Source organism: Theropithecus gelada, chromosome 8 (genome assembly GCF_003255815.1).
Source record: "Theropithecus gelada isolate Dixy chromosome 8, Tgel_1.0, whole genome shotgun sequence".
NCBI classification, from domain to species: Eukaryota; Metazoa; Chordata; class Mammalia; order Primates; family Cercopithecidae; genus Theropithecus; species Theropithecus gelada.
Window position 1 is genome coordinate 12,200,009 of NC_037676.1, and position 72,089 is coordinate 12,272,097.

The following is a 72,089-nucleotide window of genomic DNA, read 5'->3' on the forward strand; positions in this document are numbered from 1 at the left end:
TTAAGTGCAGAGGTGATGCCTTTATTTAGGTCATTTATCCTAAAATTTGCACCTTTAAAGACAAAAAGCAGAAAAAAGTATTAACTATATTCATCCGACTATGCTATCGAACACTGTAATTTATTGCTCCTAACTGTATTTTTGTGCTTATTGACCAACCTCTCTCCATCCAGCCATCCTATCCTTGCCAGCCTTGCTAATCACTATTCTACTGTCTTCCTCCATTATATAACTTAAAAGTATGAAATAATTACAGCAATGCATGAGATTTAGTAACCTTTTGAACATGTGCATATGGATGTCCATTGTATAGCATTTTTGTTATTTGTAATATTTCATAATACAAATATATTTAACTTAAGAAAAAGGCCTTCCTAAGAGATATCAACACTGGCATTCTTATATCTACCTGTAGTATTTTACTGTCTGTAGCTGATGTAGGCTGTCATAGTTATAGCTAAATACAAACTTGAGTTCTCATTGGGACAATTTCTGTCACTGGAAAAGAAAAATATATAGGCAACACAAACACTTAGAAATAAAATTTATCATTGCTAAGGGAATATGAGAGATAGTCACTGGAATAAAGCTGAATAATTTACAGTGATGTAAATTTATTCACTTTTCTTAACAAGGACAATAACTCAGTCACCCCACTCAGATTACCTCCAGACTGTATTTGTTTGAAGCACCATGTCTGCCTTGAGGCAATTTGGAAAAAAAAAAAAAAGCATGCATCAAGTGTGTAAATATTTCATAGCTACTGTTCTTCATGTCAGTATCAAGCAACTTTTTCCAAACTATTTTTTCCAAGCTGTTTTAAAAGTCTGTTTTTTGAGACTGAAGAGTGTTGAAATAAACTTTAAAAACATTTTAGTGACATTCAAGAGTAACTGTTGAAGTACTTCCTTCTAGGAGAAGAAAACATAAAAGCATTTTTAGAATTCCATACACATTGAAGTCACTAGAGCATTTTAATATGCATTTCTATTAATATAAAATATAGCTGCCTATAACTGCTTCTTAATCAAATTTAGGAGTTCCTAATAAATATAGAAGACAGCACCAACATAAGAATGTTACGCATGAACATTTGGATTTTTATTTTGAAAAATCACTAAAATGCAGTCTTAATTTTTTAATGTTGTCTAGAAAGAAAGTGCCATTTAAATACTTGAATTATAAGGTCAGTAGCTTCATTCTTGAGTCACAGTAAGCAGATTAAAATGTGTTAATTTTAAAAGATGATCAGAGGAAATATCTTCACGTCTCTGGCCAATCCAGGCAAGCACAGATGGGCCAGCCCTGATCTGACTCCACCCTGTGGACATCATTCTGGCTTACTATGGCTGTGGCTGCTCTACCTGTACTGAATAACCTGATCTAAAGAGATCTGTCCAAGCCAGGTTCTGTTTTTAATACCCTGTGTTAAAAAAGTAAGGCAAATACAGTGGTCTCTGGCATGGCCAGCTATAGGTAAAACTGCAAAGTAGGCAAGCTCTCTTGACTTTCCTTTCTGAAATTTCTGTGCCCTTGAAGTATCCACAATCTCATTTGGTAGCCTCATTGCCCAGCTCTCCCTTTACTCCACTGCCCTTCCCAACTTTTCATTCTTAAAAAATCTCTTTGTCCCTCGCACGCCTTCCTAGAGAGCTGAGTATTAACAGGAAAAAAAAAATAAAAGCAAGACTGATTCTTGTGTTACTCCATTTTGATAGTGAAGGCATTTAGAAATTCTATATTTCAAAAAATAAATGACTAGTTAAAGTGGAAGGCATTGGTCAGCTGACCAAAGGACAACATATTTTGAGGGCAGAAGAACTTTTTCCAGCAGCCATCCTGCTCAGGCCCTCTATGGATTATACAAGACCTCACACATTGCAGTTGTTTGCAAAATCCTTTTAAGAAGATCATGGGTTATGAAACCATGAAGAGGGGAACTGTTTTCTTTGCATATTCCCTTATCAATGATAAATTTTGTCTCTAAATGTTTATGTATTTTATTTTTCTAGTGATAGAAATTGTCCCAATGATGACTCAAGTTTGAATCTAGTTATAACTGTGACAGCCTGTATCGTTTTCAGATAGTGAAATACAATGGGTAGATACAAGAATGCCAGTGTTGTTTTCTCTTGGGTTTCAAGAGATATCAAGAATCTCTTGATATCTCTTGATAACTTCATTTCTAAGTTAAATATATTTGTATCATGAAATATTAGCAGCAGCAAAAATGCTATTTATTTGCATCACATTTTCCTATAAATTCAGAACTTTATGTACTTAGCATGTTTTCAGATTGAGCTAACTTTTATTGAGGACCTTGATGTATTTTTGTATTACATCCTAAAGAAAAGATATTTTTGGTCTTTACATTATAATATACTGGTAACTAATGGAGTGTAATATAAAAGTGCTTTGTTTTCATAATGATACTCAATTTCTGCATGTCATTTAAGGTTTGCCAGGGAAGGTGGGTCTACTAGGCCCTTGAAAAAAAAAATTCCAACATCCTAATTAACATATTTAAATTTGGGAGTTAAAATTTTTTGGCCTAAATTTTCATTGATCATAATTTCAAGTAGTAAGTACAGTTAGTATCACGTCATAGAATATTTGAAATACAGAATGTAAGGTTACTCAAGAATACTTGGGCCCATATATCTTAGTATAAAAGATAAAGCCATAAACGGAAGTTTACTTAATAAATATTTCTCTTTAAAATGATGAATTGTGATACTTTGAGTCTCTGCTAACATCCCTAGGTACTTAAAAAACATGTAGAGCTGTTTACAGGGTTTTATCTTGAGTGATGTGGGAAAACACATCATTGAATATTCATGAATGTACACTGAACACCCAGAACTTTGGTAAGAGAAGAGATGAGGATCTATAGTAGGCATGGTAATGGCTCTGAAAGTGTTCACAGTGTAATCCTGAGAACATGTAAATATGTTATCTTATAGATAATTTAAGGAAAGGGGTTAAAATGAGAGATTATCCTGGATTATTCAGGTGATTCAGTGTAATCTCAAACTCCTTGAAAGTGAAAGAAAGATGCATAAAAGTCAGAGTCTTGAGAAGGAGATGTGATGGCTGAAGCAAGGTCACGTGATATAACGTGAGAAGGATGCTATCAGTTTGTGCTAGCTTTGAAGATGGAGGAAGGGAAACACATTAGAATCATAGAATAAATTCATATAAGTTCTTGCAACAAATATACAAACCCATCAGCATCTGCATTTATCCCTGCCTGTCTCCCCACTGTTAGAAGAGCTTACCCTTTTCATTTCCAAGCCTTTCATTTTGTGCTTGTGAATGTGGGTGGTTTCTAGCATCTATAAAAGGCCAAGAAATGGGTTCTGTCTTAGAAAGTATAGAAACAAACACAGCACTGTAGACACTTTGACTTTAGGCCAGTGAGACCTGGTCAGGCTACTTACCTACAAAACTCTAAGGTAACGAATTTGTGTTGTTTTAAGGAACTACGTTTGTGGAAATTTGTCATAGGAACAATACAAATCTGATAAAAAATCTGAAAGAAATCCACAGTCATAATTTTGAAAGGAATTCAAAATTTTACCTTTTTGAAGGGATTTCCTTTTTGGAAAGCAAAAATAGGCTGGTGTGGTGGCTGATGCCTGTAATCCTAGTGCTTTGGGAGGCTGAGGCGGGAGGAACAGTTGAGTCCAGGAGTTTGAGTCCAGCCTGGGCAACATAGCAAGACCCAATTTTAATAATATAATAATGAGTGAATTAAAAATCAGGGGCAATGACTAATGACACAAGAGGAACTAGAGGGCTTTGAGAGGTGGACAGTAGTGATACAAGTAAAGACCCCACAGAAAGCAGAAGCATCTCAAAATTGAGAACAGAAAGCATTGAAATAGCTGTAGCATAAAGTAGAGCTAGAAAAGAGTGAGGACCCTGGGAACATAATCAGGAGCTAGACTAAAAGATGCTTTATGAAATACAAAAGGGTTTTGAATTAGCAACATTTTAAATATGAGAGTTACATAATTTGATTTTAAAATACTAGCCTTGCTGTAGTGTGGATAATGAATTGACCTGGAATAGTACTGGAGGCAAAGACACAAGTTAGAAGGCTGCTGACATAATTTATATTTTACCTTAAGGTTGTAGGACAGCAATGGTAAGGATAAAAAGTTTGTGGATTTGAGAAATGTGGACTAGGCTGGCAAGTGAAGGAAGATAAGAGAGTCAAGTATAATACAAAGGTTTCTTGCTTGAGCAACTCAGTGTGTCACTTATTAAAACATGGCGCAAAGAATTTTGTGAAAGAAAAAGTTCAGTTTTGGAAATGTAAAATTTGACATGTGCTGGAGATATTTAAATGGAGGGAAACATTGGAAACGTGAGTTTAGACCTGTAGGGAGTGAGTTTTAGGCTTGTGGTATAGATGTGAGAATTCTTAGTACATAGATGATGTTAGAATTTCAGAAAATGAAGTTAGCCTGTGTGTATCAACATCTAGAAGGCTGTGAAATGACATTTACAGGATGGGTGGAAGAAGATAAAGAGCAGCGTGCTGGTTAACGAAGCTGGTTCGTAGATGTGTAACATTTGCTAGTTTGCATGAGATAAACATTCCTATCATGACTTATTTTTTGAGCTGCCACTGTTACATGATAGTGCAGCTGGGAAGAGATTCACACACTTGGCTCTCTTGAATCGGTGCAAGCTGTTTCCATTATAGATCTAGGGAATTTTGGAGAAAGGCATCACCAGTGAGGAATTAAAAACAAAGCCTAAGAAAACCCATTAGGGACTTTGATTATGAAAGGAGGAAAGAGGTGGGGAGTGTGTGGTTGCTTTTGTTTTGTTTTGAGTTGGAGGAAGAACTGAGTATATATATATTTTTTTTTTTTTTTTTTTTTTTTTTTTTTGAGACGGAGTCTTGCTCTGTCGCCCAGGCTGGAGTGCAGTGGCGCGATCTCGGCTCACTGCAAGCTCCGCCTCCCGGGTTCACGCCATTCTCCTGCCTCAGCCTCCTGAGTAGCTGGGACTACAGGCGCCCGCCACCGCGCCCGGCTAATTTTTTTTTTGTATTTTTAGTAGAGACGGGGTTTCACCGTGGTCTCGATCTCCTGACCTTGTGATCCGCCCGCCTCGGCCTCCCAAAGTGCTGGGATTACAGGCGTGAGCCACCGCGCCCGGCCAAGAACTGAGTATATTTAAATGCTAATGATAAATAGCCAGTAGAGAGGAGAAGGAGTAGTTGAAAAATAACCCTTTAAAGAGTGATTGATTCTGTGTAGGGGAAATTGGTGGAAATAAGATCACAAGCACAAAACGAAAGGCTTGGAAATGAAAGGGTAAGCTCTTCTAACAGTGGGGAGACAGGAAGGGATAAATGCAGATACCGATGGGTTTGTATATTTGTTCCAAGAACTTATAGAATTTATTCTATGATATTTTGCCTATTTTACAGCATAATAAGTAAGGTAAAATTTGAGACTGAAGAGAGGGTGATGAAGATTGGAACTTTAAAAAAGATTCTAAATAGGAAATAAGAGTTGCTAGGAAGCGTTCCTTTGGTGAGGTCAGTGGCTGTAAACTTAGAGGCACAAGTCTATCTGGTAGTAAATTTTCTCCAGTTGCTCTTAGATTGCTGAAGTAGACAGAGAGAAAGCAGGCAGCTGGATTTCAGCAGCATTGGCCTCTGTGAAATGGAATGCGAAAGGCCCGGTGGGGCACAGAAGTGGAGGAAGTTGATCAGAGAGGGCTTAAAGAGATGGATGTGAAATCTGTTGTATAGGGAAAGAGGTAAAGATACACAAAGGCTGCTAAAGGTAGAGGAAGTAGGTAGATTAAGAGAGGTTGCTGGGTAAATAAAATACCACAAAATGGGAGTAACTGATTAAGAATCCTGGCAGCTCACGCCTGTAATCCTAGCACTTTGGGAGGCTGAGGCAGGCGGATCACTTGAGGTCAGGAGTTTAAAACCAGCCTGGCCAACATGGTGAAAACCTGTCTCTATTTAAAAAAAAAAAAAGCGAGACGTGTTGGTGGGCACCTGTAATCTCAGATACTTGGGAGGCGGAGGTTTGCAGTGAGCCAAGACCCCAGCACTGCACTCCAGCCTGGATGACAGAGCGAGACTCTGTCTCAAAACAATAAATAAATAAATAAATAAATAAATAAAAATGGGGAAAAACATAAATTGTAGTCTCAAAGGCCCAGGTCTAGAATTCAGAGGTAGCGTTCACTTGAAAGCTATATAACTAGTGGCTGTGACTATGTGAGTAAGTGACTGAGTGGAGTACAGTTGAAAATAATAGGCAGTGAAGTAACAGGACTATGAAGTCAGAAATATATATTGGTCATTAATTTGTATATGGAAGTCACTGATGCTGCTGCTGGAAATTAGGTAAAGAGAAAGACATTAGTTTTCAATGAATGGATGATAGTGCGAGGGAGGATAAAAGATGTTATATGAGTAATATGAGTCTAAAAGTAACAAGCATTGAATTTGGTGTGGGGGAGGAAGAACTCTTTGGAAGTAGCTATCTTCCTGTTGTGTGTGGGGAATGAAAACTCCAAGGCAATTAATATTTCGAGGGTGGGAGTCAGATTCTGGTTAAATCTACAAAGTGAAGGTGATATGTGCAGAAGTAGAAACCTAACTGCTGTTTCCTGAAATGTTAATCTTAGAATTTTTAGAATTTTCTTAGAATTTTTGTCCTTGTCTGAAGAGTTATAATTTTAGGTTTGGAACAATCTCAGTGGATTTGTTTTTATAACTTAAAAATGCACTCTAGGCTGGGTACCTGTAATCCCAGCACTTTGTGGGGCTGAGGTGGGCGGATCACAAGGTCAAGAGATCGAGACCACCCTGGCCAACATGGTGGAACCTCATCTCTAGTAAAAATACAAAAATTAGCTGCATGTGGTGGTTGCACGCCTTTAGTCCCAGCTGCTCGGGTGGCTGAGATAGGAGAATTGCTTGAACCTGGGAGGCAGAGACTGGACCGCTGCACTTCAGCCTGGGTGACAGCAAGACTCTGTCTCAAACAAAATAAATAAATAAAATAAAAATAACCACTCTATTTGGAAGAGGAATACATATTCACTATGCTGTTTTTGTGATGCAAGGCTTTGGGAGAAAGAGCAGAGCTGAAAGGTAATTGGCACCTGTGTGGGAAATGAAGGAGGAATGCTACAGAAGGAGGCATAGGAATTGCTAAAGAACATGTTGAGCTATAACACAACTTCACTTTTAAGCTGAGACTTCTGGGAATGAACAGAGATGCTCAAGGACTGCATGCTCTCTCTTTGATTATTTCTAAATGACTAAATGGCTTTCTGTGCCTTGTAGCATTTATTATCTCCACTTTTAGTTGGCTATTACGTGGATACATTGTTTTTATTGAAGCTATAATTTGCTTGTGTCTTCAAAAGTATATTTTGCCATTTCGTTATTGCTTGTTATCACTGCCCTCCAGAAAAACTGACACCTACATTAACACCAAATAAATTCATAATGAACAAATCTATTATAAAAGTTAGTAAGTTAAAAATACTGAGTACAAAAGGCATTGTCTTAAAGCATTCCTTTGAGAAGATTTTCAATGCACTTATTCATCTATTTTAAGTTTACGGGTTGCTTAATTGAATACTTGATATTGGAGAAAATATGAACTATTGTCAAATTAATTTTGTAAACAAGCTCTTACCTTCCACCTGATGAAAATGATTTTTAGAACTTCTTGGATTTTGTGAATGCACGTGGCACTTCAGGTCATTCCTACATAAAGTAGCTTATAAGGTGTGCATATCTTGTGTATTTTATGATAGTTCATAAAATTTCATTAGTAACGGGAATGACCCAGATATATAGGGAAGCATGCCGTGTGCACAAGTATGTAGGATTATGTGTGTGGTGCCCGTTCATAATACCAGGTCTGTCGCAGAAACCTTTGATGACACCACAAAAGAGAAAAATGTGGAATGTGCTCAGGAAACATGAACATAAAGAGATACACATTTAAAGAACATCTTGTTTAAAAATAGAATTATGTTTTATCAATATTAAAAAGCACTAGAAAAAAATATTTACGCCTGAAAAATGATGCTGTCATGGTTTGGGGGTAGTATTTAGTCATTATATTTTAGGCTTTGAAGCCAGTCCTAAGTTTGTAAGAATTTCTTAAGTTAAAGCACATACAAGGCTCAGAAGGGTGTCTCATACATAGAAGCAGTCAGTTCATGTTAAATATTGTTGTTATTGTGATTATTCATACATGAAACAATTCATAGAACTTTTTGCCTGATGGTATCACTGAATGTTGAACAATGGGAAAGTTAATAATGTAAAAAAGCTTCAGTATTTTCTTATAATTAGAGCAACAATATCATCCTTGCACATTGACCTTTGACCTTTGACCTTTTTTTCATTTCACTTCCTTCCTAATGCATATGTCTTTCTACCCAAATAATGTAGTAAACCCCTTAAAGAAAAAGCATTCTTTATTCCTATTTCTAAACTCAACAGCTACTTTAAAATACTATGTGTAAGTGAAACTCAAAACACTTAACACTATTATCAATATTTGGTTGGCTAGGGATCCCACATAGAGAGAAATTTACAAGAGGTAAGCCTGAAGTATTTGCTATCATTTAAATACATATTAAGGAGATATCTTTATGTCCATCTATACTCATTGTTTAGCTTCCACTTATAAGTGGGAATATGTGGTATTTGATTTTATGTTTTCGTGTTATTTCACTTAGGATAATGGCTTCCAGCTGCATCCATGTTGCTGCAAAGGACATGATTTCATTCTTTTTTTATGGCTACATAGTATTCTATGGTGTATATATGCCAAATTTTCTTTTTCCAGCCCACCACTGATGGACATATAGGTTGATTCCATGACTTTGCTAGTGTGAATAGTGCAACAGTAAACAAGCCATTGTAGGTTAGTTTATGATAAAATGATTATTTTTTTCCTTTGGATAGATACCTAGTAGTGGGATTGCTGGGTTGAATAGTAGTTCTATTTTTAGATCTTTGATAAATTTCCATACTGTTGCCCATGGGGGTTTTACTAATTATATTCCCACTAGCAGTATGTAAGTGTTCCTTTTTCTCTGCATCCTTGCCACTATCTGTTCTGACTTACTAGCCATCCTAATTAATGTGAGATGGTATCTCATGTTTTTAATTTGCATTTATTGGGTTTGTGATCTTGAACATTTTTTTTCATGTTTGTTGGTTGCTTGTAGGATTTCTTTTGAGGACTGTGAGTTCATATTCTTTGCCCATTTTTTAAGGATGATAATTGTTTTGTTCTTGGTATTTAAGTTTCTTTGCATAATTTCTATAGTTTCTATGCATTCAACAAAGGACTAATAATAGTACTAATAGTTCTTTATTAGTCCTCTGTTGGATGCATAGTTTGAAAACATTTTCTCCCATTCTGTAGATTATCTATTTTCTCTGTTGATTAAGTCCCATTTGTTTCTTTGTTTCTGTTTCATTTGCTTTTGAGGTCTTAGTCATAAATTACTTGCCTAGGCCAGTATGCAGAATAGTTGTTCCTAGGTTTTCTTCTAGGATTTTTCCAGAGTTAGGTTTTACGTTTAAGTCTTTAATTCAACTTAAATTAGTTTTTGTATATGGTGAGAGGCAGGGCTCCAGTTTCATTCTTCAGCATATGGGTAGCCAGTTTTCCCAGCATCGTTTATTGAAGAGGATGTCTGGTCCCCATTGCTTATTTATGTTGACTTTGTTGAAGATTGGTTGGTTGTAGGTATGTGGCTTTATTTCCAGTTTCTCTAGTGTGTTCCATTTAACTCTCTGTCTTTGTACCATGCTGTTTTGATTATTACAGCTTTGCAGCGTAGTTTGAAGTCAAGCGATGTGATGCCTCTAGCTTTGTTCTTTTTGCATAGAATTGGTGTGACCATTTGGGCTCTTTTGATTCCATATGGATTTTGTAATAGTTTAAGTCTGTGAAAAATGGTAATTTGATAGGAATTGGGTCAAGTTTGTACATTGCTTTGGGGAGTGTAGTCATTTTAATGATCTTTGTTCTTCTCATCCATGAGCATTGGATGCTTTCCCATTGTGTGTCATCCATTATTTCTTTCATCAGTCTTCTGTAGTTATCCTTGTAGAAGTCTTTCACCTCCTTGGCTTATTTCTTTCATCAGTCTTCTGTAGTTATCCTTGTAGAAGTCTTTCACCTCCTTGGCTAAATGTATTCCTAAGTCTTTTGTTGTTGTGTGATAATTGTAAATGAGATTGAGTTCTTGATTTGGTTCTCAGCTTCAGTGTTGTTGGTGTATAGAAATGCAACTGAATTTTGTGTATTAATTTTGCATCCTAAGACTTTATTGTAGTAATTTACCAGGAATAGGAGTCTTTAGGGTTTCCTAGCTACAAGATCATGTGATCAGTGAACAGATATAATTTGACATCCTCTTTTCGTATTTGAATGCTTTTCTTTCTCTTGCCTGATTGCTTTAGTTAGGACTTGTAGTACTATGCCCCCCTAATAGGAATGGTGAGAGTGGACATCCTTATGTAGTTCCAGGTCTTGGAAGAAACACTTTCAACTTTTGCTTATTCAGTATGATGTTGGCTATGGGTTGCCATATATGGTTCTTATCATTTTGAGGTAAGTTCATCAATGCCTTGTTTGTTAAGGGTTTTTATTATGAAGGGATACTGGATTTTTATAATGCCTTTTCTGCTTCAATTGAGATGATCATATGGTTTTTGTTTATAATTCTTTGTATCTGGTGAATTACATTTATTGACTTGCAAATTTTGAACCATCATTGCAATCCAGGAATAAAGTCCATTTGATTGTGATGAATTATTTTTTGATGTGCTGCTGGATTCTGTTTGCTACTATTTTCTGAGGATTTTTGTTTATATGTTCACGAGGGATACTGGCTTATTGTTTTGATTTTTGTTCTTCGCGGATTTTGGTTATCAGGATGATATTAGTTTTATAGAATGAGTTAGAAATCCCTCGTTGATTTTTCTGGAATAATTTCAGTGTGATTGATACCAACTCTTCTTTGTATGTCTGGTGGAATTAGGCTGTGATTTCATCTTGGCCTGGGTTTGGTTAATTGGTAGATTTTATTGCTGATTCCATTGGTGAGCTCAGAATTTAAATTCCTTCCTCATTCGAACTTAGAGGTTATGTGTTTCCAGGATTCTATCCATTTCTTCTAGGTTTTCTAGTTTGTGCGCACAGAGAAGTTCATAGTAGTCTCTGAGGGTCTTTTGTATTTTTGTGGTATCAGCTGTGACTTTGCCTTTGTGATTTCTGATTGTACTTATTTGAATCTTCCCTGGTTTTTCTTGGTTAATCTAGCTGGTAGTCTATCAATTTTGTCTGTTCTTTAAAATAACAAAATATACATTTTGTTGACCCTTTGCATGATATTTTTAATCTCAATTTCATTTAGTTCTGTTCTGATACTTGTTCTTGCTTTTCTTCTGCTAACTTTGGGTTTGGTTTGGTTCTTGTTCTGGTTTTGTTATGTGCAAAGTTAGGTTGTTAATTTGAGATATTTCTATCTTTTTAGTGTAGACAGTGCTCACTGTAAACTTTTCTTTTAAAACTGTTTTTTCTATACCCCAGAGGTTTTGGTATACTGCATCTCTATTTTCTTTGTTTCATTTTAAAAAACTTTTTGCTTTAATTTCACCATTTACCCAAAAGTCATTCAGGAGAAAGTTGTTCAGTTTCCATGTATTTGTGTCATTTTGAGAGTACTTCTTGGTATTGATTTCTAATTTTATTCCACTGTGTTCCAAGAAAATGTTTGATGTGATTTTTATTATTTTTGAATTTATTGAGACTTGCTTTATGAGAAAGCATGTGGCAATTTTAGAGACTGTTCCAGGCATAGATGAGAAAAACATATATTCCATGGTTGTCGGGTAGACTGTTCTGTAGATGTCTCTTAGGGTCCATTTGGTCAAGAGTCAAATTTAAGTCTAGAGTTTCTTTGTTAGTTTTCTGCCTCGGTGACCTGTCTAGTGGTGTCAGCGGGGTGTTGAAGTCCTCCACTATTACTGTACAGCTGTCTATCTCTTTTCTTAGTATTTGTTTTAAAAATCTGGGTGCTCTGATGTTGGGTGCACATTTATTCACAATAGTTAAATCTTGTTGAATTAAACCCTTTATCATTATGTAATGCCCTTCTTAGTCATTTTTTTAACCGTTGTTGGTTTAATGTCTGTTTTATGTGGTACAGAAATAGCAACCTTTTTTTGTTCTCCATTTGCATGATAGATTTTTCTTTGTTTATTTGAGTCTGTGGGTGTTATGTATGAGATGGGTCTCTAGAAGGCAGCAGATGCTTGGGTTTTGTTTTTTCAAATCTAAGCTGGATCTTTTGAGTGGACCATTTAGGCCATTTATATTTAAGGTTAATATTGATATGTTAGGTTTTGTTTCTGTCATGGTGTTTTTAACTAGTTGCTTTGTAGTCTCGGTTGTGTAATTGCTTTAGAATATCTGTAAATTTTGTGCTTGTATGTGATTTTGTGGTAGCAAATATCATTCTTTTGTTTCCATGTTTAGAATTCCTTTGAGCATTTCTTGTAGGGCCAGTCTGGTGGTGACAAATTCCCTTAGCCTTTGTTTGTCTTGGAAAGACATTATTTCTCTTTCATTTATGAAGCTTAGTTTGATGATATAAAATTCTTGATGGACATTTTTTTTTTCCTTTAAGAAGGCTGAAAATAGGCCCTACATCTCTTCTGGCTTGTGACGATTCTGATGATAAATCTGCTGATAATGTCATGAGGTTTCCTTTATAGGTAATTTAGCTCTTTTCTTTCTAGTTGCCTTTAGGATTTTTTCTTTTGCATTCACCTTGGATAGTGTGATGACTATGCGTTTGTGATGCTCATCTGGTATCTCACAAGAGTTTTCTGAATTTCTTATATCTGGATGTCTACATCTCTAGCAAGATTAGATAAATTTTCCTGAATTATTTCCTCAAATATGTTTTCCAAGTTACCTATTTTTCTTCTGTCTTAGGAATGCCAACAAGTTAAACTTTTGGTCACTTTACATAATCTCATATTTCTTAAAGTCTTTGTTCATTTTGAAAAAGTCATTTTGTCTTTATTTCTGACTGACTGGGTTAATTCAAGAGACCAGTTTTCAAGCTCTGAGATTCTTCTCCTTTCTTCTGCCTACTCTATGGTTAAGCTTTCAACTGTATTTCGAAATTGCTTCAGTGAATTTTTAAATTCCAGAAGTTATATGTTTGTTTTTTTTTAAAGCTCTCATTTTTCGTATCCTGAATCATTTTTAGGTTTCTTTATGTTGGATTTCAACTTTCTCTTGGATCTCTTGAGTTTTCTTGCAAGATGTAATTTGAATTCTTTATTTTTTCAGATTTTTCAATTTGGTTAGGATTCTTTGCTAGAGATCTAGAGTGATCTTTCAGCATTGCCAAGACCTTTTGTTTTTGTATTTCTGTAGTTCTTGTGCTGATTCCATCTCAGCTGAGTGATGTGTTGCTCCTTATTTTTGAATTTGCTATCATTTGAATGGGACTTGTTGATTTTTAATTATTTTTTTCCTTTGGACTGTGTTTTACGTTTTGTATGATTGTTTGGCTTCATTTCTGGGTGCTTTCAGGGAGTCAAGGCTCTGTATTGGTTTCTTGGTTGTAGGTAGTTTCTGTACGGTGGCTTTCTCAGGTGCTGCTTGTTATAGAAATTGGATTTATAAACCAACACACTATCTCCTTAGGGCTGAGGGTACAGAGGTCTTAGAAAGCTTATCTCATACACTAGCACTAAGCCCTTCTGGCAGCAGGTTTTTTATTTGATAGTGCAGTTCAGGCTTCAGTCCAGCAAGTGACACTTAAGAGTAAGAGCTGGCTTATGCTCAGGTAGGCTGATGACAAGTAGAAGCACTTGCTTTGATCAGGGAGTGATGGGAGGATATTCCGTTGGGATGTATTGAGGTCTCCGGGTAAGAGGAGGGGAAGGAGCTCCTCTCCTGTGCAGGCTAGAACATGATCCACTTCCTTATTAGGTCCTTGTTGCAGAGTTCACCACTTTCAGTTCATATAAACTTGGTCCTGTGGTTTCCAGCCACAGTATTACTGTGGACCACAGATTTGGCCCTCTGGTGGCTTCCATCAAACGAGCTGAATGCAGTCTCCTTCAGTTCAGAGCAGACAATCTGTGTCTTGTCTGTCTTCCGATGCCAGGACAATGCTGCTCTGTGTAGGAAGGAGGAGCTGAGCTCTGTCCCTCATGCAAGCCCAAGCAGCGTGGGCTCACTTGAGTAGGGGTAGAGCCACTGTGGAAAGCAGGAAAAAGACTTTTTCAAGTGCATATGCGCAAGCCCCCAGTGGTAAGAACTGCTGCATCTGTAGCAGTGGGACAGGGGAAGATGGGATGAGATGATACCTCTCTGTGATTGTACATGGCCATCAGTGCAGCCCCCTTCAGTGATTGGTGCCACGCCCACCTTTCCTTTGTCCCAAGGAAGGGTTTGGCACAGTGTGTTCCATCTCCCTTAGGGCAAAAAACCTTTTTATTTTAATTTCCAGAGTTTCTTTCACATGGGGTGACAGATATACAAATAATATGTACATTACACACACACACACACACACACACACACACACACACATGTTTAAGTATGCAATTTTAGAGCTTTGGGACCTGACATGGTGTATGCTACTTAAGATCACTGACCTCTTGTAGTATGCAGCCTACAATTCAGTTGCTGAATTTTTGTAGAGAAAAATAAAGCTGGGGTTCATGGACCCAGGGGAGTTTCATGTTTAAATAAAACATGTTATTGATAAAACATTCTTCGTAAATTTTATGTTACATTTTTGGTGCTTGGAACAGATTAAACTGTGTCTATTACTGAATGCTAAAATTATTTTATGGTTTAATCTGACATGGAAGTCAGAAGAGGTAGGTTCAAATCCTTCTTTTTGTTGCTTCACATAATTGTTACATAATCAAGACCAAATCACTTGATCCCTGTGAACCTCTTCTGCAAAACAGGGGTTTTCATGATCGATTGAGCTTTACTGAAAGTACTTAACCCAGTATTGGTATAGGATATAGGTAACATAAAGCAAAAGTTGATTTGCTGGCTTGTTTTACTTGTTTGTACACTTAAGAGCAAAGTACTAGAAATTTTGATACTGATATCATGATCACAGTAAGCAGAAACATTGAAAAGAGAATTCAGCATATTATACTAATGCTTAAACATACAAACACACCCAGAGAAGCTGGAAAGTTCTAGCCTGCACACCTGCATGCTAAGGGGTTGCCTGTGGGTTAATATACTGATATACTATGTGATAGGACTCTTAAACTGGCAACCTCTGGTCTCTCAGCAGTGTGCTTGAAGTCTCTGGTGCCACTGGAGAACAGTATCCACCCCACAAAAAGAGCCATTCTTTTAGGAGACACATTTGTTACAAACACCTTTAGATTAGAACCAAACAAAAATTTATAAATGCAACAATCACATATCTTAAAGATTTGCTTGGATGTTTGGATGATATAAAAATAAAACAAGTGATTAAATAAAGGCAAAATATTTTTAATTATAACTGACCAGCATCTACCTAACTTCAAAAGTATTTGTATGTTATTCTTGCTTTTTGGAATTTTGGAATCTCAAAGAAGGGCAGTGTGCCTATAATGCTAATTTTTGAAGTTTAAAAAGCTTGGACCAACTGTCAAATGTGGTTCAGAATATTTTATCTCACAATTGTAGGGTAGCAATAATTTGCACATTCCAAACTTCTGTTTTTATTAAGTATGAAATAAAACTTATATGATGGCATAATGCTTTTTTAACTATCCAGTTTTAGACTGTTATGTGAAGGTGGGATGGCTATCTTTCCATTTATTTCCGTTTTTTAAAAAAACAGCCCATTTATACCTGTTCAAGTATAACACTTCTCACAAGAAGCTTCCCTTGGTGAGTGGCTAAATACATAGAAGTAGGAATGACTAATAATGCATGTCAAAAAAATATCAAACAAAAAATGTTCCTTCAGTCTTTAATTCTTTCTAGATAAAGATAAATATTTAGCATTAAACTAAGTGTACAATACAGTGTCAGCTTTTTAAAAGCTTTTTTGTTTGAATTTCTCTCCAAGTTTCCCTCTGGGAATGTTAAAGACCCTTGGCCAGTGTTTTATACCAGATTTCCTTTCTTTACGTTTCTTGTTTTTCTTTCCTGTTTTCTTTTTCTTTCCTTTTCTTTTCTTTTTGCACTTCTGACCTTATTCTTCCAATAATTATTAGAACTGTGCTGTCAACTGCATTTCCTGATAAATCTCAGAAAGTACACTGATTAACAGATTAAAGACATAAAAACCCAAGGCTCAGCAATGCGACTCCAAAATAAGCTGTAAGGCAGCTTTGAGGGACAAAAGGTGTAATGTGAGTTAATTTAGCAACTGGTCCTTTCAACTAGAGCCCCTACCTGTGGTTTCTTCAGTGGATTGAGTTTCTTCACAGCATATCAATATCAGGGTGGTTCTATGGTGGCTCAAGGGTCCAAGCCGGAGTGCTCCAGTGGGCAAAGCAAAAGCAGTGCCATTTTTAACGATCCTGCTTTTGAAGGCACAGAGTGTCACTTCTGTTGCTTTACATCTGTTGATTACTACTGAGCCACCAAGGCCAGTTCAGATTCAAAGATCAGAAGGATATGGCAACACCACCTCTTAGTGCGATGAGATGACAAAAAAATAATGGATACATTTTAAAACTGCCACCAGCAAAATGTGTATCAGGAAATGGTCATAACACATGGTTAACCTGCATTATCAATGTTGGGATTTGAGTAAGAAGATAAACATGGCATTGCAGCATAGATATCCAGGGTGGAATACATGGAGATAACCTCCCAATTCATTCATCATTGATCAGATTCTTATAGATGGGAATGCTGCAAGTCAGAAAACAGTTCAAAGAAGAAGATAAGAAACCCTGAATATGGATAAATGATAGGATCTATCTGTGAACACAGTTCTGAGAGTTGAGATTGTAAACATGAAACAGTTTCACAGGTGTTTGAATAACGTAAGAAAGGTGGGAAAATTGACTCCTTATTTAACAAATGTGGGGTGGACCAGCTGCCTTCCAAAGAAACCTGCCCTAGAACAGTCATGTTTGAGTTACAATGAGCCATGTAGTGACCATCGTGAAATGTTGTTAATGTGAGTCAGGTAGGTTGGTTGAGCTAGTTTTTGTTTATCATTTTAAGTTGTATAAATGTGTAGGAGCTTAAACTTAACAGGTTTATGTCTATACCCTTTAAATTTGTCATTACAGAGTTGAGGGACCCAGTTGGGGCAATGTAGTGAGACCTTGTCTCTACCAATAAACAAACAAACCAGGCATGGTGATCCATGCCTGTAGTCCCAGCTGCTCAGCAGGCTGAGGTGGGAGGATGCAGTGAGCTGTGATCATGCCATTGCACTCCAGCATGGGTGACAGAACGAGACCTAGTCTCAGAAGAAGAAGAAAAAAAAAGAAGAGAGGATTACCTATACTTAACCTGAATACAAAAGAGATGAGTCATTAAAGCAAACACTAGTACCTGTGTAAAAATATCATTAAGAAAGGAATGACAACCGCCTTCTTTATGCACAAGGAAAAAAGTAAGAAGTTATTAGGTATTAAAATTTTAGCTAGGCTATTTAGTAAATGTTTTCTAACTGTAAGGAGGTGTTTAGTTAAAACATGCCAACAGAAAGCATTTTAAAAACATCTCCACTGCAATAAAATCTCCATTTATAGAAATAGAAAACATTATGCATTAATATTTAAAATCCGTAATAGAAATGATGTGATCAGAAATTTCATGATAGAGACTTATTTAGATTAATGAGAAAAAGTTCTCTATAATAAATTGGGTTGTTCTTGCTATTCAACTTCAATAGTTCTTAAGGATGCTTTCTATTTTTAAAAATAAGTTGATAGTTCTTAAATATACTGTACTGCATATTTCCCTGTAATTTTTCTTACTAAAAATTACCAGATCTGATGCATTTGCCTTAAAACACCTGAACTTTGCCGGGATATTGAAATCAATCTTAAAACCTTATTGAAACACTGTGGATTACTACAGTGCTGAACTTCCTAGGTTTCATATGCACCAGAGAAAAGATAGTAATGTTGATGAAAAGTGAAATTGTCGTGGATTCTGCAAAGTAGCCCTATAACCTGGCCAGATGTGTAAAGAAAACAACCTTGCTTTCTTAAATCACAGATCTAATGCTAGTTACTTAAAAAAATCATTTGGGAAAGTGTTTACAGGATAGCAAAAACTATACGGTTTTGAAAAAAATCTCCTGACTCTTTACTTTTAAAATACCCCCAATGAATGTTTTTATAAGCATAAGAATTTTTAATGACTGTGATTTTATAATGTAGAGATACTTAGTTTTTCAGAATTAAGTGAAAGAATATAATTAAGTTTAGTTACTATGGCACCTCTGATTGTTAATACAGGTTGTTTGATAATGTTTTTTAGAAGTCTAAAAAAATTGTGCACGTTTCCTTTAGCACATGTTCTGTTATTAGGTCAATAGCCACGAGAGGGCAGTAAATACACTTTCAATGGGAACTAATAGTGTAAGGTTCCCTGTCTCCAATATTTTTCTACTGTATAGCTTCTGCACGGCTTGCATTTCAACCTGACTTTAAATATTTTATATTATTCAGTAATTTTAAATGCAAATATTAAGGCAAAATTATGCTCAAACATGTGATATTGATAATAAACATAAGAACTAATATTTACTGAGCACTCTTGTGTGCTGGGTACTGGGGCTAACACTTTGCATATATAATAGCTTCTTTTGAGCCTCACAGTTCATCTTTAAGATGGAACCATTATTATACCCATATCGCAGTGAAAGAAACTGAGGCTTAGTGAAGTTAATAAAAGCCAAATATCTTTAAAACAAAATTTTAGTTGTTTCTTTTGCAGGAAGGAGAGAAGTGTCAGCATAGAATTTGGTTTATTAGATGTTTTGAAGCTGTCTGCTTGAAAAGGTTATGAGAAAAGTAAGCCAGCTAATTCCTTCTGAGTTAGTACAGGAAGTTAAACTTGGAAAAATAAACCTGCCTTATTTTGTAAAGATGATGAGGAATGTAAAATAATGGCTGTGCAAAGGAAAATAAATATAGCACATCCAGTTCAAGGTGGTTTTTTGGGTGATAATTTTTTAAAGTAATAGTGTTCTAAATACACTAGTCAAGATCAGTTACTAATCAAGATTATGATAGTTATTTAGATACAGTCTCCATAAAAAGCAAAAATGATGTCAAGCCTCCTTCCACTGATATATGTCCTACTTCTCAATACTGTCCTGCCGTCTAACTACCCAGCAAGGTGTACATCTCTCAGTCTTCAAAGTCTAAGCAAGAAAACAAATTGGATTGTGGAACCATAAAAAAAGCAAAAAGAGAAACTATTTACATAAAAATATCTTTAACCACAGTTGTTTTACTCTCGATTTCAGCTGAGGTCTCTTGGCGGTTACTGCTGCATTTTAAAACAAAGTACAGAAGCCCTCTGCAGAATTTGCAGAGGAGTTTTCCAAACTGGTTTTATTATAGCCAATCATTGGTTTATAGCCTGTAATACGGTTTTGAGAAAAGAACAGGGATTTGCAGAAGGTTTTGGGGACCTCTGTCAATATGCTGGTTCAGATTCCTTCACCTAAAGCCTAGGGAAGGAATAAAGGCCACTCAGAGGTCGACGTGTGTCCCCTGGAGCTAGGTGCGGTAAACTGATGTCTGACTGATGCTTCTGAAATCTAAGCACCTGGATTTGTCTGTCTGATGACAGAGGGGAAATAATTTCCTGTTAATGTAGAGCTTGTCAGAACAGAGGACAGGTTGGTCTTTCCTATGTATTTGATAATATGTATGATATATGTGAAATGCATGGAGTGGGCTTGTCTTAATTTCTCTTTAAGAGGGCAGCCTTGAGAAGCAAAAGAACCTCTGGCCGGGTGTGGTGGCTCACGCTTCTAATCACAGCACTTTGGGAGGCCAAGGCGAGTGGATCACCTGAGGTCGGGAGTGTTAGAGACCAGCCTGACCAACATGGAGAAACCCCATCTCTACTAAAAATAACAAAATTAGCCTGGCTTGGTGGCATATGCCTGCAATCCCAGCTACTTGGGAGGCAGAGGCAGGAGAATCGCTTGAACCCAGGAGAAGGCAGAGGTTGTGGTGAGCTGAGATTGCACCACTGCACTCCAGTCTGGTCAACAAGAGTGAAACTCCGTTTTAAAAAAAAATACCTCAGCAGAAAAAGAATTAGAGGTACCACCCAGTGTCCAGGTATGTGCAGTGTGGGAGCTGGAATAGCAGTGAATGTGCCTGGATCAAGGAAACTTAAAATGAGGGACCTCCCACGAGGGCAGTGTCCGCTTGGAAGACCGCGAGACCTGGAGAGCATCAGTGTAGATTAGCGCTAAGTAAGATACGGCTACCATTTTTGTTGCTTCTCTCTGTTCCTTCTTACCTCTCCCTCCCTGAAGGGTGAGGACCCAAAATTATTAAAAGCTGAGAAAGAAGTGGGGAGGAGAAGTAAGCTGAACATGCCCTCTCTTTTGGCTTCATAAAAAAGTACACGTTTAAATGAACCTAGAATTTTTTAGTGATTACATTGGGTTGAATATTCTAATTACTGAACTGATTGTTTTGCGACAAAAGTGACAGGAAGAACTTCTGTTACCTAAGAGTGACCTGAAGAGTCATGGACCTACCCTTGTTTTCATTCACAAAGTGAGAAAATGGAGAAACCTCCTGCATTTGTTTTCTGCCCTTACTCCGTGTAGCAGTTATTGTAATCCATAATATTTATGCAAAAATAATCTATAGATATTCCAGTTTTGAATTCAGAATTTGCAGACACATACATTGGTTTAACAAAATTGTAATAAAATAGTATTCAATCTGAAAAATGTGTGTCTCATATAATGCCAACCTTATACTGTATTGCAATATTTGAGATAATGTTTATTATCTGAGGGTATTCAATACTAAGGAAATTCTGATTACAGAATATTTTCTTAGGATTTATTTTGTAACGTGCCTATAGCATATTGAGCTTGAGAGATGAATTGTTCATTTAAAGTTCATTTAAAAGTGTCAGGCAGTAATTTAACATTTTTTTTCCCACTGTCAACTGCAACTTGACATCATGCATCAGGCTGAGTGACACAGGTTTCTGGAGACTGCAATTTAGTTTCTGCATGTCCTATGGGCATGAATAACAACTTCTCAAGAACACTGTTATCCCCGAGGGTGTCTGCAAAAGATTATCTAATTTCACTTGCTTTAAAAAATAGCTTATCACAAATATTTCTGATTTGTTCCACCTGATCCTTGAGTTACCGATACTATTAGCCATAGCAAATCACAGCTGTTGACTTCTCTTATTCATTGCATAATCAGTAATATTGAACATTAAACAGAAGTGATGTTTCATTGTATGGTTGACAACTGCAAAGCTCTAGGGCATTTAAAAGGCAGAGACAAAGAGATAAAAGTAACAATTGACCTGGAGAAAACCTGGCATATAACAAGTAAAATCTCAAGCAATATTCCAAGTGTGAGTACCCTTTCCAAAAATCTACAATTTATTGAGTCCTTGCTATATCTTAGGCTTAAGACTCCTATTATTTTTATTTTACAAGTGGAAAAAATGTGACTAGAGTGGATGTGTTAAATAAATTAGTCAAAGTAATATACGGGGAGTTAACAAAACTCAGTTGTAGATTGAATACATTCAATTCTAGGGTTGTCTAACAATAAACCTCATTCACTCAGACACAACACCACATCACCTCTCTTGACGTACTTTCTAGTTGCAATGTCAACCTCTATATGGATGGCTGGACAGAAATTAAAAGACGATAAAAATCATTTACCAGCAATTTTGAAAGTTCTTGAATTCTTGTATTACCTGAATTACAACAAAGATCTGGCTGTTTTAACAGAGACTCAAGGTAACAAAGGCTTAAACTAAATTGAACTTAATCATTTTAATTATCTTTCACCTGATTGTGTAGGAGACTGGTCCAGGACTACTTGGTTAACTCTGTAGTACCAGGACACAAGACTTTTTCAATCTTACTCCTCCGTAGCGAGTTGCTTTTATCTACATATCCAAGACAATTAACTACAATCACGTCCATATGCTTGCCAGGGAGCTGAAAGAAAGCGAATGAGAGAACACACTTCTTCTTTATCAGATGTGGACGTTGCTGGTTGCTATGGTCTGAATGTTTGTGTCTCCCCACCACTTCTGGTTCTTACGGTGAAATCTTAAACCCCTCAAGGTAAGGTAGTATAAAGTGAGGCCATTAGGAGGTGATTAGGTTATGAGAGCGGAAGCCTCCTGATTGGAATTAGTGCCCTTATAAAAGAGGCAGCAGAGAGCTACTTGACCCTACCAGCATGTGAGGACACAGTGAGAAGGCACCATCTGTAACTAGGAAATGTGCCCTCTGCAGATACCAAATCTGCTGGTGTGTTGGTCTTGGACTTAGCCTCCACAACTGGGAGGAATGAATTTCTGTTGCTTATAAGCTACCTAACATATGCTATTTTGTTATAGCATCCTAAATGGACTGATACTGATACTATTTTGAAAAAAAGAGGTACAATTTACAAAATGTAAAATTCACACTAAGAAATTTCAGGGCTGGGCGCAGTGGCTCATGCCTGTAATCATAGCACTTTGGGTGGTCGAGACGGACAGATCACCTGAGGTCAGGAGTTTGAGACCAGCCTGACTAACATGGAGAAATCCTGTCTCTATTAACAATACACAATTAGCCGGGTGTGGTGGCTCATGTCTGTAATCTCAGCTACTTGGGAGGCAGAGGCAGGAGAATCGGTTGAATCTGGGAGGTGGAGGTTGCAGTGAGCCGAGATTATGCCATTGCACTCCAGCCTGGGCAACAAGAGTGAAACTCAGTCTCAAAAAAATTTCAGAGTGTGCAATTCATTGGTTTTTAGTATAATCAGAGTTGTGCAGCCATCACTCCTAATTCCAGAAAACTTTCACCACCACAAAAGGAAACCTCCTACCTTTTCTACCTGTTGGCACTCACTCCCAATTTCCCCTCTCCTCCATCCTGGGCAATCACTAATCTACATTTACTTTCTATGGATTGGACTATTTTGAGTATTTCATATAAATGGAGTCATACAATGTATTACCTTTTGTGACTATCTCCTTTCACTTAGCGTGTTTCCAAGGCTCATCTATGTTGTAACATGTATCAGTACTTTATTCCTTTTAATTGCAAAATAATACTCTATTGTATGGCTGTGTTCACATTTTGTTTATCCATTCGTTTGATGGGCATTTAGACTGCTTCCATTTTTTTGCTATTATGAATAATGTTACTATGAGCTATTATATACAAGCTTTGGGATGGGCTTATTTTTTAATTCCCTTGGATAGGGCTAGAATTTCTGGGTCATATGATAACTTTATGTTTAACTTTCTGAGAAGTTTATATTACCTATTTCTTCTAGATCACTGGCCAAGGTGTTGTCATATCATTAGCCTGGGAAGAGTGAGAAACTTGAGAGTAAAGTCTATATTCTGACAAGTATGTTCTCAGCTAAATATCGATTAAAATATCTAAATATCTATTACTCTCAGACAAGGGAAGAATGGGTATTTGGGAACAAAGAGTTTTCATCGTCATATATCTTTTTGGTCACACAAATGTCAAAGTACTCTCTTCTTCTCAAGTATAGAAGATAGTTGCTCTTCGCCAAGAAGGATAATCTAAATTTCTGAACCGGGCTCAACTTCAATTACAAGTCCTAGAAATTTGAGAGATGTGCTCCTCCTGTTGAATCACCTTTAAATTAAATGACATGTCACCTTCCCGGGAGACACCCAATGCACACTGGTTACGGAATTGTAAAACCATATTAACAAGTATTTGGAAAAGCCAAAAATGAGAAACCCCAGAGGGTAACGATACATATAAAATATCCTACAGTACTGGGCTGGACTAGAGAGGCGTTCTGAACTGTAGCTGAGTAGGATTCTTGCTAAGGCCATCTCCTGGTTACTCTGGAAGTATCTTAGCCACTGTCTTCTGTGACCTCTAATGGAGATGTCTGAAAGATCCTTCCTTGCCTATTAATCTGAGCAAGTTGTAATTGAAGTGAGCATTTGGTATTTTCTTGGAGAGGACCAACTTTTCTCAATTTTCTTCTTGCGTGTGTTTGGAGCTCCAATTTTAGTTTTACTGGCTGCCTAGGAATTTTTAGGACTGGCTTCTAGTTTCCTTAATCATATAATTTAGTCAAAAATGTTGCTGATGGTTAGTTTGTGATTAATTTCATGTGTTAACAGTCATAGCAAAGCTATCACATGGATAAGTTTTTAAGCCTAAAATCATTTATTTACTTTTCTGCTTTTTCTCTTCCTCTTTCTCCTAATATAATGGTGATTTCCTTGGAGCCATCTGAAAATAGGCTGAGGGAATAAGGCAGTAATTTTAATCTGATTTTTCAGTTGTTCAATGGACTCCTATTATCTGGCCTCTATAGGTGAAGGATTTTGGGGCACAGATTTATCTCTTCCCCAAACTACCTTTTCAGAATCACTGTAAAAAGTTATTTCAGTTGTCTTGATCAATACTCCAAGGCCCCAAGTTTCCAGATCCTAGTCACCTTGGGTTTCTGACCACAGGCTAAGAAAAATCTATCTAAAAACTGAGTTCTTTTCAATTTCAGCATACACACATACAAGCATTGATCTTAGTCACTCAAATTGAACTTCGCTGAAAGTGCCAAGAAACAACCAATACATACCAATTTTATCAGTTTCCCCCCATAGTTTCTCTTAGAGTTACAAGCTCTGAGGTGCATGGTTTTCCCTATGAGGATTTTGTATAACGCCCCAAAATGCTTTCTCATGGCATAATAAGGGGCACTAGTTTGCCTGTGGACACTTTCTGTGTTTGTGCAACTGACTTCTAAGTGATGGCTAGCTATTCTTGATCTTGTTCTGACCAATTTTTTTTTATTTGTTTTAATATATAGGTACTATAAAGAGACCTTAACTTATATTGACCTAGTAAAATAAATATGCATTGTTTCTCTCCTATATGGTCTGGCCAGAAGTGGTATGAAGATGACCTTGTGCCAGGGGCCCAGGTTCATTCTACAACATTCCCGCAGCCCCTGTAAGATGTTGACTTTTACCATATCGTGCAGGTTGGCCAGTAACTTTTGCCTTCCAGCTAGTGACCTGGTCTGAACCAAAAAAAAGGGGAACTCTTCGTTTAAATGACATGGCTCAAAGGTTGCACAAATCACTCGGTCACACCTCATTGACCAGAAATCGGCCATATGTTCACACCTAACTGCAAGGTAGTTTGGGAAATGTAGCTTTTATTCTGAGTGAAAATACACTCAGATAAAAAACAATTTTTGTAATGAAAAGGAAGAAATAGATATTGGATGAAACACAGCTGTTTCCTACTTCTTCACTTATTGCCATGACAAATAACAGTAGGAACAAGCAGAAGCTAGAAAAACTGAGTTTGTACTGCAAGTTGATTTGTATATTTTCTTTACACTATTTACCTTTGAAAGCTGATTTCTTTTTCTTTTTTTCTTTTTTCTTTATTTTTTCTTCCCTGAGATAGAGTCTTGCTCTATACCCCAGGCTAGAGTGCAGTGGCATGATCCTGGCTCACTTAAAATCTGATTTTTCTTAAACCAAACTAGTTTTATTTGGTCTCTAAGCTTGCTGTATCATGCAAATGCAATACCTGGAATAAGGATACTAATTTCAGTGGTAGTATTTAAAATTAGACATTTTAAATACTTTGACAATTTATTCTCTATTTTTCTTATTCTTTAAACCTTACTTTCATACTCTAGTTTCTAAAGAGATGCACAAATGTTATACACTTAAATATTTCTGTCTGACTTAGCATGTTAGACATAGATGAAGATGTTTAAAAAGTAAAACAAAAATAGCTCTTACAGAATTGATTCTAATTTGTGTGTTAATTAATAAAGCAATATTTTAGAGCCAGAAATAAGTAATTCCAACTAAAATCTAAATTGCTATCTATATGTAACCATTTTCATTTTAGCCAAGGAAATTTTGTTCCCCTCAGTGTCCACCCTTTTTGGCTGGTAATATCATTAACTTAAATGCTTTCCCTCTCTTTGACCATTAGGTTATGAAGTCTAATACTGGAAATAGAGTGAGTATATCATTGTGAACTTAGGTCACATACATTGTGATTTTATTCTATATGACTTTCATAATTTATAATTGTCAATGTTTTGTTTTGAGATTGAAAGCACTTAAGATACCTTATGGTTACTTTTAATAGGGTGTTCATTTTACTTAAAGATCTAAATACAATTTTTCAAAATTTTAGTGGAAACAAAGACTGAAATTAGGTGTCGAGTGGTGTACTTATAAACTTCATGTCACTCTTAAATTCCAATGAATTATAAAAATCCAACTTGCTTTTATTATCATTATGTTTTACATAATAGTTTATCTTACCCAAACCCCACAGAGTATGAGGCTCCTCAAGGATCCTCATATGATCAATTTAAAAAGGAAGCAAATTAACACATTTTGGCTCGGAATAGATGTAATTTTGTGTTACAAATTAGAATTTAAACCAAGACACAAATTGTCCATTGGCTTCCGTGAGCCACAAATGTCTTGAAGATACATTTTATGTAGCCAGGACAATATTTTAAAAATAAAATGCAATCAATTGTCAAGGTTTTAAAAATTAAATATACATGAAATTTATATTGCAGCTTTTCTTTAAATAACAAATGTTGATGTTTGGCCTTGTAGGGTCCCCATTTCACATGTGCTGAAGACTGACTGTTCTCTTAGAAGGCGCACAGTTTTTTCTGGCTCAGTTCACTGATATTGGTCTCTTTTTGTTGCTCTACATCAAGCCAGGTGTAGCACCACTTGATGGAATCTCAATAGAGTTGTGCTGCGGTTTGAATGTGTCCCTCAATGATCATGTGTTGACAACTGAATCCACAATGCAACAGTATTGGGAGGCGGGGCCCTAATAAGAGGTGATTAGGTCGTGGGCGGTGTGCCCTCATGGATGGATTCATGTCGTCATCTCTCAGGTGTAGTTCAGTTTTCTCGAGAGTGGGGTTCTTATAAAAGTGAGTGTGGCCCCCTCTTACTCTCTTGCCTTCTTGCCTTTGCTATGGGATGATGCAGCAAGTAGACCTTCACCAGATGCAGGCCACATGACCTTGGACTTCACAGCCTCCAGAGCTGTAAGAGATAAATCATTGTTCTTTAAAAATCACCTGGTCTATGGTATTCTGTTATAGTAACATAAGATGGACTAAGACGAGTTGGAAGAGGGAGGAGATAGTTGAGGGCAAGCAATCTTAGTAGCTAAGCCAGCTCTTCACTGAGATTTCCAGCAATGCCCCAATGCATCTTCCAGTCCATTCTTCTCTGAACTTCTCTGCAGGGCTTCTACTCCCATCAGTCTTTCATCCAACATGCCTCCTTTGGAGCGTGCTGCCACCACAGGGGAAAGCCAGGGCCTGTATCTTTTCAGTGCTTTTGGATTCCTGCTACTGCTAGAGTAACCTCCAATGCTTGTTGTCCTCTACTGCATTGAAAGTGATAAAATGTGATTTTATTATTTTTCTTAGCAGAAGCATCTTGGCACAGAGATGGGATTAGACATAGAACGGTGATGAGTCCGACAATAAATTGTAAGGGAATTTTGAAGTTATAGAAAGTAGTCAAATCCTGGGGAATAAAAACTTACCTGTCTAATTAGGTTGAAATGTTAATTGTACTTACCAAATACAAGTACAACACTAGGGTTTATTATAGTTAGTAGCCGTCTTGGTTAACTGATCGATTGTCATGGTATCACAGTGCTTGTTTCAAGTAGCCCTTATTTTTACAAGGTGAGATTTCATCACACTAATTACAGTGGCATGCAATTTAAAACATTTCAATCATCTATTTCTGGAATTTTTTGCGTAATATTTTTGGACCGTGATTGACCTTGGGTAACTGAAACTGTAGAAAGCAAAACCACCAAGAAGGTGGTACTACTGTATCTGTGATTTTTATAAATTAACAAAGAAAACATGTGAAAGATGATGGAGAAAGACATAAAAATGAGATACAATTAAGAAAAAGGAAAACAAGAATGCTTAAATTTGGGAGAGCAGGCAGAAAATCAAAAATTGAAGAAGGAATTTGTGGAATATGCAACAAGTTACAAAATCATCACCTTTTTTTTTTTTTATTGTACATCCCAAAGATTAAAGATTGATGCATCAGTGCTACGACTGTCAGGGAGTGATCCGGTGCCAGAATTGTTTCGCATAATGTTGTATCCCTGGGTACTTGAAAGTCCCCAGAGTATGCAGATTCTGCTCATCATGGCTGTGTCTTGCTTGTTATGCTATTTGTAACTCTAGTCTTATTATTTCGTATTTATTTATTTACACACGCTGAGGTACATTAGTCAGTAAATTATTTCCCTGTACTCCAATTTTGTCAAAGTTATTTTAAATTAAGTTCTGCTCCCTAAATTTGTCCCCATCCTCCTACGTGTGTTTTGTTTTTTTTCACATTTGCACCCTTCATCATTTTTACTGGTTGCTTCCATTCCAGCATTGGAAATACAGAAAAATAGTGAACCAAAATGGTCTTCATATTTTAATCCCCATGGAGCCTCACCTGTCACTGCTCTTCACCTTCAAATGCTTCCTTTTTCCAAGCCATTTGTCACTGGACTCACTCTCCTATGTTGCGAATAGTGCTTGTTGATCTTGGAGATTAATCTTTGGTGGGTGATGTATTTTTGAAAACTCACTGAAGTTCAGGTACTGTAATTTATGACTGTGGTTTACTTCAGTTAGATAAGAGATATTAGTCCTTCATAAAAATGTCAGCATATTTGTGCTGCAAATTTGTCTGAACAAAATTATTTTTCTATTAAGCATCTGTTGCTTTTCCATATTGACTCCATTTTGGTCTACAGCATCTCAGGGCATTTATTCTATCTACTGTTCATTATCTATCCTGAGGCAATAAATAGTAATGGATATAATGCAAGAAAGAACCTCATTTATGATACTATTTATTGCATATATATGTATAGATATTACTGTATATGTATGCATATATAGTATTGGATCTATATTTTCCATAATTATATATACATAATTATGTTATTTCACATAATTATATATCAATACTATATATTACATATAGTACATACATGTAAAATATACTATTCATTGGTAGTATATGGTAGTACAGTAATATAGTGTTGATATATAAAAGTATAGTAAATACAAAGTGTAGTGAATAAAATATAAAGTACAGTATTAGATTTTATATATAGAGAGAGACTGTATCTTTTATTTTTTTATATATATATATATATATATATTTCTTTTTTTTTTTTTTTTTTTGAGACGAAGTCTCTGTCACCCAGGCTGCAGGCTGCAGTGCAGTGGCGCGATCGCCGCTCACTGCAAGCTCCGCCTCCCAGGTTCACGCCATTCTCCTGCCTCAGCCTCCCTAGTAGCTGGGATTACAGGTGCCCGCCACCACATCCGGCTAATTTTTTGCATTTTTAGTAGAGACAGGGTTTCACCATGTTAGCAAGGATGGTCTCGATCTCCTGACCTCGTGATCCACCTGCCTCAGCTTCCCAAAGTGCTAGGATTACAGGCGTGAGGCACCATGCCCGGCCTTATATTCTTTTTTGGTTCAAAATCCCTAAGTTAGAAGGTAAAAATCTGGATTCTAGTTTTTGTTCAATAATTTATTTGTTGTTCAACATTGGGCAAATTCCTTGCCCTCACTCTACCTCACTTTCCTAATCAGTGAAATGGGCATAATATCAACTGCCAATCCTCTTGCATAGTACTTTTACAATGAAAATACCAGGTATATGGAAAAAGAATTTGAAAGTTTAAATGGCGTATACAAATAGTGTAATAGTATTGTCACAGGCTAGCAGAGTAACTAGTACAGATATTAGGCATAAGTATTACATGAATTGCTTATATATTCTAGTTACTATTGCTTTTTATAGATTTATAGAGACAAAGGGAATTTGATACTAATGTTAGTCCACAGTATACTTGCTGGGACTTACATTAGTACAAGTCCCAGTAAGGTTCCCATTCCTGATTAGTGACAAATTTGGAGTAGGATTTAAGACTTCACTCCTGACCTGGCTATTAAAAGCATACTTTGTAGACCAGTTCTTTTCATTGGTGTGCATACACTGTGGAATATGTTTAGCTTTACTAACAATCACTACCAATTTTAATGCCCCTCAGTGGGAGAAGCAAAAACTTTTTTGCCCTTACATTGATTCTGGGTGAACAGACTGTGGAGAAAGAAAAATCACTCTGTTTATCTGACTTGAACTTTTAAAGTTGTCAAAATGTTTTCTTGAGGTTTAAGCTTCATTTCTTGGAATATCCAACCTTCTCCCTTTCCACATTTCCTCATACCTTCAACTCCAAAATCCTCCCCCGAATTTTTGCTGATGTTTATTTAGGGTTGAAGTACAAATTATGTTCTCCTGACCTTCTCTGCCTCCTGAGTTCTGGCTTCTCCAGGTGGAGCTTTGCTTCTACAAAACCCCAACTTGACACTCATTTACCAAAATAAATCTGTTGCCAAACACTCATTAGGGTGACAGACTTTACTGGAGATATTTTTATTTTTATTTTTTTTCGTTGAGGGGACTACTTAAAGGGTTAATTGTACAGCTTGCAGGATTTTGCAATTTTTGCCACCCACTTTTTTTTTTTCTTTGTTAACCATGTTCCACTTCTTTTATTGTGTATATCTCAGATGATCTCAAGAATTCTGAAAGCTTTTCTCCGCAATTTTCAGGGTCATTTAGTTCTCCCATAGGGAAACTTGGCAAAACCCAGCAGAGCCACAGTTTTAAAGTACAAAATAGGCTCATTTCATCAAGCTATTTTCAATACGGTTTCTAGGATAAATTCTGATGTCACTTTTTGTAAGTAACATTTCTGCGTTTCAACTCATAAGCCTTGCTTTTCCGTAATTATACTAATGCGAGTTTTCTTAAGCTTTATGGGCCAAGTTGATCACTTAAGTCTTTATTTTGTCAGTAACAGAATACGCAGAATGGACTGTATTAAATAGCAAAACTGAAAGGTTAATTTAATCTAGTAGCTTACCAATGTCTAACAGTGATACTTTTTCATACGTGAGTGATCCCTCTTAAAATGGTGGGTACCAACATTTGCCAAGGCTACATATTTCTTGTCTATACTTAAAGAGTATGTCTCTCCCACAGCTTTAACATTAACACTGTTAATCTTATGCTAACTTATGCTACATGCCTATTTCTGAATCAACTATGATCAAGTGTGTAAGATTAAGCTGATTGATTCAGGTCAATAAATGCCCATTATTAGATTGGAGCATGAAGTCAATCGCATCCAAACCATATAGCTTAGCATGGCAGACATTTGTTCCCCAATGAAATATCTTCAGGCTGGTAGGCCAGGGTTGAGTATTGTTGGTTATAAACCTGATTCATCTTTCACCTTTCCTAGAATGTGATAAATGTTGTTGCTGCTCACTGTATACTGGCATCTGTCTATCATCTAGGTAAAAATGAGGCTTGTAATTCATAGCCAGCTGTGGTTGGTTGAGACCTTTCTCATGACTAGTTCTGCCCAATAATTATTTTCTTTGACCAGGTACTGTTAATGGAAGTGATGTGTGTCACGACTGGGCTAGACCACATAAATGTCAATGCCAGACTCTTAGGAGTTATATATTTTTTCCTCCTGTCTCAGCATCAGGCATAGATCCCGGTAGTAACCAGGATCTCAGAGTAAGAGCAACGAAAAAATATTGAGCATAGCTCCCCACTGACCTATGATGGACATGGAGAATGGATAAACAATAAAATATACTTTTAAGCCACTAAGAGTTGGGAATTGGCTGTTAATCACATTGGCCTGTCCTAGCCTACATATAATACAGATACCCCTTGACTTAAAATGGGGTTATCTTCTGATAAACCAATCATAAGTTGAAAATGTCATACATCTAAAATGCATTTAATATACCTCACTATGGACCATCATAGTTAAGACCAGTCTACCTTACATGTGCTCAACACATTTACCTAAGCATACAGTTGGGTAAAGTCACATAATACAAAGTCTGTTTTATAATAAAGTGCTGAATATCTCATGTAATTTATTAAATATTATAGTGGAAGTGTAACACAGAATGGCTGGGTACTTGAAATACAGTTTAGAGTAAGTGTGTATCACTTTTGCACCACTGTAAGGTTAAAAACATTCTACATCAAATCATTGTTAAGCCAGGTACCATTTGTAATAGAGGTTTGGCCTGGCACACTGCCACCTAGAGAACCAGGGGCTACATTTTCCAATCGACTCTTACAACCCTGTGACTGTGTTTTGGCCAACAGAATGAAAAAGGATTTTAAGTATGCAACTTCCGTATGACTTGTTTGCAAGGATATCTATTCTTCTGGGCTTGTGCTTTCTCCTCAACGCTGGCTGGAAATGGCAATGTCTGTAGTAATGCTGAAAGCTTCATGTTGAGGATGGCAACCCACAACTTTGGTGCATGGGTGACTTAATTGATCCAAGGCAGCCTACTAGGTCAGTGCTTTATATGAGAAATATATAACTTTTCTTTTCTTTGTTTTTTTTGTTTGTTTGTTTTTTTAAAGGCGGGGCCTTGCTCTGTTACCCAGCCTGGAGTGTAGTGGTGTGATCATGGCTCACTGCAACCTTGACCTTCTGGACTCAAGCAATTCTCCTGCCTCAGCCTCCAAAGTAGATGAGACTCAAGGTGCAGAGCATCAAATCTGCCTAACTGAAAAAAAAAAAAAAAAAAATTTAGAGAAGGAGTCTCACTATGTTGCCTAGTCAGGTCTTTAATCCCTGAGCTCAAGTGATCCTCCCATTTCAACCTAAAATTTCTGTATTCTTTAAGACCCTGCATCTCTGGGTCTTTATTGAAATAGTCCATTATTTAGCCCAAAAAATACAACAACCTGAACATATAATCAGCAATAATTTATAGATACGTTTATATTGTATTCATACCCCAGAGATTATAGAATAAGCAGAAAATGTGACCTTTACTTTTATTATGTAGTTCATTCATTCATGTGTATATTCTATGAATATTACAAAATTGCTACAATGTGGATGGATGATACTTAGTGTGAAGAGAAATAATAAAATTAACAATGCAGGGTACTTCCCATGCAAGTGCTTACCATTTAGTAGGAAAAGGTAAAACATGTAAATAGTTTTAGAGAAAACTATGAAGCAGAGTAGAGTCAATACATCATGATATGGTGCATTTTGAAGGCAGTCAGACACAAAGTGAGATAATGATTTTTGATTATATCTGCTAATTATATGATGTTGGGCAAAAGACTCATATGCACAATGATGACTAGTAGGATTGATATAGTTATTAATTATGTAAGTTGCCTAGAAAAGTTTACAGCAAATAGTAGGCACTCAATTGAGGTAGCTATTATTAGTCGTAATCCGAAGATGTTTGCATAAGTAATGACATTTCAGATAAAGGATACAATTATAAGAGGTAGCAAAATTAGAGAAAATTTTGTAGAGGTAATTGGAAGAACACTAAAATTTGAAATCAATAAAAGATTTTTCCCAAAGGGAAACAGTTGATTTCAGACAGAGTTAAACAGACATATAGGAGAACAGGTTGAAGTGTACCTAGGATAAATGGGGTGTGGATGGGATTGGATAACGTGCAGCAGAAAAGATAGAGAAGGATGGAGGTGTATCTTCACTCTTCTCTCATTGCCTGCATACAGCAGAGCCAAGGATTGATCCCATTTTGGGAAATCTTGAAAGATATAATTCAGGGGTGACTTTTTGGAAAAAGAATCCAGGATTACAAATACAAATTGAGGCAGGGAAGGAAATGGTAAACAGGAGGTAGGTAATCCATTGAATCCCTTTTCCGGGACAGCAATATGTTCCTGGGAGAGAAAGCAAATGGCATCATCAATTTTTATTGTTAACTCACTAATGACAGATCTCTTGGCAAACAAACCAGTGGTATTTGCTAGCAGGAGAGTAACTGTCTTCTGATTGTTTTTCCCAAGCATAAATGTATAAACTTCCTTCTCTAGGATTTCATGAGCTCAAAAAACATGACAGTTATCTTTTTTTTTTTTTTTTTTTTTTTGAGACAGAGTCTCGCTCTGTCGCCCAGGCTGGATTGCAGTGGCGCCATCTCGTAGGGATGGGGTTTCACCTTGTTAGCCAGGATGGTCTCCATCTCCTGACCTCCTAATCCACCTGCCTCAGCCTCTCAAAGTGCCGGGATTACAATTACAGGCGTGAGCCACCACACCCAACCAGTTATACTTTTATGGGGAAATTCCAGAGAAAATTTCTCGTTATCTCTGTAACTATCGGAATATAAAAAATGTTGTAATGACCAGAGTGCCTCCTTCTGTGCATTGTAAGGAATGTGACTGCATGTGTCACTGGGAGAGCACATCTGTTGATACAGGACCAGTACACATCTGGGGAACTACATTGGAGACCCTAATACTTTACATGTTTTTCTGAGACTTGTGATTACTTGGATTCCTTAAATTATTAGTAAAGCTCCTCTAGGGAAATTCAAAGCTTTTCTCTCTAAAGAATCAAGTCTAAGTCTGTTGAAATGAATTGACAATTACAATTGTATTAATGTATGTAAGCATGGGGGAGTGCGGGAAAGAGATTACCCAGTAACTCAGTGAAGTACAGATGCTTATATACTCTTCCTCATGGGGTGGGGGAATGAGAAATGTAGGCAATTCTTTTGAGGGGTAGTAAGTGGTTATTAGGGAGAATGACTGGACCTCAGAGACAGAAATAAACTTGATAATGAATGGGATTTCAGAGGGGATGGAATGCAATTTTGTTCTCTTTGGCAGATCTAGTCTTATGGTAGATAACAGAATATCAAAGTGGAGCCTCTTCTAGCATTTGCTGAATTTCAAGAGCCTTTAATTTAAAATAACCAGCATACCAGGGGGCTAATTTTGGGGTAAAATTCCCTGGGCTCTTGTATTTGATACTGGGTAAGATCTCTGATTTGTGTGTCTGATGTCACAACGTGCTCTTTCATGTTCTCTCTGATCGGTGCATTGAGTAGGGTTGCATTTTAGATCCATAAATCACAATAGCTCAGATATTGTTGTTATTTTGGCAAGGAAAAGAAGAAATGGGGGAAACTATGCAGGCTTGTTGCCGTGTTTTCTGTCTATCAGCCTTTGTATGGAAAGGTGAAAATTCAAGGCGTAGTTACTGGAATGAGTCTTATCAGTGGGATTTGTAGGAAATCGATATATCTGGGGAAAATGGCTAAGTGGATAGACAAGGAGTCACAGGAAAAATGGCAAATTAAATAAAAATTCTATTCTCTGGCCATTGTTAAAAGCCCTTATGAAAGTGAGACTTCTATGAGAGGAGGAGGTGACAGGTGGAAACCTCAGCGAGACTACATTTTCTAGTTCTGAATAGCTTATCATGCCTCTTTGACAACTAGGAAAGATATTACTTTCACTAGCAAAATAACTCAGTTATTGCCCCTGGTTACTCACAAAATTATAAACACAGCTAGAGACCAGGTGCAGGTAACGATGGAATCTCAAAAGGATGCTTTCTGTTTAAGCATTAGGACACTGAAAAGCAAAATGTTAGAAAAGCCTGGGGAACAATTATTGACATGTTACTGCAGAAATAGCAATCAGGGAAATATGCTGATGATGATGTATATTGCTGAATGGAAGTGATTATTTGTGCTGATGACTGATCCCCAAGTGGCTGCAACTACTTATGAGCAAAGGCCTCTGGATGATCTGACATCTAATAAGCTGCAGTGAGTAAAGGCATGGGAGGTTTCCCAGTCTCTTTTAACTCTTGAAGGGCAGTGGTACTTTTGCTTGATCTATACTCTCTGAAGAAATTTACTCCCTTAATTAAAGGCTAAGCCATGAAAAAAGATAAGATGAACTGAGAGGCCAAGATCTCCATGCTTCATCTCTGCAAGAGATTTTAGACTTCGTGCAATGATTAGGTTAATATGGGGGACACGGGGTGTAAACAAAACTTTCTTAGGATTGTTAGCTATGGAATTTTAGCCCAGTGTGAAGTACATAGGAAAGTCATTTTTCTCAGTAACATAGCTTATGAATGTTAGCCCAGCGTAAAGTGGTAAGGAGGGTAATTTTGCTCTGAATGGCATGGAGGTGAACCTGAGAGGGGTCCCGGTGCTGCTCAGGCAACCATGGTAAGGGCAGAGTGATGAATTGGAAAGTGTGATTGCATAAGCATGGTCCCCCTGCCTTTTTATGAATGTGAGCTTGGGAGGCGTACTTTGTGCAAATAGGGAATGTTACCCTTTACAAGGAGGATATCTGCTAAATCTTTCTCATGTAGTTTTAATTGGCTGTGATAAACAAAAATCTTTAGATCCAAGACTTCCTTAGTAATGAACATGAAACAATAATTCCGGGAGGGAAACAAGAAATTATTGCTCTCATTAAGAAATGGTTGAGATGGGAGTTTCGATTCCTTTATTGTCCTTTTACTTGTCCAGTGTGGCCAGCACTTAGATAGCAGTGTTTAGAGGTGAATACTAGACTATCAAGGATTAGACAGGTTGATTCCTCTGATTGATCCAGCCGTACTCAATACAGTGGAGACTCTCCAGGAAGTGCAATAGGCCAACAAGGACTGGTATGATGTTACCTTCTTGGCAGACACATTTTTTTTCCATATCAGATTTGGAGTCCAGCCACATACAGTTTGCAATCTTGTGGAATGCACATTGGCCTTACATGCACTGTTTTAACATGGAGAAATTCGAATTCTCAGGCATATGGCTGCAATCCAATAAGGTAGGACTTCAACTTGAAATCCATTAGAGCAAGTGAGAGCACAGCACTGCACTGAGGGCATGATTATCACTGATTATCACTCAGAGGGAGAAGCGCTGGAAGACAAATGGAGGCTGGCTGGCATTTCCAGTTAAAATTGAACTGTCTGTGAAATTCCTGGAAATTGTGAGGACTGAGGCAACCAAGGCCATCCCCCTAACTGACAAATACATTTTCACGGGCTCTGCTGAGAGAAAAGACACGTGGACACTAGCAGGGCTATTCAACTACTGATATCAATTCTCTTCCTTTTCTGGAAATCCTGATGGATGCTCAACACAAAGGCACTAGAAAACAATAAAATATATAGAGGATCATGAGCAGAAATAAACATGCAGAGGTTTACAGAGGATGGTGGTTCAGGCAGCTCCACTTTGTCCTTATAATCCGTGGCTGAACATATATAGATCAAAGCCTTTGGCAGAACTCAAATAAGGCCAAGACATCTTGGGTTTTGAGTTTCTAAGCTGTCTGAAGCATCTGTTCATTACAGGCTGTTAGAAAGCAATTGTTAGCTTGTTAGGAGGCAGTGGTGAAAATTACCCTCACAAGAGAAGTCCGAGTTGAGAAATACCAACCACGTCTTGGGTAATGTCAGAGCCATTTGAATAGGGATGGAGAAGCCAGCAAAATTCAATTATTAAATGCAAGCATATTGAAAAGTGTGGTAAGGGGGGAAGTTCAGGAGGCATTGGTCACATATACAAGGAGGTTGGCTTTATGCAGCCCTGGTAGTAAATATACCTGAAGTCTGTGGATTTACTGAAAAATGTCACATACACACATTAATGTCACATACACATTAACTCTGTGTGTCTAATGGGATGTGTCAGAACTGAAGTGGCTCACTCTGCAAGTGATGGGACCGCACGCTTTGCTTAGAAGTGTCATAAGTTAACTTGGACCCAAATGTAACGAGAAAGTCCCTGGGCACAACTTAATGGAAGGTCCTGGCATTCCCCCTGCTTCATCTCTCTCTCATAACTTCTTACATATTTGAAATGATTAGTGATATAAGGTATCAGAATTATAGAAGTCTGACCTGATTGTGTGATTGTATGTTACCTCAATTACGAAAGAAAAGCTTTTCCTTTAAAAAAAAAAAAAAGTCTTAGTATATTCTGTCATAAACGAAGTAGTTTAAAAAGAACAGAAACGTATTTCTCATAATTCTAGATGCTGGGAAGTCCAAGATTAAAGCCTCAGCAGATTTGCTGTCTTGTGAGGACCCACTTACTCACAGACAGTGCCTTCTAGCTATGTCCTCATGTGGTGAAATGGTCAAGACAGCTCCCTGGGACCTGTCTTAGAAGGGTGCTAATCTCATTCATGAGGGCTCCACCCTCAAGACCTAATCACTTCCTAAATGACCCACCTCCTAACATCATCTCTTTGGAGGTTAGGATTTCAACATATAAATATTGGGGGAACATGAACTTTCAGCAAAAGATAATCACAAGACATTCCAAATCTGAAAATTAATGAAAATCAAGAAAAATGATACAATACCTTTGTTACTTGATACCAGACACATCTCTATGACACTTTCCTTTCCCTGCATGTTTTGGCTGCATCCTCTTTAATTACTCTTCACATTATAATCTTGAAGAATCATTTGTACAGTGAGAGTAGAAAGATAATTCTGTCTTTAGCATTATTTTTGGTGTCTTTTTTGTTGTTTTTGTTGATTGTTTAGACTAGGGGCCCATAAGAAAGAATATTTTGCTTAGAGTTTTACATTTCTGAGGAATGTAAAAATTATTCACAAAGTGTTTCTCGGTTTTCAAACCTTGTTTCTTCCCCACTACGTTTATATTTTGATTGGCAGTAATGTAGGACATCTACATGTCATCTGGTCCTGCCCTCCTGTTGTGACAACAGGAGAGTCAGCACAATGGGTGGTAGAAGTATTCCTAGGAGTCATTTCTACGCTCAGTGGCTAGCAATAACTTAACTACGCATGATACTGTCAACTGCACAAGCGTACCCCCACTAAGCACAAACTGAATATCCTGTCAGTTTGCCTTTCCTTGAACTGGAATTCCCCAAAACCCCTAAAAAGAGGAAGTAGGGGTAGAAAGCACAGCAATGATAACTATGTTGAAAAAGAAAATAAATTGTGCCAGTTTTGTATGTGATGTGTGAGCACAGTGCTAGGGCCCTTTCCGGGGTCTTGGAGGAAACCCATGCAAGTGAGGGACTGTATTAACCTTCAAAAACTTCATAGTAATTCTGCCTCTGAGTGGGGCCAGATTGTGAAAAGATTTAACTCATCAGGGAAAGCTGGGTTTCATGGAGTCAGCATCTAAAATATGCAAGGAACATTATTATGATCAGATAGTTTAGGTATTTAGAGAAATGTTTGAGCCAAAGATGTGTGATATGGATAAATGTGTTAAAATGACCAACTCAGTACTCATCAAATTACCTTGCTATTCTATCAAATCTCTTCAGAGAAAAATATCCCATCTTGGCAAGGCTTTCCTAGTAATGGGTTACTGGGGGATAGAAGAGTTATGTTGAAGAAGTAGGATCAGTTTCACTAGGGCTAAATACATTAGCAATGCATTAAATCATGTTCTGGCTACATCAAATGGTTATCACGTTCCTAAAGCACCACTGAAGGGATTCTAGCTCAATCTTTCAAGAGTATCAGACATTTCAGACTTCAAATCCAGTGCCCTCACTGTGATTGCTTTTGTATCCTGTCAAACAAGTCACCCACCATGAACAGGCTTCTCCATTTGAAAATTGGGGTGTGTTCAAAACATGGTCAACATTTTTGTTCTCTGTCAGTGGTGGTCAGGAAAAGAACACTCCTCTGGCTGCCAAAACTGAAACAGTCTTGCTGCAATGGAAGAACCAGCCCTAGAAATTAGTCTGCCTAATGATTTAAGACAGAGAAATTTGTACTGAATAAGAAATGGAAACACGGAGGCGTTAGTGGAATGCCTACCCCTTGAAATTGGAGACTTGGCCAGAACAGAGATCCTTACTCCATCTATTTCTCCACTCAGTGACCCTAGTTTAGGTGTGGACCAGGACGAATCTAGGTTGACTTGATGAATCTTCCCTATTCTGAGTCATAGACCTGTCCATTTGATTTCCAGTTATGCCTTTCCATTGTATATCTTAGACATTTCAAATTTACATCTGCCTCTGAACCCCAGATTTTCTTTACTAATCAAAGGCTCTAAAATCTGCTCCCCAATTTATTTTTCCCACATCAGTAAATTCTCCTACCTCCGATTGAACACCTAGTTTTGTGAGTACCCTCCCCTCTGCCTCAGTCTTACTGTAACTCTCTTATTGTTCATGTGTTTACCATAGTAACCTCCTCACAGGCTTCAAACCTTCATTTCAAAATATAAGCAGAATAATCTTGAAAAAGCAAAACAGAAGAAAGAAAATTGAACTCTGTTAGTCACCAACTTAAACTTATTTAATGGTTTCCCCCAGCCATCAGTAAGACATCCAATTTTCACAGTAGTCTCCAGGGATTCCTATGTTCTGGCCCTTGCCAATTTTTTCCAGCTTTACTGTCATCCTTGCACCATTCCTGTGATCCCAAAAGACTTGTAATTTGCTCTTCTGCCTCCATGCCTTTGCATAGCTTTTTGTGGCCTGGAATGTTCTCTCCCAACTTCTCTGCTCCAAGACTAACAATAAGTCATTCTTAAACATATCTCTTCTTTATGTTTTGGATTAAAGTGTCTTATGCTCTAAGTATTGGAAAAAAATTATTTAATATAATCTTACGCTAGAATAAAATTATGTGTTTGTCTATAAGAATAGAAACTATCTTATTAATTTTGTATTCCTAGTACCCAGATCACTCTTGAAATATATAAGGTATTTAAAAGATATATGTATATTCAATAAATGAGTCAACATAGGCTGCAAATAATACAGAAAACCACTCAGCCACTAAGAGATGCCATTTAAAAGAATAAGATATTTGTAAAGAGAGTAAAGCTTACTGAAAAAATCCTATAAACTCAGCATAAAATAAGATTGTTACCAACTAATGAGACAAAAGATAATGATGTCAAATATTAAATATCTTTGCATTTGATTTTTTTAACTGACTATAGACAAATACTGTGTTATATTCATCTAGGGATGTTTGGAACTCTAAGTCCAAACTGATTATATGACTGTGTTACATCAGAGGAAACCAAAGTAGGTAGAATCCATAAGTGAGAATCTGTATAACCCTTACACACACACAGGGTCTCTGTTAGGGCAGAGCCAAAAAAAAAAAAAAAAAAAAAATGGAATGAAGGATATGCATTTGAGACACATTTGGAACTGGTGCCCATTTGGTCATGGAAGAGGGTAAACAGTTTACTAAAATAGTCAGTACCTACAGGAGAAGACAATGCCAGGGCTCAGAATTACAATCATGCACTCTTATTTGAGATTATATGTTTCACAGTGGTTGCAGTCTCCTTTATAAAATGTCTAAAAATGACACCCTACTTGATGGCAATTGAACTTTAAAAATGTTATTAATCAAAACCTCCTCTGCATTTAGTACTGTTTTAAAATGTCATTTTAATTTTGTATTGTCATAAATAATTAGAAACATAACAGTAGTATGTAAAGGTGTGCAAGATGCGTTGGATCAGTTTATTGACAATATTTGGTGCTCACATGAATTCATGGGTCTCTTGCAGTGCCTAAAGGGATATGTGCATTACAGATGGGAAAAATACTTCCTTCTTTCAAATAATCATGTTGGATGCCCTTGAGACAAGTACTATTAGTTCACTTTTTTTTATTTTTTATTTTTTTTTGTTTTACTTTTTTAAATTTCTTTTTTCGTTTTATTTATTTATTTTATTATACTTTAAGTTCTAGGGTACATATGCATAATGTGCAGGTTTATTACATATGTATACTTGTGCCATGTTGGTGTGCTGCACCCATCAACTTGTCAACACCAATCAACTCGTCATTTACATCAGGTATAACTCCCAATGCAATCCCTCCCCTCTCCCCGCTCCCCATGATAGGCCCTGGTGTGTGATGTTCCCCTTCCCAAGTCCAAGTGATCTCATTGTTCAGTTCCCACCTATGAGTGAGAACATGCGGTGTTTGGTTTTCTGTTCTTGTGATAGTTTGCTAAGAATGATGGTTTCCAGCTGCATCCATGTCCCTACAAAGGACACAAACTCATCCTTTTTTATGGCTGCATAGTATTCCATGGTGTATATGTGCCACATTTTCTTAATCCAATCTGTCACTGATGAACTTTAGGGTTGATTCCAAGTCTTTGCTATTGTGAATAGTGCCACAGTGAACATACGTGTGCATGTGTCTTTATAGCAGCATGATTTATAATCCTTTGGGTATATACCCAGTAATGGGATGGCTGGGTCATATGGTATTTCTAGTTCTAGATCCTTGAGGAATCGCCATACTGTTTTCCATAATGGTTGAACTAGTTTACAGTCCCATCAACAATGTAAAAGTGTTCCTATTTCTCCACATCCTCTCCAGCACCTGTTGTTTCCTGACTTTTTAATGATTGCCATTCTGACTGGTGTGAGATGGTATCTCATTATGGTTTTGATTTGCATTTCTCTGATGGCCAGTGATGATGAGCATTTTTTCATGTGTCTGTTGGCGGTATGAATGTCTTCTTTTGAGAAATGTCTGTTCATATCCCTTGCCCACTTTTTGATGGGGTTGTTTTTTTCTTGTAAATTTGTTTGAGTTCTTTGTAGGTTCTGGATATTAGCCCTTTGTCAGATGAGTAGATTGCAAAAATTTTCTTCCATTCTGTAGGTTGCCTGTTCACTCTGATGGTAGTTTCTTTTGCTGTGCAGAAGCTCTTTAGTTTAATTAGATCCCATTTGTCAATTCTGGCTTTTGGTGCCGTTGCTTTTGGTGTTTTAGACATGAAGTCCTTGCCCATGCCTATGTCCTGAATGGTATTACCTAGGTTTTCTTCTAGGGTTTTTATGGTATTAGGTCTAACATTTAAATCTCTAATCCATCTTGAATTAATTTTCATATAAGGAGTAAGGAAAGGATCCAGTTTCAGCTTTGTACTTATGGCTAGCCAATTTTCCCAGCACCATTTATTAAATACGGAATCCTTTCCCCATTTCTTGTTTTTCTCAGGTTTGTCAAAGATCAGATGGCTGTAGATGTGTGGTATTATTTCTGGGGACTCTGTTCTCTTCCATTGGTCTATATCTCTGTTTTTGGTACCAGTACCATGCTGTTTTGGTTACTGTAGCCTTGTAGTATAGTTTGAAGTTAGGTAATGTGATGCTTCCAGCTTTGTTCTTTTGACTTAGGATTCTCTTGGCAATGCAGGCTCTTTTTTGGTTCCATATGAATTTTAAAGCAGTTTTTTTCCAATTCTGTGAAGAAATTCATTGGTAGCTTGATGGGGATGGCATTGAATCTATAAATTACCTTGGGCAGTGTGGCCATTTTCATGATATTGATTCTTCCTATCCATGAGCATGGTATGTTCTTCCATTTGTTTGTGTCCTCTTTTATTTCACTGAGCAGTGGTTTGTAGTTCTCCTTGAAGAGGTCCTTTACATCCCTTGTAAGTTGGATTCCTAGGTATTTTATTCTCTTTGACTCAATTGTGGATGAGAGTTCATTCATGATTTGGCTTTCTGTTTGTCTGTTACTGGTGTATAAGAATGCTTGTGATTTTTGCACATTAATTTTGTATCCTGAGACTTGCTGAAGTTGCTTATCAGCTTAAGGAGATTTTGGGCTCAGATGATGGGGTTTTCTAAATATACAATCATGTCATCTGCAAACAAGGACAATTTGACTTCTTCTTTACCTAACTGAATACGCTTTATTTCTTTCTCTTGCCTGATTGCCCTAGCCAAAACTTTCAACGCTATGTTGAATAGGAATGGTGAGAGGGGGCATCCTTGTGCCAGTTTTCAAAGGGAATGCTTCCAGTTTTTGCTCATTCGGTATGATATTGGCTGTGAGTTTGTCATCAATAGCTCTTATTATTTTGAGATACGTTCCATCAATACCGAATTTATTGAGAGTTTTTACCATGAAGGGCTGTTGAATTTTGTCAAAAGCCTTTTCTGCATCTATTGAGATAATCATTTGGTTTTTGTCTTTGGTTTTCTTTACATGCTGGATTATGTTTATTGATTTGCATATGTTGAACCAGCCTTGCATCCCAGGGATGAAGCCCACTTGATCATGATGGATAAGCTTTTTGATGTGCTGCTGGATTCGGTTTGCCAGTATTTTATTGAGGATTTTTGCATCGATGTTCATCAGGGATATTCGTCTAAAATTCCCTTTTTTTGTTGTGTCTCTGCCAGGCTTTGGTATCAGGATGATGTTGGCTTCATAAAATGAGTTAGGGAGGATTCCTTCTTTTTCTATTGATTGGAATAGTTTCAGAAGGAATGGTACCAGCTCCTCCTTGTACCTCTGGTAGAATTCAGCTGTGAATCTATCTGGTCCTGGACTCTTTTTGGTTGATAGGGTATTAATTATTGCCTGAATTTCAGAGCCTGCTATTGGTCTATTCAGGGATTCAACTTCTTCCTGGTTTAGTCTTGGAAGAGTGTTAAGTGTCCAGGAAATTATCCATTTCTTCTAGATTTTCTAGTTTATTTGCGTAGAGGTGTTTATAGTATTCTCTGATGGTAGTTTGTGTTTCTGTGGGGTCGGTGGTGATATCCCCTTTATCATTTTTTATTGCATCTATTTGATTCTTCTCTCTTTTCTTCTTTATTAGTCTTGCTAGTGGTCTATCAATTTTGTTGATCTTTTCAAAAAACCAACTCCTGGATTCATTGATTTTTTTGGAGGGTTTTTTGTGTCTGTATCTCCTTCAGTTCTGCTCTGATCTTAGTTATTTCTTCCTTTCTGCTAGCTTTTGAATGTGTTTGCTCTTGCTTCTCTAGTCCGGTTGTTCCTTTCTATGTTTAGTGCTTCCTTCAGAGTGTCTTGTAAGGCAGGCCTGGTAGTGACAAAATCTCTAAGCATTTGCTTATCTGTAAAGGATTTTATTTCTCCTTCACTTATGAAACTTAGTTTGGCTGGATATGAAATTCTGGGTTTAAAATTCTTTTCTTTAAGAATGTTGAATATTGGCCCCTACTCTCTTCTGACTTGTAGAGTTTCTGCAGAGAGATCTGCTGTTAGTCTGATGGGCTTCCCTTTGTGGGTAACCCGACCTTTCTCTCTGGCTGCCCTTAACAGTTTTTCCTTCATTTCAACTTTAGTGAATCTGACAATTATGTGTCTTGGAGTTGCTCTTCTCCAGGAGTATCTTTGTGGTGTTCTCTGTATTTCCTGAATTTGAATATTGGCCTGCCCTACTAGGTTGGGGAAGTTCTCCTGGATGATATCCTGAAGAGTGTTTTCCAACTTAGTTCCATTTTCCCCCTCACTTTCAGGCACCCCAATCAGACGTAGATTTGGTCTTTTCACATAATCCCATAATTCTTGAAGTCTTTGTTCATTTCTTTTTCCTGTTCATTTCTTTTTCCTCTTTTTTCTTTAGACTTCTTTTCTCACTTCATTTCATTCATTTGATCCTCAATCGCTGATACTCTTTCTTCCAGTTGATCGAGTTGGTTACTGAAACTTGTGCATTTGTCACGTATTTCTCATGTCATGGTTTTTATCTCTGTCAGTCGGTTATGGCCTTCTCTGAATTGATTATTCTAGTTATCCATTCTTCCATTCTTTTTTCAAAATTTTTAGTTTCTTTGCACTGGGTACGTAATTCCTCCTTTAGCTCTGAGAAGTTTGATGGAAGCCTTCTCTCTCTCAACTCGTCAAAGTCATTCTCCGTCCAGCTTTGATCCATTGCTGGCGATGAGCTGCATTCCTTTGGAGGGGGAGATGCGCTCTTATTTTTTGAATTTCCAGCTTTTCTGCCCTGCTTTTTCCCCATATTTGTGGTTTTATCTGCCTTTGGTCTTTGGTGATGGTGATGTACTGATGGGGTTTTGGTGTGGGTGTCCTTCCTGTTTGTTAGTTTTCCTTCTAACAGTCAGGACCCTCAGCTGTAGGTCTGTTGGAGATTGCTTGAGGTCCACTCCAGACCCTGTTTGCCTGGGTATCAGCAGCAGAGGCTGCAGAAGGTAGAATATTGCTTAACAGTGAGTGTACCTGTCTGATTCTTGCTTTGGAAGCTTCGTTTCAGGGGTGTACCCTGCCGTGTGAGGTGTGGGGTGTTGGTCTGCCCCTAGTGGGGAATGTCTCCCAGTCAGGCTACTCAGGGGTCAGGGACCCACTTGAGCAGGCAGTCTGTCTGTTCTCAGATCTCAACCTCCATGTTGGGAGATCCACTGCTCTCTTCAAAGCTGTCAGACAGGGTCGTTTGCATCTGCAGAGGTTTCTCCTGCATTTTTTTTTTGTTTAGGTATACCCTGTCCCCAGAGGTGGAGTTCACAGAGACAGGCAGGCCTCTTTGAGCTGCTGTGGGCTCCACCCAGTTCGAGCTTCCCAGCAGCTTTGTTTACCTACTTAAGCCTCAGCAATGGTGGATGTCCCTCCCCAAGCCTCTCTGCTGCCCTGCAGCTAGATCTCAAACTGCTGTGCTAATGAGGGTGGCTCCGCAGGCGTGGTACCCTCTGGGCCAGGTGTGGGATATAATCTCCTAGTGTGCCCTTTGCTAAGACCCTTGGTAAAGCACAGTATTGGGGTGGGAGTTACCCGATTTTCCAGGTGTTGTGTGTCTCAGTTCCCCTGGCTAGAAAAAGGGATTCCCTTCCCCCTTGTGCTTCCCAGATGAGGCAATGCCTCGCCCTGCTTCAGCTTTCACTAGTCGGGCTGCGGCAGCTGACCAGCACTGATTGTCTGGCACTCCCTAGTGAGATGAACCCGGTACCTCAGTTGAAAATGTAGAAATCACCTCTCTTCTGTGTCGCTGGTGCTAGGAGCTGGAGACTGGAGCTCTTCCTATTCGGCCATCTTGCTCCACCCCACTATTACTTCACTTCTGTAACATATAATGTGTTTTTTAGAAGCACCGTAGTTTATCCTAGAAATACATGTTTTAATATGTTATGGAACACATTGAAAACCAGGTCACATATTTAGCTATTAATCTGCCTCCTCTAAACCTTTAAAATTTATTATATAAAACACTATATAAATAGACTTTAAAGGAAGAAATTAAAGTAGGCTTTTTTAAATGTGAAAGATGTCTCACACCTTTAATCCCAGCACTTTGAGAGGCCGAGGTGAATAGATCACAAGGTCAGGAATTCAAGACCAGCCTGGCGAATGTGACAAAACCCTGTCTCTACTAAAAATACAAAAATTAGCTGGGCGTGGTGGTGGCCGCCTGTAATCCCAGCTACTTGGGAGGCTGAGGCAAGAGAATCGCTTGAATCTGGGAGGCGGAGGTTGCAGTGAGCCAAGATGACACCACTACACTCTAGCCTAGGTGACAGAGTGAGATTCCATCTCAAACAAATAAATGAAAATAAATAAATGTAAAAGAAACACCAAGATGTGTGGATCGTTAAGTGTTAAATGTCTAAAATAACTGTTTTGTGTGTCCCTGGATAAATCCATCTACAGTTTCTATGTATGTGTCCAAATTTCTTTTTAGAAGCTTATTGAATAACATGGGACCACAAACACAACTGGATTTCTAATTACATAGGCAGTGTTTCTGCCTCTACATTAGGTTGCATCTAAAAGTTAATTGGGGATGAAGCTTTCTTAATTAATCACATATTGATGGGTTAATAATCTCAATGCACAAGTAGACTGATTATCTTAACTTACTGCACATATATCCCATAGAGCTAGAATTGTTAGCCTGTAATGTTGGTTTTTCTATATTTTAAAAGATACAAATTTAGAACAATGAGAGAAAGGCATCAAAACCTAGTCTTAAATTGATTGTGTTTGCAAAAGCTTTGCCTTAGGTGTTTTCATAAACCTGAGTTTGCACAATTTTTATTTGGAAAAACGTAACCTAGGAAACTATTGAAAAGCAATGCTTTTTAAGTAACAACAATTGACACTAGCTCCTTATTACTAATCTTATGAAATCCAAATGCCCCTATCTACTAACCATATTATTTCAATAGGCCATCTCGTTCTCTAGTTTCATCTCTTTATTTTCAATTAGTCTTCCTTTTCTAACCAAATCCTTAAGTTTTTCTTACTTGAACATCTATTTTTATATTTTGAACTTTAAATTTCATTCTCATTTAAATGTTTTCCATGAACAAAGTAAAACCAAAACATATTAAAATTTATTAAAGATTAGCCCTCCTTTTGTGCGTTGGAGCCATACTTAACTTAGCTCCTGCAGTTACCCTTCCTTGCACTTGTGTCAGGGCTCAGAACACAATACCTCAATATATGATACCTTGGCATACTAAGTATTTTAAGCTAAAATTGAGAGGACAATGGAAGCAAGATGGTCGCTGACCTTTTCTTTCTCTTTCTCTGAACTTTTCCCTCCAGTAAAGCATGGTCGTAGAAGAATTCTCTGACCTATGTTGTTTGAAAGTAGGTTGTAGGACCCCCATTCCAGAGGGATCCAGCCCTATACCTGGAAGCCATGAAGAATCTGGACAAACAGGCCTTGCTAAATTAGTACTATTACAGTATACCCTTTAGTCCTCCCATCACACTTCTGCATGACCACCTGTAAAAATACAGTTTTCTCTGGATCTATCTTTACGACTTCATTTCTGAAGGCTCCACTCTCACTTAAAATTTTAGTTAAATATAGTTTAATGATTTCCCCTTGTTAATTTGTCTTTTATTACAGGAGTCTCAGCCATGAGTATTGCAATGAATGAGGAAAAGGTATTATAGCTGACCCTTGAACAATGCAGGGATTAGGGTCACAGACTTCTGTGCAGCCAAAAATTCACATATGACTTTGACTCTCCAAAAACTTAGTTACTAATAGCCCATTGTTATCTGGAAGCTGTACCAATATGATCAGTAGCCAACTAACACACTTTTTGCCTGTTCTATGTATTGCATGTTGTATTCTTATAATAAAGTAAGCAAGAGAAAAGATGTCACTAAGAAAATCCTAAAAAAGAGGGAATATTTAATATTCATTAACTGGGTCATAGTAAAGGTCTTCTTCCTCATTGTCTTCATATTGAGTAGCTAAGGAAGAGGTGGTGTTAGTCTTGCTGTCTCAGGAGTGGCAGAGGTAGAAGAAAATCCACATATAAGTGAACTCACAGTTCAAACCGATGTTGTTAAAGGGCCAATTGTACACAGTTTCTGGGAAGCAGGATGTTGAAGTCTTTGGCCATTATTCTGCATATCAAACACTTAAAGCAATAAACCAATTACCAACAGAAAAATACATAAAGCAATAGCTTCAAAGACACTGAACGTAAGGCAATGGATAACAGTGATCTCTGAGATACAAAAAACAAAGGAGGAAATAATCATTTTCCCAGTATTGACAGTTTTCAGGCCACAGAACAAGCAAGGAAATCCCAGGCATAACCCTGAGTTGAGGAGTTAAGAGTCCTGGGAGATCAAGGTTGCTAGCATTGACAGGACAAAATACCAGAGAAGATAGAAGTACATAGACAGCTCCAGAGATCCTTAGACGTCTCCTTAGGGAATTCAGCCGAGTGACAGTGCACTACCCAAACCTTGGGAAAGAGCCATCAGAAAGGATTAGGAGTAACAGTCCCTGGCTTTCACATAGGGTCAAGAGGCACACCCTTTTTCCGGGGACTGACAGGAAGATGAATATTTGGGTAAAATACATGTAAGTTTCTTGGCTCAGTAGGGAAGAATAATTAACACTAGGCTGAGTACCGCTCAATCAAATCTAACAAATCTTAAAAACATAACGCAAACTCATCAAACATTTTCCAATTAACTGCAACCCCAAACAAAACTCAAGAACATTTATAGAAATATAAACATCTATCACCTACAAGCTGATGTTCACATTATCTGGTATTCAATAAAAAATGACCCAGGCATACAGAATAGCAGGAAGATATAAACCATAAAGAGGAAGAAAACAATTAAAAATGACTCAGTGAGACAAGGTGAGATAAAAATACAGTGAAGATTTAGCAATCTTCCTTGTATTATAATGGAAACTAATAAATGTATTATAATTGAAACTATCTAAAATGAAACAGAATTATTACAGTTAAATAGGAAGAGTAAGTCATTATAAGATAACTATAGTTAATAATTACATAGTTGCAAATTGCTGGAAAGAGGATATTGAATGTTCCCAATAAAAAGAAATATATGAAATGATGGATGGATATGCTAATTACCTTGATCTGATCACTATACCTTATATGTATGGAAACATCACTATGTACCCCCATGAATATGTATAATTATTTGTCAAGTAAAGACAAAATAATTAGCTAAGTTAACAGATTAGCCTAATAATATATATGTAACTGGAGTTCTCAAAGTGAGGGTATGTGTGCAGAAAATATATTTAAACAAGTAGTAACTATTGCCTTTCTGAATTTGGTAAAAATAATAAATCCATAAATAGAAGAACCTCAGCAAAGTCCAAACACAAGAAACATGAAGAAAATGATACTGAAACACATAATATTCAAATTCTCTAAAAGCAATAAAGATAAAAGCAAACGTAAAAATGACACATTATATACAAAAGAACAAATGTAAAAATATGACTTTTGGCAGGGGGAGTCAGGAACAATGCATGTGAGAAGAGTTGAACAACATCGTAGCATACTAAAATTTTAAAAAATTTAAAAACTTACCAACCTAGAATTTTATCTCCAGTGAAAATATCTCACAAAGTGAAGGCAAAGTAAATACTTTCTCAGAAATATGAAAGCTGAAATAGTTCTTCACTGGCAGAGTTCCACCCTGAGACCCGTTAAAGAAAATCCTTGAAGAAAAAGGAAAATAATGAAACTGAAATACAAATCTATACAAAAGAATGATGCCACAGAAAATGACAATTATGTGAGTAAATGCTTGTATTAGTTTTCTAGGACTGCTGTAACAAAGCACATCAAACTGGGTGTCTTAAACCACAGAAATTTATTGTTTCACAGTTCTAGGGGCTAAAAGTTCAAAACAGGTGTTGACAGGGCCATATTTTCTGTGAAACATTTAGGGAAGAAGTATGCCTTGCTTCTTTGTAGCTTCTGGTGTTTGCTGGCTATTCTCATCTTCCTCAGCTTGCAGATGCATTACTGTAATTGAGGTAGGAAGCGGGATAGAACTCCAGAGGTGGGGCTTGGACACTGGAGCACATTGAGGACTAGTTAAAACAGGGATGAGGTGGAAGCAACTTTTCATAAAACATGCCCAGCAGTGTGCCATGTCAGTTTACCATTGCCATGGCAAGACCTGGGAGTTGCCACCCTTTTTCATGCAATGATCCAACAACTCCAAAGTTACTACGCTTTTTTTTTTTTTAAAAAGAAATTTCTGCATAAACTTCCCCTTAATCTGCCTGTGATTAAAGGTAAGTATAAATATGACTGGAGAACTGCTCTGAGCTGCTAGTCTCTGCCAAGGGGGTAGTCCTCCTCTGCAGAAACAGTCACAGAGCTGTAACACTGCCAGAGCTGGAACATGGCCACTTCAGTAAAGCTGTTTTCTTCCACCACTGGTTCATCCTTGAATTCTTTCCTGGGGAAGCAAAGAACCCTCCCAGGCTAAGCCCCCGTGGCTAAGCTCCAATGTGGGGCTCACATTTAATTGGAGATCCACCCTACTTTAGGATGGTAACTTCTTAACATGGTATCTGTGGTGATCCTATTTCTCTTGCAGTTAAGACTTCAACATATCATTTGGGGGAATACAGTTGAACCCACAACAAGACATATGGATGTTTTTCTTAGTATCCAAATTTCTTTAAAAGATAATTGACTTTAAAATAATGCAACTTGGATTTATTCTACTTAATGACTCCAGGCATTCTGTTAAATAGGTATAATTGTTTCTATGTTGAAGTTATTTAAGTTTAAAAACTGTATATTCATGGATGCTATTTTTTTTTTATTTGATTTAGTTTTAGTTGAGCTCTGGAGAAAATCTAGCCAGTACCTACATCACTGATGTGAACCCTTGCATATTGTAAATAGATTAAGGTCACAGCATTTTAAAAATTCCTTAAAAGTAAGTTGGTCACTCAAAAATATGTAGCTAAACAGAATGAAGTATTAAACTAAATGGAGACCCTCAGGAGTATAACAGATTCCATGGACAAGAAAACGCTTCTGGCTCAATGGTTTGCTTCAGTTTGTGACAGAGAACTTGTGTAATATACACACAAGTAGTGAATGAAGAATCTCACAGACTTCCAGGTAAAAAAATGTGAAGTCAGACCTTAAAATACCAAATGGATTATTGTTTTCTCCCAACAGTCTCTGTCCCTACAGATTTCATCTCATAGTGACTACATTTCATTAATTAGAACAGGAGACAGGAGAGTAAAGAAGGTATTTTTTTTTTATTTTGTTGTTTGAAAATTGTAAAACGTTGCAATCATAATGCCCCTGTGTATACTGTCCGCTAGGCTTTATTGCCTGATTGCCTTCTGCTACATGCATTAGCACTACTACCTTTGAAAGACACACACACACACACACACACACGCACACATAAATATACATCGTGGAACTTTTGGTTTAATCACCCACCCATGGTTTCCAGGGTCGTAAACCATTTAAGTCAAAAGCAATCACCAGTGCCCTAGACACCACCCTCATAAAAGCAGAGAACTCCCTGGCCTGGGTCAGAATGTGCCTCTTCCATGCTCCATGGACTCTTGGAAAAATATTTTTATTATGTAATTCCCAGCACCTGGAAATGCTGTATTTTGTGGAGAACTAGAGGGAATTTTAACTTGTCATAATCTCACAGGGGAGATCTCAACATCTCAAAAGAGAGCTCCCACTTTCATTATCACAGAACCATTTCAGTCAGAATGCCTTAAGAGATTGTATAGAAGAAAAATGGCCTAGAAGGGTTGATTTCACAAAAATTAATAGAATAATAAGACAAAGCAAGGATAAAGTAAATTCAGAATGGAAATAGGCTTTGATAACGCTTCTAAAATTATTTTTGAAACAGCATTAGCTGTTTGGAATACTAGTCACAACTTAAGCCTTGAGAACAATTAAAATCCATCTACGTCAGCTTGTGATTTAAATGTGCAGCAAACAGTAATGAAGTGGAGCAAAGGAAAATGCAAATTTCGTCAAAGGCAGTTTGAAGATTCCCAACATTTTATAGACCACCTTAATAGACATAGCTATCCAAATGTGTATTTTTGTTTGCATTTTAATTGCAATGAGTCATTTAAGCTGCCATTCCAGCTTACCCAGCATACAAAAAGTCACAGGCTATTTCAAACTCCGTAGTTTTCCAGAATTCCATGAGCTTTTGGAAGATAATCTTGTGCTGTATGAACAAGAAGCTCAGCAGTCTTTAAATAAAACACCAGAATCATCTGCACAATCCGGTGAAACAATTCTTTGGGATGTTCACACAGACTCAAATCCTAATCATCAGGAAAAAGATTCATCTAGTAATGAGAAACAAACTATTAGTCTGCCAGTTTCTACTAGCAAATCAAGGAAAGATTCTACAGAACCAAAGGCACGTGTAGAAAGTATGGAAGAGAAAACAGTTTAGTTCAGAATAGAAATGAACGTTCTGATGACGGTTTCAAATATGAGCTTCATAGACAAAAAGATGCCTGACAAAGAGCCAAATTCTGAAAATAATCGTAGTAGTAGTGATTTAGTCAATGGACACAGTGAGGTAGAGGAAACACCTTTAGTTTGATCAGATCCTGCTTTGAAAATTGATGCAAACAGAATCAGGACAGAAAATGGTTCCATTTTACCTAGCGTTGTACCACAAGAATACAATACCTTACCAGTATCTCAGGCACCTTCCAAACCAAATCTGACAAGTGAACATACTTCATATGGTTTGATTTTAACAAAACCAGTTACCTTGATGAACAATATCTTAGTAGGCCCAAATGCAGAAAATTTCTTACTGATAGATGCCTGTTCTGATCAAGATAACGTGTGTAAAATATTAGTGAAAAGATGTGGCAAATGCCTGACCACCTACTGTAATGCAGAGGCACTTGAGGCTCATCTTGACTGATAAAAATGTTTCACAAAGATCTGTCAATCAAGCAGTAGTGTGAAAAAAGCACTATAAAAATGCATCATCAGTTTGCTATTTCCCTGATGGCCTTAATTTTAGAGTGGTCTCGGATTACTAAAGATAAAGACAAAACACGTTTTCTAGAATGAACTCAGAGGAGATGGAGTGGCGTAGACTCTAAAAGGGTTATTATAAAACTCCCGAAGTACCAGTTCTCCAGAAAACCACATTTTAAAAAGTTTATGATGATTAATAGCAGCAGCATGTTCAGTTTCGCTTATATGAGAAACATGTTTAGGCAACTCGGTGGAAAACCAGCTAAGGCTATACAGAAAGGGAAAAGTTAACCCATTATTAGAAAGTGTGTGTGGGGTGTGGGGCTCGTTTACAATAATTATCAATTTAAAGTATTTTATTCTACAACAATCTAAAACAGGGATAAAAAGAACAAAAAGGCAAACTGTTTAAAAGTGGATCTCCTAATGCCCCAATGTCCGATATTCCAGTTACTCTAAATAATAAAAATCTTCATTCAAGGCAGATAATCACATCAGACCCTATTATATTAGAGCTTCTTGAATGAAGCTACTATGGAAGTGGGGAATTTCTTCCAGGTAGCATCTATATTTTATTAAATTAGGATTTCCAGGTCATGATAGATCAGATGATTTTTTTTTTTTTTTTTAATTTCCTCGTTCGTCTTGAATGAGGCTACTGTGGAAGTACGGATTTTCTTCCAGGTAGCATGTGTATTTTATTAGGATTTCCAGGTCATGATAGATGAGATGATTTCTTTTTATTTCCCGGTTTTATCATCAGCATTCACTATGCAATGATGATGATTATAAGTCAATTCCAAATTTAAATTTGTTTTTGTTACGTGCCCTACATTAGGCTGTGGAATTTACATTTAGGTAACTAAATACAACTCATAACCAAGTTTTAAAATCTTTAAGGTCAGCTAAAAAATGTTTTCTATATTTCTTGATACTGAAATGTAATGATTTTTATTTCAGTTCATTCTAAAAGTATGCCTTGTAATAAAAAGTCTATTTGTAAAAAAAAAATCCATCTACATCAGTTGGCACGCAAACCTATTAATTGAAGTTAATTCTGTAATTGACTCTAAATTGCGTGGATTGCCATGATAAGAAAAAGAAAGTAATACAACTAAATGCATGGCTTTGTAAGCTAAATACTTCGAGACCACAGAAAAGTTAGGAGGGAATCACCAGGTTTGGTAAAGAAGCCAGGGTATAATAAGACTAGATGAGGTTTTCATTAAAGGCTTAGTGTTGGGAGCCATACTGTGAGGAAGATCATTGGGAGAAGTCCTCATATTGACTTCTTATTTAGAATTAACTGCCAACCCAAACTTCTGATAGGCCAAATGCCCAAATTAAACTCCCACTTCTTGTGGATATTCTAGATATGCTAATCCTGAAATTTCTTCTCAGCTCTCTCAATGCTGTTAGTTTTATCATATAAAATCCAGCTAGTTTTATATTTTTGCTTACTAAAAGCACCCAAATCAGTCACTCACATAGGTGTAAACAATTCCACTCTTAGAAATCAAGAATTCGCTAGTCTTTGTATCATAAAGTTTTTAATGAGAAGCACATTTTATCCTTTACCCTACAAAGGTTTCTTTGGGTTTTATTCTGATCAACATGCAATATACAGAATACTTTCTCACCATTATTAGGGTAGAACCACCTTTTCAACTTAGGACACCGTTTAGTAGATGTGAAATGGAATATAGAAAGATAGAATTCTTGAACAAAACTTCAGTGCTTGCTGCCTTAACTAATGTCCTCCCCTCAGCTTATTGCCCCTATGACAACTTGCAAGAGACTGATTTTGTTTTATTGTGCTTATGTAGTTAGATTATGAGGCTGATCATTCAGTGTCCATCAGACTGTACATTGTTGAATCCTCTCTCAAGTTGCCCCAATACCATTTGTGACCAGAGGAAGAGAAAAACATTCAACTAGTAAATCCAATTTCTTGTGCAAAAAAGACTCATAGTTCTGATAAAGAGTCATTGCAATACCTGTTTCACCATTTAGAAAACATGTTTCTATTTGTATAGCACCTCTGGGAACCTAATGCAGTAATATTGCCTTCTTTTCCATTTGTCCCTGATCTAGATGCTATATTTTTTATGCATCCCACCTGCTATTATTTTACAATTATAGATTTATGCTCTTTTATTCTGTCCCATCTCACCTTGCTAGCAAATTTTTATTTGCTTTATTTTTTTCATATCAAAGCTTCCAGGCTACTTGCATTACAAGGCCACATGGAATGTTCTTTATTCTCTCAAATTCTCAAAGGGATGTGGATGGTAATGTGTGATTTTAGTTATTCTGTCCTTATGCATATCAGTTAACCTTCCATTATCCTTCTTTCAGAAAAGGATTGTAAACAAGATGCCTTCATTTAATTTTTAAAAATCTAGCCCAAAAAAGTCATAAATAATCTAAACTAAACCTACATTTAAAAAATTCCAAATTTGCTCCTTATGGCACAAAATAGCCTTCATCTTCCAAAGTAAAGTCACAAGCCAACTCCAAGTTCAAACATGCACATAATCCTGGACATGGATAGCTATTGTTATTGACAGCTCTTGAGACATGCATCATTTGTTATGCCTCTTTTACTTGAAATAGGACTGTCATTCTAGAACAAGTATCTTGATCATAAGAAAATCTTTCCCCTGAAAGATCAGGCCACGTGGCTCAAAGGGTTTCTCAGAGACCATAAGGAACTTTTCATACTAAATTACTTTTTGGACCTCCTAAAAGGTTGTGTGAGGTCCCCTAAGGATATTCTCCTCTAAACTCATAGAAGCCAGAAGAAGGCACACAAGAGCAAAAAGGTAAGATGACAGCAATAGTGAAATACAATTCTTATGCTTCCAGTTTTCCAATGTGGCTCAATAGTATTGTCAACCAGCACAATTTGGAAAGCTCATAATGCAGGCAATCTTTCAAGGAAAAAATGCAGATCAGTCTTCACCATGACTGCATTTTGTAGATACATGACTTGATTTTATCCAGAAGAAGACATGACTATACTTTACCTACCCCCTCATTCAGAATCTGCTGGGATGCTGGAATGACATGGTGTATTAGTCTGTTTTTATGCTGCTGATAAAGACATACCTGAGGCTGGGAAGAGAAAGAGACTTAATGGATTTACAATTCCACATGGTTGGGGAGGCCTCACAATCATGGTGGAAGGCAAAGAGGAGCAAGTCATGTCTTAAGTGGATGGCAAAGAGCTTGTGTAGGGAAGCTCCCAATTTTAAAACCATCAGATTTTGTGAGACTTATTCACTATCATGAGAATAGCACAGGAAAGACCCGTTCCCATGATTCAATCACCCCCGACTGGGTGCCTCCCATGACACATGGGAATTATGGGAGTTACAATTCAAAATGAGATTTGTGTGGGGATACAGCCAAACCATATCATTTCATCCCTGACCCCTCCCAAATCTCATGTCCTCACATATTACAACCAATCATGCCTTTTCAACAGTCTCCCAAAGTTTTAACTCATTGCAGTCTCATCTGAGACAAGGCAAGTCCCTTCTACCGATGAGCCTATAAAATCAAAAGCATGTTACTTCCTAGACAAAATGGGGGTACAGGCATTGGATAAATACACCCATCCAAATAGTAGAAATTGGCCTAAACAAAGGGACTACAGGCCCCATGCAAGTCCAGAATCCAGCGGGGTAGTCAAATCTTAACGTTCCAAAATGACCTCCTTTAACTCTATGTCTCACATCCAAGTCATGCTGATGCAAAAGGTGGCTTCCTATGGTCTTGGGCATGGGAACTGTGGCTTTGCAGGATCCAGTCTTCCTCCAGCTGCTTTCACAGGCTGGCATTGAGTGTGTCTGGCTTCTCCGGGAACACAGTGCAAGCTGTCAGTGGATGTACCATTCTGGGGTCTGGAGTACAGTAGTCCTCTTCTCACAGTTCATCTAGGCAGTGCCCCAGTAGGGGCTCTGACCCCACATTTCCCTTCCACACTGCCCTATCCGAGGTTCTCCATGAGGGCCCTGCCCCTGCAGCAAATTTCTGCCTGAGCATCCAGGCATTTCCATACATCCTCTGAAGTCTAGGCAGAGGTTCCCAAACGCTGGTCGTTGACATCTGTGCACTGGCTGACTCAACACCATGTGGAAGCTGCCAAGGCTTGGGGCTTGTACCCTCTGAAACCATGACCAGAGCTCTATGTGCGCCCCTTTCAGCCATGGCTGGAGTAGCTTGGATGCAGGGCATCTGGTTCCTAGGCTGCACACAGCATGGGGACCCTGGGCCTGGCCCACAAAACCATTTTTTCTTCCTAAACTTCCAGAGCCTCCTGAGTAGCTGGGATTGCAGGTATCCGCCACCACACCCGGTTAATTTTTGTATTTTTAGTAGAGAATGGGTTTCACCATGTTGACCAGGCTGGTCTCGAACTCCTGACTTCGTGATCTGCCCGCCTCGGCCTCCCAAAGTGCTGGGATTACAGGTGTGAGCCATAGCGCCTGGCCAGAATCCATTAATCTTAAATGAGAAAGATGTGGCAAATATGTTGGAGGCTTTGGGTAGATACATGAACTCACTCCTGAAACTGGAAAATAATCCCTGTGAAAATTTGAGTGTCCTTCGTGTGAACATATTCTGTGGTAGGCCACTCTAACTTTCCTTTAAGGCTTAAGGCAGTCATTCCCAGCTAATGAATATCTAGCAATTGTATCATAGTTCAGCTTTTCAGCTTTTCCTTTTGCTTAGTCTTGTTTTCTTTACTGCCTTACAGCTGTTTCTGAGTGCACTTCCAATAAAGTTCCTGCATGAAATCCCTGTCTCAGAAATCTGTTTCCATAGGAGAGAATCCAGAACATTTCAATGTTTCTAAATAGTGCTTGCTGTGACGTACTTGAAAGCCTTAGAGATCTCCAGGACACCGGTATTTCTCCTTGGTAGTTCCTAATGAAGTAGAACACAACCAGCTTGGCAGAGTTGTGTTTGATCACTTTGTGACTATAACTTTTCTAATATGTAAAATGACCTAATTGATTTTAGAAATTAGCTATTTGGCTAACATTTTAAAGTCTATTAATACAATCAATACTCTGTTACACATTTTAATGTAAATTAATGTAACAGAACTATGGTTTTACAGAACTAATTGATTCACAGTTTTATTCTAAATAAGGGAATAAAATGTTCTCATGGGAAAAATGCTACATATACATTGGAAAAACTGCTACACATAAATTCCAGATAATTTAAAATCTAACTATGATGTGGTTAGTTATTAAAATTAAAAAATTTGAAATATGTATGATCACGGATTGGACCTATAATCATGGCTTGGGAGCACACCAGCACATAAGTGGCTGTAATGCTGATAAGATGCAGCTTAAGCTACATCATTAATAAAATACAAAGAGGCTTATCTCACTAAGAGTCTGGACAAGTGGCATGTAACATATACTTAGAGAGTTGAAAAGCGGGTCAAATTACAATGAAATTACCTCTTAAAGATTAAATTCTGAAGAAGGGTAGTGTTGAAAAACCAGCCAAGAAGGATTGTGGAACCGGAGAGTATGTCTTCCTTTTGTTAAGACAAGGATACATTAAAATTAAATATAGTGTTTCCCTCAAATTCTCCTCAACTACCATTAGAAGAGCAAACAAAAGTTCTGCACCATAAGAATACATTTTTTGTGAATCCAAATATTTTATAGCCCGTATACTCTGAAAAGTCTTAGTGTGAGCTATTAAGAAATCTGTGGTTAAACAAAGGAGTTTGCTGAGTTGATGAATCAATTTGAAATAAGTTCTAAGATTAAATCTAATCTCTGCTTTATTACACAAGTGTAAGGTTTTCGTGAGTCATTCCAGAAAAAAAAAAAAAAGAACACTCATTTGTTTTAGTAAGGCTGCCTCAAGCATCTACGATGTAATTTTTTTCTGTATTTTTTTGGCTTTCTATAATATATCCTTCATAATGTGATAGTAATGATATTATCTGTAATGAGTATACAATTTATTCATTTACATAAATTAATATAATACACATTGAAGCATAACAATGAAATTAACATTTTTGAAACTGCCACTGAGCCTTATCAGCTGCAGCTGATGTTCCTTCTGGCTCCTAACAAGGCTGATTTACCCCTTCCTCCCCAGAGGCTGAGTTTTGTGGACATGATTTTGCTTGAGTTTATAGTTTCCCCTATATTAATAGATCTTTAAAACACTATCTGCAACTTATTTTCTAAACATCATTTGACATCTCCTGAGACGTATCCATGTTGATATGTTTGACTGCAATTCAATCATTTTAATTACACTGAAATACGTGATTTTAAGTGACTTTTTGTAGAATATATAAATCTTTTACTATCTCGAAAATGTGACTTTAAATTGGATTGTTTAGACAACATACATTTGGAACACTTACATATAATTGAGTTTCAATGTCCAATCATGTTATTTGTTTTGGGTTTATCCAGCCTGTTTATACCTTTTTCTTCTTTTCCCATGTTTTGAGACTATTTATATGCTCCAACTTTACTTCACTATTGCCCTTTTATTTAGTTTTTAGGGATTGCTCAAAGGTTTCAACTTACTAACTCAGTTGTCTTTTAAATAATATTGTTTCTTTAGTTGTAAAGCAGGAACCTTATAACATTATGCCTCTTCTGTCCTTTTTGCCATTGCTGTCATACATAGCCTGAGCGACAGAGCGAGACTTCGTCTCAAAGAAAGATGAAAGAACAAATAAAATAGAATATGTTAGATATATCACAATATGGTGTCATTGTTTCTGCTTTAAGTAGTCACTTAATTTTTAAAGAAATTAAAAATGCGAGAAGATACTATGACTTAAAAATGCTTTAGCTTACCTGTGTATTGATCATTTCTGGCTTTCCTGATTCCTTTGTGCATATGCAAGTTCCCACTGGACTTTGTTTTCCTTCTTCCCGAAGAACACCTTATAAAATGTTTTGTAGATTTGCAAGTTAAAATCGCCTCAGAGATTTTTGTGTTTATTTATTCATTTGCCTGTAATAGTCTTTATTACATTAATTTTTGAAATATATTTTAAACCAATTATAGAATTTGAGTTTGACAGTCCTGTTTGTTTCCTTTTCAGCTTTTTGATGAGATATTATTCTGGCTTGCAGTTTTTCCAATGGGAAGTCTGTAATTTTACTTTTTCCTGGGTACAGAATATGCCCCTGCCTCCTTTTTTCTTTTTTTCTTTCTGGGGTTTCTTTGTATGTGGTAATTCGTTTGGGATTCATTTAGCATCTTTGATCTGTGGACCATCAATTTTCATCAGATTTTGAACTTTGTCTTACAGGTCACCGTTTAGTTTTATTTTTCATACATTCAAATTTTCTTTCTGTATTTTGGATATTTTCTACTTTATCTTCAAGTTCATTGATCATTTCTTATGTAATTTTTTATCTCTTGGTAATCTTGTTCAGTGAAATCTTCATTTTAGAAATTATATTTTTGATCTGTAGAAGTTTCTTTTAAGTCTCATCTTTTATATCTGATACTTTTTTTTTTTTTTTTTTTTTTTTTTTGAGATTTGCTCTTGTTGCCTGGGCTACAGTGCAAAGGCGTGATCTTGGCTCACCACAGCCTCTGCCTCCCGGGTTGAAGTGATTCCCCTGTCTCATCCTCCTGAGCAGTTGGGCTTACAGGTATGCACCACCATGCCCAGCTAATTTTGTATTTTTATTAGAGAGAGGATTTCTCCATGTTGGTCAGGCTGGTCTCAAACTTCTGACCTCAGGTGATCTGTCCGCCTCGGCCTCCCAAAGTGCTGGGATTACAGGCATGAGCCACTGTGCCTGGCCTGCTTCTCTTATTATATTGATGTTTTTGTTTAAATCTTTGAGCACATTCAGTATATTTATTATAGCTGTTTTAATTTCTATCATTTATCGCCTCTCATTTCTGGGTCCGTTTCTACTGACTGATTTTTCTCCTGGCTGTGAATCAGATTTTCTGCCTTTTTTTTTTTTTTGCCAGTCCAGAGATACTTGAATGAATATCAGACTTTCTATTTTACTTTAATCGAGTTAGTGATTTTTTGTTGTTGTTGTTTTCTTTTAAAAAGCACTGGATTTGGTCTCGTTGGCACTTAAGTTACATATTACTGTGATCTTTCTGAGGCTTGTTTTTAAGCTCTTTGAGAAGTGTATCCAAAATTGCCTGTACCCTCACGTTAATTTAGTCACATGACTAAAACATTACTAGCAAACATCCTATGATTTACTGAGTTTGAGTTTGCTCCATTCTCCTCAGTGTGGACTTGAATGTTTTCTAGTCTTATGTGAGTTCCAGGAATTATTCAATTTATAGCCCCCCCGAATAACTGTTCTTTCACCAGAAACTGTTTTTGCTCTGTGTCATAGACATTACCCCTATGCATGTGAAGATCGGGATTTAGACGAAAACTCTAGGGGACCCTATAGTGATGTCTGGAATTCTTTTGTTGTTTAGCTCCTTTTTCTCTAGTATTATTCCTGCATATTCTCAGCTGTCCTCTTTTCATACTTGATCTCTGTTTACTTAAAGGTGAGACTACTGGGCTCTGTTTTGGCTTTAAGTCCTTGTACCACATTCCAGAAATTGCCTGCAGGCTGAAAATCAGGGCAATCAGTCATACTTTTGCCATCTTGTTTATTTTCCTTTTCTCGTAAGTCACATTCCTATATTGTCTAATGTTTGGAAATCACTTGATAAAGTACATGTTGTCAGTTTTTCTGTTTGTTTACAGTGAGAGGGTTATTTTAGACATTGTTTATTATGACTGAAGATGGAAGTCTACAATATGATCGTTCCCTTTGTAGGCTAAAGAAAATATTGTGGAATCTGTAAACACATCATTTAAGAAGTTGGAATGAAATACATGTGTATATTATTTGTCTATATATTGAAAATGTCATCATCAATACACTGTTTTGATAATTTAACCTTCCTAAATATTGACTTTGTGTAGACACAAATAACTTTGCCCCAGCAGCTGTCAGTGTTTTAGAAGAAAGCACTTCATTTTGCTTCTGATTTATAGAGAATATGAAACATGGTTTCTTTGACACATCCAGACATTTGAAATTACTGGGTTAAGGACTATTCTAATGCAGCCTATAACTTTTAAACTTTCTTCTCTGTATTTAGGTGTGGCCTAGTTTTCCTTCCAAATATTGTGTGCTTTTTTCCTCTTGATTAAACTTGAAGTAGGTGTATTAATTTGTTTAGACTTTTCTGAGAGCCAACTTTTAATTTTGTTATAGTCTCTATTTGTTTTTACATTTACATAATTTATCTTTATTTTTTTGTATTTTTTTTTCTAGTGGAGAGAGGATGGTATTAGTCTTTTTATTCCCTTTATTTTGTTCAGTTACATGCCTAGTTTATTAATTAGCAGTATTTCAAATTTAAGTACACTTAAATACATTGACACGTTTCCATGATTTACATAATAATTATTGTCATGAATACGTATGAAAGTACAAAACACACTAGTAGAGATAAATACATAGTCAAGCTCAGAAATACATTGTAATGGTAATATGTAAATCATACATATATTTAGTATAAAAGTTAAAAGCAAAAATGGTCAGAAATAACTACAGCTACAACAAGTTATTAAAGAATGCACAGTATAAAAAGATTGAAATTGTGACATAAAATCATGTGTGGGCAGGAGAGTGCAGAGTTTTTGTAGGTGACAAAAGTTATACGCTTGAAATAGTTGATTATAACTATAAGATGTTTTTTGTAAGCCTCATGGTAATCACAGAATAAAAACTACAGCAGATAAACAAATGATAACAATAAAGGAAACAAAATCTAACAACATAAAATTATCAAATCTGAAAGATAGCTGACAAGAGAGGGAAAAAGCCATAAAAAGCTACAAAAAAGCCAAAAAATAGCAAAATGCTGGTAGTAATTCCTTACCTATTAACCTATTTTCTAAAGGAAAATTTATGGCCATAAATGGCTACCTTGAAAAAGAAGATCTCAAAGAGTCTAACTGATTCCTTAGAGAACTAGAATAAATTATACCCCAAATTAGCAGAATAAAGGACATAATAAAAATAGAAACAGAGATAGAGAACAGGATAACCACAGCAACAATTAAGAGTTTTATTTTTCAAAACATAAACATAGTTGACAACAGATGACTCAAGTAAAATGAAAAATGAAAATGAAGAAATTATGAAAGATGTTTAATAAATTAAAAGGATCATGAGAGAGTACTGTGAACAATTATGCCAACAAATTGGAAAAACTTCGAGGAAACCGATACATTCCTAGAAAAATAAAACATGATAGTGAGTCAGGAAGAAATCAAAAGTCCATATGCGCTTACCAAATAAAGTGATTGAAGCAATTAAAAAAAAAAAAAAAAACTCCCAAAAAAGAGATCCCTCCCAGGACCAGATGGCTTCACAGTCAAACTCCAGCATACAGTCAAAGAAGAATTAACACCAATACCTATGAAACTCTTCCACAATATAAATCTAGAGAGAATACGTCTCAAGTACATTTTATAAGGCCAGCATTACCTTGATCCTTAGCCAGACAAAGGTATCACAAGAAAAGGAAACTAGAACTAAAAGTCAATAGCTCTTATGAACACTGATGTAAACAAAAAATCCTCAATAAAATATTAGGGAACCGAATCCAAAAATACATCAAAATGATTATATGTCATGATCAAGTTGAATTTATTCCTGACATACAAGCCTGGTTTAACAAACACAAATGAATCAGTATGATACATCGGACAAATAGAATGAAAGATTAAAATCACATGATCATCTTGATGCAGAAAAAACGTTTGACATCATTATTAAAAATCTTTCAATAATTTAGGTATGGAAGGAAATTATCTCAACCTAATGAAAACTATGAAAAACCCACAGCTAACATCATAATCAATGGGGGAACAGTGGAAAGCTTTTCCACTAAGATTAAATTCAAGGCAAGGATGCCCATTCTTGCTGCTGCTATTTAACATGGTACTGGAAGAACTAGCAGGAACAATCAGACAGCAAGAAGAAAACACAAATTGGAAACGAAGAATTACAGTTATCTGTACTTGCAGATGGCATGAGCCTATATGCTAAAAATTTCCCAAAATTTCCACAAAAAAATTTACTAGAACTGATAAATGAATTCAATAAAGATTCAGGATGCAAAATCACTTGAAAATCAGGAGTATTTTTATACACAAATCAGAATCTGACTAAAGTGAATCCAAGAAAATCCATATAAGTATCAAAAATAAAATTATTAGGAACAAATTTAACCAAGGTGCTGAAATATCTCTACAATAAGAACAATAAAACATTGATAAATAAATTTAAGAAGACACAAATAAAGATATGCTCATGGATTGAAGAATAAATATTGTTAAAACATCCATACTACCCAAAGCAGTATACATATTCAGTGCAATCTCTATCAAAATACAGTGGAATTCTTCGAAGGAATATGGAAAACAATTTCGAAATTGTATAGAAAAATAGACCTCAAATAGCCAAAACAATTCTGAGAAAGAAAAACAAAATTGTAAGTCATCATACTCCCTGACTTCAAATCATGTTACCAAGCTGTAGTAATAAAAGCAGTATGGTACTGGCATAAAAATGAACACAAAGACCAGCAGAACAAAGCACAGTGTTCAAAAATAAATGCAGTCATACACAGTCGACTAATTTTTGACAAGGGCACTAACATAAACCTTAGGAATAGGATAGTTTCTTCAAAAAATGGTGCTGTGAAACTGGATTTCCACATGCAAAAGATTAAAATTGGACTCTTATCCTATGAAAAGCAACTAAAAATGGATAAAATACCTTAGAACTCAATGGTAGAAAAACAATTAAACTGATGTAAAAATTGACAAAAACCTAAAATAGATATTGATCAAAGCAAGGCCGACAAAGGCCAATAGATACATGAAAAGGTGCTCAATGTCATTAATCGTCAGATAAATACAAATCACAACCACTGTGATATATCACCTCACACTCCTCATTAGAATGGCTATTATCAAAATGTCAAAATATTACAAATGATGGTGAGGGTGTGGAGAAAAGGGAATTCTTGGACACTACTGGTGAGAATGTAGATTGATACAACCAATGTTAGAAAAACAGTATAGAGATTTCTAAATAAATTAAAAATAGACCTACCATATGACCCAGCAATCCCTCTTCTGGACAAATACCCAAAGGAAATGAAATCACCACCTCATAAAGATACCTGCAATCTCATGTTCATTGTAGCATTATTCAGAATATCTAAGATATGGAAGCATTGATGAATGAATGGATAAGGAAATTGTGGTGTGTGTGTGTGTATGTTTGTATGATGGAATATTATACAGCCTCCAAAAAAAGACCTTTCAGTTCACCACAATGTGCATGATCCTACAAGACATTGTGTTAATTGAAATGTCAGACACAGAAAAATATTGCATGATCCCACTTACATGTGAAAGTTAAAAGAAAAATCAATTATACAGAGAGAGGATAAAACAGTGGTTACTAGGGATGGGAGTGGGGGTGGGGAGGAAATGAGGAGATACAGGTCAGAGGATACAAAGAAGAAGAAATGTTAGATGAAGTCTAGAGATCTAAGGTACAACATGAGGAGTATAGGCAATAACATTTTCTTGTAGTAGGGATGATGCCAAATGAATAGATTTTAGCTACTTTTTCCACAAAAACAAGCAGAACTACATGAGATGATGAATATGTTAATCTACTTATAGGAATGCTTTTACTATCTATAGGTAGTCTATAACACCATGTTATATACATTAAATATGTACAACAAAATTTATTTTTAAAAGTATAATTGTATTGACTATTTGCTACCAATTTATCCCTAATGTAGCAAACCTCTTTATGTGTTTATATTCTTTATTTTCTTCTAAACATCAAAAATGCAGAGATAAGAAATTGTAGGCAGCTTATATTTGATGGGTTGACTTTCTCAACAAGGTGATGGTTCCGGTAATATTAGAGTGTCCTTGGTTATTCAGAATTCTGTTTTAGTAAGAAAGCCTCAGTTTACACTGTACAGCCTTTTCTACCACTCTATGTTCAAGATGGCAAGATCCTTTACTTCCTGTATGAAAGGCTTATACATTTTCTGTATAAAACTTTATTTTATGTATAAAATTTCCAACTACAGAGAAAACATCAAAGAGATAAGGTGTGTTTTTGAGCAAAAGTGTGGTTGATTTCAGTTGGAGCAAAATGAAACTTAAGTTTTTGATAGAGGAATAAAGTGTTGACACACAAAAAAATACATCTATAGAAAATATTACCAAATGTGTTTGAAGTCTGAAAGTAAATTATTAAATGCATATAATGACTAGTTCGAGTTAGATGAACACACTTTTTTTTTTTTTTTGAGACGGAGTTTCACTCTTGTTGCCAAGGCTGGAGTGCAGTGGTGCAATCTTGGCTCACGGAAACCTCTGCTTTCCAGGTTCAAGCAATACTCCTGCCTCAGTCTCCGGAGTAGCTGGGATTACAGGCATGTGCCACCTTGCCCAGCTAATTTTTGGTATTTTTTTTAGTAGAAATGGGGTTTCACCATGTTGACCAGACTGGTCTTGAACTCCTGACCTCAGGTGATCCACCAGCTTTGCCCTTCCAAAGTGCTGGGGTTATAGGCATGAGCCACTGTGCCCGGCCTTATACACACATTTTTAAAAGACCACAACACTTGTGCCACAGAGACTAGGACAATGGATAATTAGAGGTGGGGAGAGACTTTATCTTGGGCTTTGTTAACAATTTAGTTTTATCCCTATCCGTTTTGGAATTTCAATAAACGTGCTTCTTTTCTACAACTACCTAACATTTCAGTTCAGAGGAAGTTAGTTAAAATGTTTGAAATAGGCTTTTTAAAATTTTTGCGGAAGACAACTAGAAACAAACTGACACAAAATTGTTGAAAAGCAGAAAGGGTCTAGAAAGTAGAAACAAAAATGATTGACATCAACTTGTACAGTGGTGAGACTTTCCTAAAACTTAATGGCAGCAGATAAAGAGGATGAAAATTCGAGATTTATTTGACTGAGTATGCCCTTTGGAATGGAAAGGAGAGTGACTCTAGAGTGTTAGTAAGATGGTAATGGATATGTTCATGAGTCTTTAACGGGATGAGCGTCAACAAGAGCCCAAAGTAAGGCAAGGAAGTAGACTAATATGACAGTGAATGTTAGAGTGTGAAATAAGGATGAGAGAAATGAAATAAGGATGAGAATGAAGGCCACAGAAGTAGAATGTAAGGTGATTTTGATCACTTCTAGGAGGTAGATGTTCTTTGTAATCACTGGAAGCAAGATCATCACCACATCATTGGGTGGCTGAATAAGATAGAAACAAATATACAGAAGAGACTTAGTAATGTGAACTTTAAAGAATCTTTAATGAGGATGATGGCATTCTTTGAGCTGGAAATAGGTAATGGAGAGCAAATGATCTGAGATGTGAATGATAAAGTCACTAGGAAATGTGGGGGAATTGTTATAAGTGTTATCAACAGTAAGGAAGGCATTTACTCCATTGGAGAACATTGTGAAAGATACAATATTAGGAAAAGAGCTTAGGAAGCTGAAAGAGCGCAGACCAAACAAGCAGAGGATGGGAGGAGCTACAAGTGTCGAGAAAGATACTAGGAAAGGACACTTGTGAGTTGAGTGTGAATTCAAGGTCTGAACAAAATAGTATCCTGAGCAATTTATGCACAGAGTGACAAGTTAGCTAACAGGGATTGAGGGGGCAGATGGTATGGAATATTTTTCTTTTGTAAGAAGATAAATATGAATGATAGTACTTCTGTCATCAGTCTTCTTAATTCATGTAAAAATGTTTGTATATTTTAACAGAGCTACAACCACATTTAGTATGTGCCATCATAATGATATGTTTTATACAGATGTAACATCATTAGTAAAACTGACTACTCCAATTTAATCTCTCTCAGTGCTGCATTTGAAGTTATAGTCACATAAAATTCTGACTGTTATTTGAGAAGTAAAAAGTCAACAACTGATTTCAGTGACCTTTTCCCTAAATAAATGAACTCAACTTAGGCACAGGGTGTATATTCATCATGATCAACTTAGATTTGAAGAAAATCAATCAATTCTTGTGCTGGTTTTCTAAAAGCGGCTTTGGAAGAGATTTTAGTGAAATAAATTTGTAGATAGATTCCATACAAAAACTAGTTTTTTTAAAAAAACAAACAAATTTAATGTGACCTTAGTCAAGTACAGAATAAAAATCAATAGGCATGTAATAAAAACTAGTATATCTTTCTCCTACAATGTTTAAATACCATATTAAAATGGTATTTAACTCTCAAACAATGAAGGGCTAATATTGAAATACAAGGTTAAAACGCTTATAGTGAAGAGTAAATAGTACAGAATATTTTATTATTTTCCAATTGTGATAATTTTAAAAATTATATAAGAAAGCACTTTTATTCTTTTTGTTTTTAAGAAATTATACACTTTTGAGATTTTATTTTGCCTCTTGTTTCACCTGCTTGCATACGTCTTCATTGTGATTAGCTTCAAAATTTATCCAATAAAGTGGGGGAAGCAATAAAATTGAACATATATCTAAGAATATTATGGAGGTCAGTTGGTCCACATTTTGAATTTTGAACATTAAATTAATAATAACTTAATAAATATTGGCATCTGGCTTTTTCTAGTTAAAATTTGAGTTTTATAGAGAATTCCTTTCCTGCTATGATGGTGATCAAGAAAGAACAACTAGGAAAGCCAGATAAAAATCTAAAATACATCTGTCTGGGGACATCAAAGGGCAGTCGAGGCTGCCAGACATTGAGGGGCAAAGAACCTGAAAAAGAAGGTACTGGAAAAGAGTGACAGCATTCTGCAGTCTCCCTCAGCCTTTGAGGCATGTGCTGATTTTCTGAGCGTGGCAACAGGCTGTGAACCCTGGACGAAGGCTGCTGCTAAGAAGCAGAAATCCCACGAGCGCTTTTGGAAGTATCTTGTGTCTGGGAAGACAAATATCCAAGTTTGTGATTTTCAAGTAGGATAAGACTTGAAAGAACAATATCCTGAAGGCAAGGGTGACACAGAGTCATGAACCTAATATTTGAGATTTTGCCTCTTTATAAATGTATTGTATAATTAAACAGCAGTGCGAGAAGACTGAAGCCATTCAGAAAGCCTTTTGAAAGAAGAATGAAGGTTTTGGCACTCTTACTGTACTGAAAAGACCATAATTTAGGATGCACCAATTATGTATAGACAAACATACTGACTCTCACATAATACCTATAAGATAATAATCTCAGAGCAAGGGCCAACCAGAGGTTGAGTGACAGCTAGAAAATTCCAACACAGCCTAGAGTCAATTCAGTGCTTTATTTGATTAAGTTAATCAGACACCACTCTAGCTTCGTACCAGAGGATAAGATGAATAATTTCTGGAGCAAATAAATGTCATCCATTACTTTTAGAATTTTTTATGCTCAATATCCAAAGATCAACAAAAATATCACCAAACATACAAAGAAATAAAAACAATAGCAACATCAGACAATAGAAAAGACCCACAAGTGATCAAGGGATTGGAGTTGTGAAACACAGACATTTAAGTAACTGTGGTTATTATGTTCAAGAGAAAAGATGACCAGGTGGAATGTCTCATAGGAATAGGAATATCTAATAAAAGAATTAATGGAAATTCTAAAAGGGAATAATACATCAACTGCATCTAAATAGAGCATATTGGATACAGAAAAAAGATGATTATGAACTTGATTGTGGTACAGTTTTAAAAAATGTCCAGCAAATGAAGGTGAGAAATAGTGGTAAGAGTGGAAGAGGTATGAAGCATGCATAATTGGAATCCCAGACAGAAAGCAGGGAATGAAGGAGAAACAAAGCTTGAAGAGAAAATGAGATTTTTCCAAAACAGAAGAAACACCAAGCATAGTGCAGAATCAAGAAGTGATGAAAACCACAAGCAGGACGAGTACATAATAAAAATCTATTAGACCATCCTGGCTAACATGGTGAAACCCCGTCTCCACTAAAAAATACAAAAAACTAGCTGGGCGAGGTGGCGGGCGCCTGTAGTCCCAGCTACTCGGGAGGCTGAGGCAGGAGAATGGCGTGAACCCGGGAGGCGGAGCTTGCAGTGAGCTGAGATCTGGCCACTGCACTCCAGCCTGGGCGACAGAGCGAGACTCTGTCTCAAAAAAAAAAAAAAATAAATAAATAAATAATAATAATAATAATAATAATAAAAATCTATTAGAAAAAATCTTAAAAGTGGTTAGGGAAAAAGTGGTTAGCAGAATGCTTTCAGTGAGCCACATTCATAAAAGAAGGCTTTCTTCTAAAGAGCCAAGAGAAAACGGAAAGTTACCTTAAAAATGCAGGAAAACCCCATGCAATACTTACTTAGAATTCCATACCTAGAGCAAGTTCCTTTCAAAATTAAGGTTATATAAACTGATGTCAAAACAAAAAAGAAAAGTTAGAGAATTTGTTAGCAGACCTGGACTAAAAAGGAAAATACAGAATTTCTAAGGCAAAAGAATAAACCCAAAGAGAAACAAGAAAACAGGGAGAAATGAAAAGCAATGGAAAAAGTGAAAATGTAGTCAAATCAAAATGAGTTATGACTGTCTCAATTATATAAGATCCTATTGGGCTTAAGCCATGTACATAGAAATAAACGCCTAATAATAAAAAGAAGTGACAAGCAGGTAAATAGAATTGAAATGTCTAAGGTCCTACATGACCCTGGAAGGGGATTAATATACAAA

General features: G+C 36.8%; 1 pseudogene; it reads left to right on the plus strand.

Moving 5' to 3' along the window:
* Nucleotides 1–2,809: 2,809 nt before the first annotated feature.
* Nucleotides 2,810–54,195, plus strand: LOC112629846 (annotated as a pseudogene).
* Nucleotides 54,196–72,089: the final 17,894 nt, after the last annotated feature.